At 55.7% G+C, this 68,011-nt stretch overlaps 4 protein-coding genes across 6 annotated transcripts in view; 3 read left to right on the top strand and 1 right to left on the bottom strand.

The window, feature by feature from the left end:
* Nucleotides 1-7,356: 7,356 nt before the first annotated feature.
* On the top strand, nt 7,357-21,252 carry SYNGR3 (synaptogyrin 3). Its single transcript, XM_021547639.4, has 4 exons — nt 7,357-7,515; nt 15,597-15,837; nt 16,767-16,909; nt 19,114-21,252. The coding sequence occupies exons 1-4, from the start codon at nt 7,417-7,419 to the stop codon at nt 19,321-19,323; spliced, it is 693 nt and encodes a 230-aa protein (XP_021403314.3). The 5' UTR covers nt 7,357-7,416; the 3' UTR covers nt 19,324-21,252.
* A 2,267-nt stretch (nt 21,253-23,519) lies between these two features.
* ZNF598 (zinc finger protein 598, E3 ubiquitin ligase) lies at nt 23,520-37,337 on the bottom strand. 2 transcript variants are annotated; one of them, XM_021552667.4, is made up of 12 exons: nt 37,074-37,337; nt 35,335-35,447; nt 34,032-34,161; nt 32,590-32,801; nt 31,305-31,522; nt 30,270-30,387; nt 29,101-29,285; nt 28,708-28,780; nt 27,570-28,330; nt 26,452-26,587; nt 25,546-25,690; nt 23,520-25,435 (listed from the first exon to the last, which is right to left on the bottom strand). In XM_021552667.4, the coding sequence occupies exons 1-12, from the start codon at nt 37,320-37,322 to the stop codon at nt 25,088-25,090; spliced, it is 2,688 nt and encodes an 895-aa protein (XP_021408342.4). In that variant the 5' UTR covers nt 37,323-37,337; the 3' UTR covers nt 23,520-25,087. The 2 variants fall into 2 exon arrangements, with proteins under 2 accessions (XP_021408342.4, XP_021408343.4); XM_021552668.4 differs by having other exon boundaries at nt 28,708-28,777.
* Nucleotides 37,338-47,443: 10,106 nt separating this feature from the next.
* Nucleotides 47,444-50,916, top strand: NPW (neuropeptide W). The gene is made up of 2 exons (XM_085592046.1): nt 47,444-48,808; nt 50,521-50,916. Exons 1-2 carry the CDS (start codon nt 48,170-48,172, stop codon nt 50,545-50,547), a joined length of 666 nt encoding a protein of 221 aa, XP_085448172.1. The 5' UTR covers nt 47,444-48,169; the 3' UTR covers nt 50,548-50,916.
* Nucleotides 50,917-59,806: 8,890 nt separating this feature from the next.
* Nucleotides 59,807-68,011, top strand: part of NHERF2 (NHERF family PDZ scaffold protein 2) — a 32,784-nt gene continuing 24,579 nt past the window's right edge. Inside the window, exons 1-2 of one of the 2 annotated variants that reach the window (XM_031506085.3) lie at nt 59,807-60,043; nt 63,876-64,133. In XM_031506085.3, the coding sequence (XP_031361945.2) occupies nt 59,834-60,043; nt 63,876-64,133 (468 nt within the window). In that variant the 5' untranslated portion in view covers nt 59,807-59,833. Of the gene's footprint in view, nt 60,044-62,031; nt 62,164-63,875; nt 64,134-68,011 lie in introns of those variants that run through there. The other variant, XM_031506086.3, reaches the window with a different exon arrangement.

The raw sequence follows: 68,011 nt of genomic DNA, 5'->3' as shown, positions 1-68,011 counted from the left end.
AGTCTGAATTTGCTTTTATATGGGGACCAGTGGGAATTTTTATGGGATCCCAGTGATTTTCTTGACTTGCAGACAGCGTGAGGGGCAGCATTAGAGTTGGGAGTAGCTCAGCTCTTGCTGGTTTGGAGCAGGGTGGCATCTCTGAGGGCAGGGTTTGCAATCCCATTGCCTGCAATGAGGAGAGGAAGAGCAGAGTCAGGAGCAGGTGCTGCCTGAGGAGCTTGTGGGACCTTTCTCAAGAGCTGCTGCTGTGTGACAGGAACCTGACCAACCTTGCAGCTTCCCAAATTCCTCGCTGTTTTCATGGGCTGGTTTGCATCCAATCCATGCTTCACTTTTTTTTCCCCTTCTTTTCAACATTTTTATCCCATCCCCAAAAGCAAAGAGCAGGGAGCCCTGGGGGAATCATCTGTTCCATGGATGGCAGGCAGACTTGCAGATGCTGGCAGAAGCAGCACTGTGCCTTTGACATTTTTCCAGGGATTAGCTGTTCCTTTGCAGGGCGTTGGGTGTATGCAGGCTCCTGTTTGCAATAGGATTCCCAAGAGTTGTTTTATTTTCTCATGTCTTCTGCTTCAGTCTGTTCCAGGCAGTGTGGGAGACTCTTCCTCTTGGAGTTTTACAGGCTTGGAGAGGGAAGGGTTTGGATTTTTTTGTTTGTTTTTTCTTTCCTCTCCTTCTAAGCACTGATTTTTTTATTCCATTCCTGGAATGACTGCTCAAGGTTTTTGTCTAAAGGATGGAGAGGAGCTATCCAATATTATTTGAAGTCAGGATTAAGCACAACCAACAAGGTGATGTGAAGTCAACTCTTGATTTTGTAGGGTAATAAGGAAAGTAATAACACATAAAAAGCAAACCACATGTAATGGCACAGAGACAAACCAGTTAAATTTAATCCAAGGGGGTGAGGGTCAGCCTTGACACCAGCTGGGGCACTGCTCTGGATCAGTCCCACAGGGAAGTGTTGGTGAACACCAAATCCTGGTTCCAGGCTGGCCAACCCTCAGTTCAGGTGTTAATCACAGTGCAGGGAGCTGAGGGACGATGGTAGCTGGCACCTTCTGCAAAACTGTGAACAAAGCTTGTTTGCTGAGGATAAACGAGGTTTTATGCTCTTCTCTCTGCTGGTGCATGTAAAAAAACCCCAACCCAGATGGAGCTGATTTTCCTGTCATTTCTGAATATCTTTACTGCTGTTAAGACTTCCACAGGTAGGATCACAGTGAGAAGGCACCCACAGGGCCCACCCAGCTCCCGAGGCTGACGAGCCACACCAGCCTTTGCCGAGCTTTGCTGTGCTCCCCTTGGCATGGGACAGTCCTGGTGAGGGGTGGCTGGTCCAGCCCGGAGAGTTCTGCTGGCATTTCCCTGGGCCCAGCACCTGGCACGGGCTGGCACCTCGGCAGGGTCCCTGGCACTGGGACCTGCCCTCCACTCCCACGGGCTGTGCTAGTGCAGGCTGATGCTTTTCCTCCCGAGCACTCCAAACCCACAAGCCCTGTCCTGGTCCCAGTTTTCCCTCCCACCCAGCTGTGGTTCTCCTTGGCTTCTGCTCGTGGCTGCAGTGTGCTTCCCACGGGGAAACACGGGGAAAATTCCCTTCACATCTGACCAAGCCAACAGCAGAGGGCAACAGAGGATGTATTGCCGTGTATCTCCTTGTGCTTCCTTGACTTTTCCACCTCTTACCCATCTCTGGAACAAGACTGCTCCAGACACCAAATGTTTTACCTCATCCTAGTCCCTTTCCTGGGCCTTTGGGAGGAGATTTTGGTGCCTTCCGTTACTTTTCAAACGAGTGTGCAAGCCTCTTGTGTAATTACCACAACGAGGGATGTGTTATTCCTCTGCCTGCAGCTAAAATCTGCACTTGGAAGCAGAATAAAGCCCTGGATGCTGTTTCCAGCACATTTCCTACCTGATCTTCAGCCCATAGCTGGTGATATATGGAGATGTTCTGGCTTTTTTTGGTCATTAACAGATTAGAAAGGGTGAATTTACCTCACTGGATAATTTTGTAAGAGTGACAGGGCTCCTGCACAAACCAGAGGTGCGTACAGGAAACAATTCACAACAGTGACAACAGCCAGAGAAGTGCTCCAACTTCCTTGGCATTGTTGTCACCTGCTTTGCCCTGCATGGGAAAAGGTGGGAAGAAATCCCACAGAGTTTCATGGGAGTTTTGCTTTGGGTTAGCAGATCTGTGAGAAAGGAAACCGTTGAGTTAATTTAATGTCTGTCCCACCAGGCATTTCATGCAGCCCCTAAAACCTTCCACATTTCCCAGAACACCAAGCTTTAGCGTTCTTCTAAGCTCGAGTCCCACTGCTGGATGGAGATTTGCCCTGTGAATTCTGAGGATGGTCAGACAAAACTGGGCTTTCCCTGCTTTTTCCATCCAGGTGTGCATAAAAAAAAAAAAAAAAAAAAAAAATACAATGCCTTCATGGCCAGAGCACATGGCTGGAGTCTCTAGAGATCAAAATTTAGTTCTTTTTTAGTCATAATCTTCCTGCTAGACACCAAGCAAGTCACTTCATCTTCTGCGGCCACATTTTCACTTCTGCACAAGGGAGGTAAAATAGCTGTCAGGGCAGTCTTCGCCTGTATTTCCTGTTTAGATGAAAATCTCCTTCAGGGGGGCTGTTTTAATGGGCTTGTGCTGCACAAGCCTGGGCCTGAGAGTGTTCACACTTATAAAATCCCTCATCTCCATCCATCCCACAAATCTCTTTTCCATCAGCTTGCATCCTGCTGGTGAATGTGAGGACCTGCTGGGGTTGTGTTCAGTTAAGAAACGAAGCTTTTCTTATTTTCAGTGTATTTTTGGCAGCAAAGCTTGATGTAGCTGTGGATGCTCTTCATGCCCAGTATGGCTTGAACTGCCCCATGTCCTTGTACCTGTCAGCTGCAGGTGACAGGCACCAAGGTCAGCTGTTGGTGGCATGTCCCCAGCACGCTGGGACCTGCTGGTGTGCAGACCAGTTTGGGGAACAGCAAACACCTTGTTCCCCCTTTTCAAGCTCCTCCCAAGGTGGGGAGCAGTGGCTGAATCAGATGAGATTCTGGCTTGCCAAAAGCCCCGAAATTTTCATGCTGTGAGATATTTGGAGGAGCAGATGCCGAGTTCCCTCCTGAGGCGTTGAGGCCACGGCTGCACCGCTGCGAGGTGTTTTGGAACCCCTTGGGGTTTGATTCAGTTTGGGTTTTACACAAGCACTGAGATACCAACTCCCCTTTTCAAAACCACCTCAACTCACTGAGCTCTGTTATCTCAGTCTTCTCTCACTGATTTCTGTTAGAAAAGTTTTCCACAGTTTTTTCTGGCACACTTATCCTGGGTTTATCTGTGTACAGTAAGTGCTGAATCCCACCTGAGAAAGGTTTCAGAAGCAGATGAGTAACCAGCTAATAAATGATCTTCCAGATATTTTTGGATCTCTTAGGGTAAAAATCATGAAGAGCTTTCTAGTGACAGTGGGCTAAGGTACTGCTCATTCTCTCTGCCCAGATCCCTACGGACTTCTAAGCCCTTCTCAATATTCCTATTAACTCTCACTTTCATTTTCTCATTTGATGGCTGAAAGCAGCATCAGCCAAGCTCTAATGAAGGGCAAGCAAAGCATTTCAGAGCAACAACTAAACGTCTCTCAAAGTGCTGCTTCCAGCCTGCTGCCCGGGGAATGTGAAGGACAACCTGTTTTCCCACCCACGCCCATGTCAGGGCCAGCTCAGACCACGGGGAGCTGCTGCAGCAGTGGCTAAAATCCATGTCTGGAGCCTGCCCAGCTCCCTCGGGTGGGCTCTGCAGCCAGGCTGGGTCCTGCACGCTGGGATTGCTTCACTCCAAACACTCACTGGTGGAGCTGCTCCCAGAACAAATTGGTTTCACCCTGCTTTTCCCACCCTGGCCAGCTCTGGGGCTCCACATACAAGGAAAACGTGGATCTGTTGAGGTGACTGCTCACAGAGCTGGAGCCCCTCAGATCTGGAGCAGGGTGGGAGAGCTGGGGATGTCCAGCCTGGAGAAGACAAGGTTCCAAGGAGACCTTGGAGCCCCTCCCAGTACCTGAAGGTCAGCCCTTGGCTGAGTGGGTCAGGCTGACTGGAACAGGTTTTGAAGGAGAAAGATCCACATCTTATCTCCTCCAAGCTATCATCTCCACATACTTAGCCCTGATGGGTTTTTTTGTCATAGATACAAAGGTAAGAAGTTGGCATGACCAGAAGAAGCAAAAAGCAAATACAGGTTTTCCACTGCCTTTAATTAAACTCCTGTAAAATAAAACCATGGGCAGCTCTCAGGCATTTGTCTGTGTGCTGCTCTGTTTGCTTCCTGTCCTTGTTCCCTGTTCTGGTTCCCCGTCCCTGAAATCCAGTGGGAATGGTAAATAGAGACAAACCTTGTTCAAACCTAACAAATGCTCTGAGAAGTGCCCTTTCCAAACGCTGCTGTTCTCCGTTTGATGGGGGAAATGTGGGGGGTGCAATATCCTTCCCCATTATTGGCTGGCTCTGTGTATCTGTTGATTTGCAGCAACAGGAAGCGAGACAGAAAGACAGTTTGTATGTGGGCTGGAGATACCTCCTGTGCTTTATCTGAGCTGGTGCAGGGGGAGAAAACTGGCACCCCACGATGTGGGAAATGAGTTTATAAACACTGCACACAGCAGAAGTCGGGGGGATGAACCCCAAAGAAAGGGCAAGTTTAGGAGCAGAGATTTCAGTGCGTCATGGTCATGCCTTGAAGGGTATAAACCCCACAGCTGTCTGGAAATGGTTGTGATTTGTTCTAGGGCAACATCTCAAAGATTCAGGCAGTGTCCTGCTCCCTTGTGCTTTGCATTGTCCAAAAATTCCAGCTGGGACAGATGAGCTGGGCAAGACACGTAAGGAAGAGGGAGAAAAAAGTGTTTTCCCCAAAATCATCAGAAAACCAGGAGCAGAGCCCACAGGTCCACCTGGTTCCCTGTGCAGCATCCCTGGAACACGCTGCCTCCCTGGCACTGGCACCCTGGAGGAGCAGGGCAGCCCGTGCCATCACATGGAGCTCTGGGCTGATGGGTTTGGGATGGTTTGTGCCCAAAGCCTGATTTGGATTTTTGAGGATGCTGAAACAGCTGCTTCTAAACTGCTGGAGCTGATTGAAAATCCCACCTCGGGTAATCCCTTCCAGTTAATTTGGTCTTTGTTCCTGACCTGCAATTCAGGGATGAGCTGGCAGTGATGCTCTTGGCACTGAGGTCCCTTCCCTGGCCAGCTCCACAAGCCACCCTGCCAGCAGAAAGCAGGAGGGACCAACCTGCCGTTCTCTTCGTGGCCATTTCGGTTCTGCCTAGGAAAATGTGCTGGTTCCTGTGCCATTGAGGAATGAAGGGCTGAATTCTGCTTTTCCTGCTCCAGTCAGAAATAGACCTGGAGAGATGATGACTCACCTGTCATTGAGAAAAGCTGCGTGGCACCATTATGAGCTTCAACAGTTAAATCCTGATTCCAACCTGCAAGAAGGAGCAGCCTGAGAGAGCTGCAAAAGGAGCTGCAGACGGGATCCAGCACCCGGGAATCCTTGGCTCTGTGGCTGCCTCGTGTGTGGGAGGGGTGGGACACACCTGGCCCGCAGGTGACCCGCGTGCTGTGGCGGTGACACGGTCCCTGCCGGGGGAATGAGTGGGGCCGCAGTGGGGCAGGGGCCGGGAGAAGCCCCCAGCCCCACACCCCGTGCCGTGCTCCTCCTCCCTGCGCCTTTCCCTGCGGCTCCCGTCCGGAGCGGGGATGATGTCAGGGTTGTCATGGCATCGGTATCTATGGAAGCGGGATCAGCATCGCCCGTGCTCCAAACCAGCTCAGGACAGGTCCCGGAGCCGCGGGGGGAACTCCTCCGCAGTAATCAAGGGTTTCCCTCTAAGCTTCTTCCTTTTTCTCCTTCCCGCTGTTCCTGGGGAGGGAGCAGGGATGGGGTTTGGCTTCCTCCCCCCATGGCAGCTCTGGGTGCCTCTTCCGTGTGTGAGGAAATCCAGAGGTCAGCCCCATCCATTTTCACTTCCCTTTTCCTGCACCAGCTCTGAACGTGCGAGAGCAAAGAGCAGCTGCCCAACCTTGCCCTCTGCCCCGGGCAGTGGCCAGCAGAGCCTGGCTCGTGCCAGCTCTGAGCGCCCTCCTGGCTGCAGGGCCTCTGAGGGTCCCCAAGGGGTGACAGCCACCCTTTCTGGGGGTCTGGGCACAGAAGGGGGTCAGTGCCTGCAGCAGAGGTGAGCTGAGCAGCGTGGTGCTCCGGGCCATGGCATCGCCCTCCTGCCAACAGCCCAGCTGCTCCCAGGGAGCCTTTGCCATTGCCTGGTGACACTGGCATGGCACGGTGACACCTGCAAGGACACCCCACCCCTGCTCACAGCAGGCTGTCTCCAGAGGCAGCACGGTGACCACAGGATGGTAATTCATGGAACAGCTCAGTGACCCTGGCAGTGGCTGGTCTGTGGTGTCCCCAGCCATGGCACAGGGACCATGGCCACAGCATGGTGGCACTGGCTAGCCACAGCTCTGCTGTGGTGGCCATGCCCACAGCTCGGTGACAGTGCCTGTCACACTGTCACAGTGTCCATGACCACATCCCGGTGACAGTGCCAGTTACAGTGTCAGTGTCTATGCCCACAGCTCGGTGACTGCCTGTCACAGTGTCACAGTGTCAGTGTCACAGTGTCCATGCCCACAGCTTGGTGACAGTGCCAGTCACAGTATCACAGTGCCCATGCCCACAGCTTGCTGACAGTGTCACAGTGTCCATGCCCACAGCTTGGTGACAGTGCCTGTCACACTGTCACAGTGTCCATGGCCACATCCCGGTGACAGTGCCAGTCACAGTGTCACAGTGCCCATGCCCACACCTCGGTGACAGTGCCTGTCACAGTGTCACAGTGTCAGTGTCACAGTGTCCATGCCCACAGCTTGGTGACAGTGCCTGTCACACTATCACAGTGTCCATGGCCACATCCCGGTGACAGTGCCAGTTACAGTGTCAGTGTCTATGCCCACAGCTCGGTGACAGTGCCTGTCACACTGTCACAGTGTCCATGGCCACATCCCGGTGACAGTGCCAGTCACAGTGTCACAGTGCCCATGCCCACAGCTCGGTGACAGTGCCTGTCACAGTGTCACACTGTCACACTGTCACAGTGTCACACTGTCACACTGTCACACTGTCGCCGTGCTCGGTCTCGCAGCGCCGGGAGCGCGCCCCGCGCCGTTCGCGCGCACCTGCCCGTGCCCCCCACCCCCGTCTCCCCCCCAGCCGCCGGGTGGTTCCTCCCGCCGCCCGCACGCGGCGCTGCGGACGAGCCCACGAGGGAGGGGCGCGGGGGGGCGGCGCGGGGCGCGCGCGGCGGGGCTGGGCCGGGCGCGGAGCGGGCGCGGGGGAAGATGGAAGGAGCGTCCTTCGGAGCGGGCCGGGCGGGGGGGGCCATCGACCCCGTGGATTTCCTCAAGCAGCCGCAGACCCTCCTCCGGGTGACCACCTGGGTAAGGCGGAACGGCCGCGGGGGCGCGGGGCTGGGCAGCGGCGGCGCGGGGACAGCGCCCGGTGCGGGGACAGCGCCCGGTGCGGCGGGCAGTGCCCGGGCGATGGGCAGTGTCGAGGTGATGGAGACAGTGTCGAGGTGATGGAGACAGTGTCGAGGTGATGGGCAGCTCAAGAGCATCGTGCCCGCAGCCGGTGAATCGTTCCCGGTGTCGGTGCGCTGCCGGTGCTCGGTGCGGTGCCGGTACCGCGGGCGCTACCGGTGCCGGTGCTCGGTGCGCTGCCGGTGCTCGGTGCGCTGCCCAGCCCCGCGGGCAGTGCCGCTTCCCGGGGGAGCTGCCAGGGAATTTCCCCGGGCACGGGGCCGGGATGCGCCGCTGCCCCTGCCGCGTGCGGCGCCGGAGGATGCGGCTCGGAGCAGGAGGCAGGGGACATTTTCCTGCCTTCCGCGCTCCGTGCGTGCGTGTGTGTGACAGAAATTCGGGAGCCAGCCCTGCCCAGCTCCCGGTGCTGCTGAGATGAGAGGATGCCGTGTTTGTTGGACGTTTCCCGTCTGTGAACTCCCGCCGTGGAGCAGGAGGTGGAATGGGGGAAGGCTTTGGTGCTCCGTGCCCAGGGCGCTGTGCCAGGGTGCCCCTGTGGCCGTGGTGCCCCGATGCCCAAGGCTAAGGACAGCCCCCAATTTGCCTCCCCCAGCCTGGCTTTCTGCTGAGATGTGCAGGTGTGCAGGGCCTTGGGCGGTCAGGAATGCCAGGTCCTTCCCAAAAACCCTGCTGTGGGCAGGATCTGCCCGGCTCTCACCTGGCTCCAGAGCTTGGCTGGAGGCTGTGGATGAGCCTGGGGCTTGTCCTCGCCCTGTGCCACCCCTGTGCTGGCTCTGTGTCACTGTGGCAGTGCTCAGCGAGCTCCCAAAGCTGTGCTGGGGAGGTGCAGCCCCAGCTGGCATGGCTGCTGGCTCCATGGGGCTCTCCAGCCTGGGGTGCCCCGGGAGAGGCCCCGAGCAGCACAACGGGCAGCACAAGAGCAATTCCAGCTGCAGTCACATGCTCAGAGTTAAACCACACGCTGCAGTGTGTGCCTGATGGGAGCTGCTGTCCTTCCCAGGCCTTGGAGAAGGCCCACGACTCCATAGCTGGGGAAAAACGGGGCCAGGGATGGATCTGGGGCGTCCAGCTTGGTGTGGAAGGGGCGTTTTGGGCAGGGTTGAGGAACAGGCAGCAGATGTTTCCTGGAAGAAAACTTGGTCTGGATCCTCCTGGATCCTCCTCGGGTGGCAATGGCAAACTGCTGGCAGTGGTGTAGGGTTTGGGTACAGTTCAATAAATCTGCCCCACTGTTGGTGAGTTCAGCCCCTCCTAAAATAAATGTGTCACCTTGCACCCAGAGGGATCCCCACCCTTGTTGGATGGAGGGGATTGGACACTGCTGGGCCAGAGTATGGAATGGAGGTGCAAAATAAAAATCCCAGCTTAGGAAATACTCCTGTATATATTCACTGGTTTATTCAGTGGTGAAGTCCCTCCTTTCCTGGCTCTGTGTTCCCAGGGAATCAGTGACAAACGAGTGCTTACAACTACAGAAATGCATCAGCTTAACTCCAAACAAGTGCAGGGGCCACCAGTGTGGGTAAACTGGGGTGAGCATGCTGCTGTCCCATAAATGTGTGTAACATTCTGAGTTGGCCAAAGCCCACTGAGCAAAAAGGGACTTTTTTTGCTCTTTTCACTGGGCTGGGGGAACTCCCTTTGGAGCCCTTCTCCCAGGTCTCACACTCCCTCCTAGATCTGTCAGGGCTCATCACTGCTCCAGCCTGGGGGTTCAGAGCCCCAGTTTGGCTGTCTCAGCCCAGTTCCCCATGTCTTAAACCAGTTCAGCATTTGTGGCTCCTGCCCAGCGTGAGCTGGGGCTGCAGGGACACCATCCCCTTCCTGGCTTCCAGGCCAAACCCATGTCAGCACGGAGAGATGGGGTGGGGGAGGCAGCCAAAGGCTTTGCTGGGGTCCCTGCTGCCTTCCTGGCTGCTGTCCTGGGTGAGTGGCAGCGCTGTGGCACGCGGTGACATCCGTGCTGGTGGCCGGGCAGGAGCTGGAACCGATGCCCCCCGTGCCACTCCCTGACTGCCAAAGCAAACAGAACCTTGCTGGGCTTCCGTGCCCGCTGTGCCAGGGGAGATGAGCTGCCCGTGCTCACGGAGCAGCCGTGGGTGGGTGTTGAGCCAGCCCTGGGTTGAGGTCAGGTTTTGGGGTGAGCTTTGCACGTGGTTTCCCTTCCTGGGCCTCGGTGGCGCAGCTTTGTACCCCGGTTGACCCGGATCCCACAGCCCAACAGGAGCCTTGCCCCGCGTGTGGTGGCAGCTTCTGGTGGGCAGAGGAAGAGCTGCCAGGGTGGGCTGGTGTGGCTGGGGGTGGTGGAGGAGCCCCACAGGGATTTGGGGCCAGCCCCGGGTGCCTGAGGTGGCTGGTGGCCACTGCTGGGGCTTCCCACCACCAAAGGAAGCTCCAGTTCCCTTTTGGGACTCTGGTGGCTGCCTGGGGGACGTGGTGCTGGCACAGACATGTGAGGGACTGGCAGGTGAATGGTGACCCACACAGAAATCCCCAAATGTCAGCGGTGCCCAAAGGGGATTCCTGGTTCTGCTTCCCTCTCAGAGAGTAATTCAGAGTATCTGAGGGGGAAAAATCCACTCCTGGCTCGAGCTGTAAAATCAAAAGCTGGAAAGAACCATTTAACAGTTCCTCATTCATCTCTTCCCTCTCTGTCTGATGCAGTTTGTCAGATGAAGATGTGATCGCTCTTGTGGTTTCCTTTTGAGACATTTTTTGCACAGCCAAACAGAGTCGACATTCATGACGGGTGCCTGCAGAATCATGAGCTCCTTTCTCTGTGACTGCCCGTGCCAGCCAGACTTTCAAGTGGCCACTCAGCTTCACAGGGCAATTGTTCATTTAACGTAGGCTTAGGTTTGGGTTTTAAAGCAGTTTTGGAAAATAGTCTGGTAAAATTTTTCAGCAGTTCCTGTGAATTCATGCAGAGCAGCAGCAGAAGTGCAGTGCCAGGTCCCTCATCCATCCCATCCCATCCCATCCCATCCCATCCCATCCCATCCCATCCCATCCCATCCCATCCCATCCCATCCCATCCCATCCCATCCCATCCCAAAGTTTGAGCTGCCTCAGACTTTGCTCCTGGCCACTTTTCAGAAGGGTCATCAGATTTCTGCCTTAATTTTCTCTTTCTGCAGGCGATAGATTAAAGGCAGAACTTGAATTAAACATTTTGGTAATGGAATTAAAGCGGAGCTTTGCTGCATCTGAGCTTAAAATGGTTCTGAATTGCCACGCTCCTGTCACCTCTGGTTTCAAGCACTGCTGGTGTGCCATGTGCTCAGATTGCAGGACGAGATTAGGAGCCCTGAATGAACGCTGTGTCTCAGCCAGCATCTCCTTACCACATCAGAAAAAGTAATTCAGGAAAAATCAGCCATGTGGTCATCAACAGACATCCTCCCAAGCTGCTTAGCCTGGTGCCCGTGGCCCCAAAGCTGTTACAGCCAGCACCAGCCCACCTCGAAAGCAGCCAGGCCTTCCCTTGGTGCTCCTCTCCGGGGTCCCCGGGGAGATCAAAACCTCCCAAAATGGTGCAGATCAGTGCTGGAAACTTCCCTGTGGCTGACAGCTGCAAAGATAAACTGGGGAGGGAGCTGGGGGTGCTTGTCCCCCGTGCCAAGGGACCCCAAGCAGGGCTCTGCCCCAGGGGAACGCTCGGTGCTGATTTGACCTGTGCTAATTGGACCTGAATTGTTCTCCCTTCTCGTTTGGGGGTCCCTCCTTCCCTGGCTGGGCTCTGGGGGGGCAGGGACTGGGCAGGAGGAGTTTGGCTCCGGGAGGGAGTGAGGGATCCCCAGGGCTTGGCCCGGCTCTCTGCAGCCCTGGCTGGTGCCCAGCTCTGCTGGTCGGGAGCCACGGCAGAGCAAATGAGCTCTGGGCTGTTCTCCCCCGTGCACTGCATCTCCTCCACGCTGACATTAATGTGTGTGCAGTCAAAGCTGCCTTCTGCGGGCTCCTGCAAGCCCACACCTTCTGCTGGTGTTTTTTATAGGTCCCAAACGCGAGTGCAGCTCCTCAGCAGTGGAAGCATCTCACCTTAAAATGGCTGACAGCTCTCAGCGAGGCGCTCAGCTCCTGCTCTCCTCTCTTGTTTGCTTCTTGTTTTCCTTGCCTGGCTCTGCTCAGGCTCTGAGGTCTCCTGAAGCACATTTTAGGGGATGGGCTGCAGAAAGCTGAAAGCAACGGGGAGGAGAACTGAGTGTGCGCTGGGCTCCAGGCTGCTGGAGCTTCAGGAGGGAACGGGGAGCTGCAGAGCACAACTCCAGAAGAAAGGCAGGCAGCCTGGCCAGCCAGCACTCCCCAGATTGCCAAAACGTGCTGGAGGCAGGGCAGACACAGCTCCAGCTTTACCCACTGCTGAAAGGTGTGTCCACGAACACATCAGGGTCCCAGCACCCTGGGCTCCTGCCTGACGGGTCCAGCAGAACTGCAGAATCCTGGAATGGTTTGGGCTGGAAGGAGCCTTAAAACCCACCCAGTGCCACCCCTGCCATGGGCAGGGACACCTTCCACTGTGCCAGGCTGCTCCAAGCCCTGTCCAGCCTGGTCCTGGAAATTCCCAAGGATGGAGCAGCCACAGATTCTCTGGACACCTTGTGCCAGGGCCTGCCCACCCTGTGAGCAGAGAGACTGTCCCACTGTCCTGTCCCACTGTCCTGTGTCACAGAAATGCTGCCTGGCCTGCAGAGACATCTCTTCTTGCTTGGAAGCAAACTTTAAACTGGGAGAACTGGGCTGCTGGCTTTCATCAACAAGAGAGCTCCCAGCTCCTGCCTGGCGTGATGGAACCCCAGCTCCCTTTGCCCCAGCAGCCCCCCATGTCCCCGTGGGTCTGGGGGCTCCTGCCCCATGTTGAGCTCCCCCCAGGTGGGACTGAGGCTCCTTTGTGTGGTGAGGTGCAGCTCTGGATGGAAAGGATGGGAGAGGAGAGATTTCCTTTTTCCATCCCCCTGCAGCCACAGGCTCCGGCACTCGTGGTCTGCTGCAGCTCCTGCAGCTCCTGCAGCTGCTGCAGCTGCTGCAGCTGCTCCCAGCACTCAGAAACCTCCACACCAGGAGCCCCCAAGCTCCCAGCACATCCCCGTGGCAGCTTGGGCAGGATGCAAGGATGGAAAATGCAATTTCCCACTGTGGTGGCTGGGGACAATCCAGTTTTTGTACTGTGCGTCGCACCAGCTCGGCCAGGAAAAGCAGAATTTGTTGCTGGTGGTTTGGGGTTGTTCAGCTGGAAAATGGAGAGTCCTGTGAAGGCTCCTGTGCAAATCCTCTGAGGTGCTGCTCGGGCCCACCAAAGCTCGCTGGCGGTGGAAAATCTGACCTTGTATTTCCTCTTTCAAGTCTCTGATGAGCTGGCTGGGGCTTGGAGCCACTGCGGTTTGTGAAGGTGATGGGGAAAATGCACTTGTTCTGTGGGAACTTCAAAAAACACGGGGGGTTTATTTCTCTGCCACCCACGTTTCTCTTCATCCACCCACGTTTTCCTAAAATAAAAGCATTTTTACATCTATACTTAGAAAGACAACACCAAATTTATTCTCATTAAAATGTTTCACCAGCACCAGTGGGCTTTTTAAGAAAAACCATAACATCACAATGTTGGGGTGAGGGAAAGGTAACCCGTGGAAAGGCACGTTTTGACAGGAATATTCCAGGCAGTGCTGATGTTTTTGAACTCATCTATTAAATGTGTGCACTTGGAATTCGTTGCTCCTCTGGCCTCCCAAGGAAAAGCTGCGTGTGCTGTGTTTTGCACATTGAAATCTGGTTTGAGCCACTTGGGTTGTCTGGCAGAAGGAAGGATGCTCTGCTTTCCAAAATCCTTTGGAACTGGAAGTTAAGGGATGAAACATCCTTAAAAAAAAAAATAAATCTACATTGACAGCCCCAGGTGTGCAAAGCTGGTGCAGGCACCACACACCTGTGCTGTGACATCCTTAATTGCATTTATGGGAGCTCTCCCTCCCCACCTGTCGCTATTGGACACGAAATGAGTGCACAGAAGCTTGGGAAGTTCAAAAAAGACCCAGTTTTATTTTATTTAAACATCTGGCAATTATAGAATTCCAAAGGTGACTGTGGATTGGAGGATGGATTCACCACCTCTCCAACCACACTGCTCCAAAGCTCAATCAATCATTTCTCTCTATTTACAGAGAAATCTGTAAACTATTCCATTTATACATGAAATGGTATTACTCTCAAATATGTAACCGTTACCAGGAGGCTAAAGAAGTTTCATGAGAACTTTAAAACTTTCAAAAGAACTCTAAAAGAAAACTTACCACTTAAAATCAGGGCAACAGCTACCAAAGCTGGGGGCTCCCAGCAGGCTCCCAGCAGCCTGGGGAAGGTTGGGAATCCTGGAGGACCGAGTGGAACTTCCCGAGTACGAGTTTGCTCTCCTGCCAGAGAAGTGATGGCGTGGAGTCAGAGGTGCTCAATTATTCAGAAGCACATTACTCCTTCCCAGGGCCTGTTTCATAAATGCTGCTGCTATTTCTGATGGTAAAGAACAATTCTGCATTATTTACGAGCAGATTTTTACAACTGCTGATGTTACAGCTGCTGCCAAAGCCCTGGGAAGACGATCAGTGCTGTTTGTTGTTGGTTCTTCCTTCACAGCGTGGGGATGCTGAGGATGGTGATGGTGGTGATGATGAGGATGTGATGAGGATTTTGATGATGATGGTGATGATGATGGTGATGAGGATGATAGGGATGATGGTGATGATGCTGATGATGTTGGCAATGGTGATGATAATGATAATGATGATGATGATGATAATGATGATAATGGTTATGATGATGAGGATGGTGAGGATGGTGATGATGGTCATGATGATGGTGATGGTGATGAGGATGGTGATGATGATGGTGATGAGGATACTGATGGGGACGATGGCAATGGTGATGATGATGATGGGGATGATGGCAATGGTGATAGTGATGGAAGTGATGGTGATGAGGATGGCGATGATGATGATGATGACTGTGATGATGGCAATGGTGATAATGATGGTGATGATGATGGTGATGATGATGCTGATGATGATGGTGATGATGGCAATGGTAATGATGATGATGGTGATGAGGATGGTGATGATGATGATGATGATGACAGTGATGATGGCAATGGTGATAATGATGGTGATGATGGTGGTGATGGTGATGATGATGGTGGTGGTAATGATGGCAATGGTAATGATGATGATGGTGATGAGGATGATGATGATGGTGATGAGAATACTGATGGTGATGATGATGATGGTGCTGTGCCATCCCAAGTGCTCCCCAAGCACAGCACCGGCAAGGAACAGGGTGCAGGTGCCACAGGGTGACTTGGGTGGCCCCTGAGCTCGTGGCTGGTGCTCAGGGCCAGGGATGGATGCGGGACAGGCCCCCAGGCCATGGGTGAACTCCCAGAGGAGGAAGAGGAGAAGATCTGTCCCAGCGTTACGTTAAAGAGTGGCTGGACCTTGGGGGTGCTTTGCCCGCCGTGGGTTCTGCTCCATTTCCCCTGCTCCGTGACACGGCTTCCCTGGGAGCTGCAGGAGGTGGCACGGGGACCGTGAGAGCCTCCAGCCCTTCCCTGGCTCAGCTGCTCAGCCATCTCCTGCCCCTGGGGACACCAGGGGCTTCGTGGGGCCCAGCCTGGCAGCAGGGAGCAGCACAGCACTAATTCTCTGCAGGGACCTGCCCCATCTGGGTATTTTTTCCCTCCCCAGCGTGTCTGGAGAAGCAGGTTCTTACAGTCCTCTGCCCAGCGGAGCGCTGGAAGGCAGGAGGAGGTTCCAGGTCACAGAGGAGGAACACCCAGGTGCAGTTTGGAGCCACCAAGCAGAGGAGATGTGGCTGAGAAACGCCACGTTGCCACGGAGTCGAGGACGGGGCTGAATCCGGCGGCGCTGCTGTTGGGCAGCAGAGCTGAATGCCACCAGCAGCAGCAGCAACCTGTGCTCCTCTCCTTGCTCCTGCAGATCTTCTCCATCGTGGTGTTCGGCTCCATCGTCAACGAGTGCTACGTGAACAAGGACAGCCAGCACCCCGAGCTGCTCTGCATCTTCAACGAGAATGAGAGCGCCTGCAGCTACGGCATCGCCGTGGGCGTCATCGCCTTCTTCGGCTGCATCTTCTTCTTCGTGGTGGACCTGTACTTCCAGCAGATCAGCAGCGTCAAGGACCGCAAACGGGCCGTGCTGCTGGACCTGGGCTTCTCAGGTACCCCGCTCTGCTCTGCTCTGCTCTGCTCTGCTCTGCTCGGGTGTCACGATCCGCTGCTAGCGGGGTGTCGGGGTGGTTCCTTCACCGATCCCAAAGTGCAAAAGACAGCCACGCACTCACAGGGAAGAATTCCTTCTCAATGTCCAATGTAAATCCACCTTCCCGCAGCTGAAGGCCATTTCCCCTTGTCCTGTTATTCAATGCCCTTGTGAAAAGTCCCTCTCCGACACGTCCAGGGAGGATGTGCTGCTCCTGGGGCTCACTGAGGTCAGGCAGGCAAAACACTGAGATGACCCCACAGGTTTCTTTCGCCTCTGTTCTTGTGTTTAAAAAGCTCCTTTTGGGCCACAGCTCCCAAATTTCCTGTTCCTTTGGAAGCCTCGGTGGTTTGTGCAGCAGCAAAGGAGGGGTGCTGGGCAGGGGCAGCACTGACCACCTCTGCTCCTGTGGGAATTTTTAATTAATTCGAGACCTCTGAATTGCTTTAGATGATGGGATTTCTTTTTCTTATCTCCCACATAGACAGGAAGGGTGAGTTCAGCTCACATCTTCACAGCATGGCTCAGAGGGTCACAAGATCTTAATTATGAGACCTTTTAAAGATTTATTAACCAATAAAACACTGCTAACAAGGATGTTCATGGCTTTGACCCAATATTTTGTGTTATGGACCCATGCTACAGTGTGAGCTTTCTTAGCCAATCCTGTTACGACATAGAAGCTTACAGTGATGCACTATAAAACTCTAAATTTCCCCCACTTAACGTGCCTCTGCTTGAAACTACAAATCCACATTCTCACTTCCAGCACCTCCATTTGGGAGCCTTTCCCAAGGTCTCAGATCAAATCCCGGGTTTGAATCCAACCTTTGGCTTACAGACCCGGAGCGTTCCGTGCGTTTCAGGCTCCGACCTGTCCCCCCGCAGGTTTCCTGGCCTTCCTGTGGTTTGTGGCCTTCTGCTTCCTGGCAAACCAGTGGCAGAGGACGACGCTGACCAGGGGCTTCTCGCAGGGCGCCGACGCCGCGCGCGCGGCCATCGCCTTCTCCTTCTTCTCCATCATCATCTGGGTGAGGGCAGAGCAGGGCTGGAGTGCCCCGGGCTGCTGGGGGAGGCTGGGCTTTGCAGAAGTGAATCCTGGAGGGTGGTGAGGGGAGGTACTGTGGACTCTCCACACGTGGAACTGGTGGTTTCTCACCAGAGAAGCCTCAGCTCTGTCTCCTCCGCCTGGGGAATTCCAGGCTTCCCTTTCTCCCGAGGATGGGAGGTTTTGTTTTCCAAAATGTGTCACGAGCCAGGAGCTGCCCTGATTTCAGGACCTCGTTGGAGGCAGAGAGCCCCCAGGAGCAGAACTCTGCCCTGAGCAGCTTCATGGGGTGGTTGGGGGACTTTGGGAGCTCTCAGGCTCATCAGCTCCCTCCTGGGACACGCCAGGCTGGCCCCTCTGCTGTCCACCTGGAGAAGGGGCTCAGAAACCCCCCTGGCTCCCATTTCCAGCCCCCCCTGGGCAGAGGGACCCCAGCCAGGGCTGTGTGAGACCCTGGGGCTCACCTGGACCCCACTGGGGGGTTCCTGCCCCAGAGCTGAGTGTGCAGAGGCAGGGATGGCTCCGGGTTCCCTCCATCCCTCCTGCAGCTTCCCCTGGGCACAGGGATGTGCCCTAATTCCACGTTGCCTCACAAGAACTGGGGCAAAAGGCAGTGCCAGGTTCCCAGCAGCAAACCCCGCTCCGGTTCTCCCCCAGCTGAGCTGCTCCTGCTCTGATGATCCCAGGAAATCTCTTTTAATCCCAGCTCTGCCCCATCCCGCTGGCAGGGAGGGCAGTGGGTGGGATGTTCCCCGTCCCATCAGCATCTCCCCCCACCCCGGGAGGGCCATGGGGACGCCACTGTCACCCTGTCCCATCCCCAAGGATGGCCAGCGTGGTTGGGAAGCCATTCCTGGCCTCTACAGGCATTTTTTAGCCTCCTCAGAGCATCATTTACCAACTAATTGAATTGTTAATGAAACCTCCTGGAAGGAAATCCCTCCCGGCTTTGCCGCCCACATTTCCCACCGTTTGCAGCCTCAATTCCAGCAACCTGGAAGAGGGTGAAGGAGTCTCGGCAGATCTGACCTATTTTCCTGGGCTGGCTCTGGGCAGCTCTCCCTCCCCACAGCAGATGTGTTTATCTGGGCCAGCAGTGCCAGATGTGCACGGCCAGAGTCCCCCAGCCCGGGCAGAGCCCCGGGGGTCACCCTGGCCCTCAGAAATGGCTTCTGGAGTGTTGGGGTGGGCTTTGGGGCTGGATTTGCTCTGGGGTACCACGCAGAGGGGTGGCAGCCTGGGGGGTGCTGCCGTGGGCAGAGAGATGGGGGATGTGGGGTGCTGGGGGATGTGAGCTCCAGAGGGCTGTAGGGTCCTGGGGGGACAAGGGGACCCTGGTGGGATTCGAGGTCCTGGAGGTCTTGGGGGGGCCCTGGAGGGACATGGGGGCCTGGTGGGATCTGAGGTCCTGGGGGTTTTGGGGGACCCTGGGGGGACATGGGGTCCTGGTGGGATTTGAGGTTCTGGGGGTTTTGGGGGACCCTGGGGGGACATGGGGGCCTGGTGGGATTCGAGGTCCTGGGGGTTTGGGGAAACCGTGGGGAGACATGGGGTCCTGGTGGGACCTGAGGTCCTGGGGGTTTTGGGGGGATCATTCAGGAACATGGAGTCCTGGTGGGATTCATGGTACTGGGGGTTTTGGGGGGACCATGGTGGGATCTGAGGTCCTGGGGGTTTGGGGGACTCTGGGGGGACATGGGGTCCTGGTGGGATTCATGGTTCTGGGGGTTTTGGGGGAACCCTGGGGGGACATTGGGTCCTGGTGAGATTCGAGGTTCTGGGGGGACCCTGGTGGGATTTGAGGTCCTGGGGGTTTTGGGGGGACCTTGGGGGGACATGGGGTCCTGGGTGGGACTCGAGGTCCTGGGGGGACATGGGGTCCTGGTGGGATTCATGGTACTGGGGGTTTTGGGGACCCTGGTGGGATTCGAAGTCCTGGAGGGACATGGGGTCCTGATGGGATTCATGGTACTGGGGGTTTTGGGGGAACCCTGGTGGGACATGGGGTCCTGGTGGGATTTGAGGTCCTGGAGGTTTTGGGGGAACCCTGAGGGGACATGGGGTGCTGGGCTAATGTGAGATGCTGGTGCCACGCAGGATGCTGAGGGGTCCTGGGGATTCCGGGGGGTCCCGGGGTGCCGTGGGGCGGCAGCCCTGCCCGTCTGACGCCGTCCCCGCCGGGCGCAGGTCGTGCTGGCGCTGCGGGCGCTGCAGCGGTACCGCCTGGGCACGGACATGTCCCTGTTCGCCACCGAGCAGTTCGGCGCCGACCCCAGCGCCTCGTACCCCGGCTACCCTGGCGGCAGCGGCGTGGAGAGCACGGAGACCTACCAGAGCCCCCCATTCACCGAGACCTTAGAGCCCAACCCCAAAGGGTACCAAGTGCCAGCGTACTGAGGGGCTGCGGCGGTGCCAGCCTCGCCCGCTCCCCAGTGTCTCCAGCCCCGTTTCCTTGCCGTGGCCGGTCAGTGCCGGGTCCCTTTATTAGCTCGTTGTGCAGTGAATTCTGTACAGTGGTATTGGTTCTTGTCTTACCTGTCCCAGGGTTTCTAAAAGCAGTGTTCCCTCTAAGCCAGGAGGAAGGAAGGTTGGCACCACATCACCTACAGGCGGGGAGGAGGGGGAAATGTCCCCTCCGAGCTCTGCTGGCAAAGCCCAGGACACCTTTTCCTCTTAGGAAACAGCAGCTGAGGAGTTTTTATCTCGTTCTTCCAGAGCTAACACAGAATCCATCGAGGCTGGGTGGGGAGAGCTGGCCCTGGCTGCTCCCGCTGTGGAGCTTCCAGTCCAGGTCCCAGGAAAGTGCCAAATTCACAGGGAAATCAGTGGTGTCTGTGTTGTTTTCCTTTGTGTATACTTGCTGTACAAAACAAAAATCCAAACATGTGTTTCCAAACTTGGTTTAGAGGAACAGAGGGGGCACAGCAGGCCGGGGTTGGGATCGGTATCCAGAGTGCTTCTACACTTCAACAGGTTCTGGCTGAGGGTTTCAAAAGTGACTGTTTGAAAGAGGAAACCAGCAGGAGCTGGTTGCTAAATGGGGATAGCCTGTGATCAGTGGGAATGTGGCACTTTGTGGTTCCATTTCCTCGTGGGGCGATTGGGAAATTTGTAAATTCCTAAGGAATTTTTGGTTGGCAGCGCTGACACGTCCTCACTCCAGAGAGGTGAGGACCAAGGTGAGGGGCTCAGTCTTGACATCCAAGGCCATTAGGAGCAATACTGGACTTTTATTTTGATTTTGGGAGCAGCCACCATCTGTCAGCTGCAGCAGAGCCCCGGGTGGGGACACGTGTGTCACCCTGCAGCCTCCAGAAACGAGGGATTCAGGCAGGGAACTGGAAAGGCTTCAGAGCCCGGGTTTGGAAATGGTGTGGGAAGAGTCAGTGAAAAGCACCCAGGAAGGAGGCTCAGGTTGGGGGTTCAGCTGCAGAGAGCCAGGAAAAGGATGGAATGTGTAAAATCCAGCAGGTCCTGGCTGCCAGCTGCCAGCTTTCCCTGCCCGTGTGGCTGCTGGACCAGGCTGTGTCCCAGAGGGCTGAGCAGAGGGGCTGAAACTTGAATTCCCAGCCCCAGCTTGAATTCCCAGCCCCAACTTGAATTCCCAGCCCCTGGGGGGCAGCTCCATCCCTGGGGGCTCCGGGCTCCTGCCTCTCCTGCTCGGCAAAGCCACCACTGCCTTGTGACCTCCTGAGCAGCAATAGCCACCCCTGTCCCCTCCCTGCCACAGGTCCTGGTCACAGCCACGGCCACAGCTCACTGCTGCTGCTGAGCCGCAGATCAGCACGCTAATTAATGAGCAGCAGATAAACGCACTAATTAAGCAGCCAATCACCCCGAGAGGTCACTGCCGGTGGCGAAGTTCCTTGCCTTGGCTCCAGGTCCTGGCTGTGCCCAGCCCCTCACAGGTGCCTGACCACGGACACCCCAGTGCAGGATCAGCCTCGAGGAATTCCGAGATCTTTGTGGTTTTGTGGAGTCACTTTTGCTGGGAAATTAAAAAAAAAAACAAAAAACCCCGAGGCTTTTAATACAGGGTACGGTAGAACTGTAGCAATATTTTCCTTAGAGGGAACACTGAAACTTTAGCAGCACAAACAGTACTTGTGTTAATATTTTAGCAAAATTATAATCAATTTAAATGTTTAAATTGATTGTACGTGAGATAATGTTCGTTGGGTACGGTGTATTTTTTTCTAACTATAATATTACTGTTCCAGAGTTTCCGTGTAAGCGTAAAGAGCTAAAGCCGTGTCTGCCTGCGGGACACGTCCTGCCCCGTGTGCCCCCCGTGCTGAATATTACACGCTCTGAATGTCCCCCCGAGGCCTGCATCGCCTTTCTTTGCCCCCCCACGCCCATCCCACCACGCTCGGGGCCCTGGGGCAGCAGCAGGGACACGGCCAGGACGATGCCAGCACAACTCCTGGTGCTTCCCGAGGGCTGCTCCAGCTTCCCAGGGTCGCCTTGCCCTTGCAGGAGGCTGCTGGGCTGGGCAGGGAGCAGCAGGATGGGCTGGGTGCCCCAGAGGCTTCCCGGCAGCACGGGAGATGCTCCTTGATTCAGCCAGAGCTGGGAATAAAGAACCTGTCCTTCCTCATCGCTCAACAGGAGGGAGCTGAGCCCTGACCCTCAGAGTGCCGGTGCCAGGCAGCGCAGGGGTGGCACCGTGCCGGGGTGGCACTGGGACGGGCAGGAGCCACAGCGTTTTCCCAGGGAATAGCGCTGGGCTCGTGTCCCAAGGCCATGTCACCAGGCAGGATGGGACAGCCCCAAACTCCCCAGGGTGGGGAAAGCCTCCATCCACCCCAGCCTGCCTCAAACAACCCCAATCTGGGGGTTGTTGGTGCAGCGGGAGCCCTGGGTGACACCCGTGCCTGGAATCCTGCCCCAGAGCCTTTGGGAGCCCCCCCGGTGTCCCCCCAGTGTCACCGGTGCCCTGCGCTGGTGGCAGCCCCTGGGTGTGCCCCTGGGGCAGGGCAGGGTGAGGTGGGGCTGTCACCAACACTCCCCTGGCTGCAGTGACCGTGGGGTGCTGGGGGTTCAGGGGTTTGCAACATCCATTTTCCTCTTTTCTGCTCTTTTTCTCCCAGCTGTGCCTCAGCAGCACTCACCCCCTTGTCACCACCCAGGCCACATCCTAAGAGGACGTCAGGGCTGTCCCAAAATTGTCCCAAAATCATGCCAGGATTGTCCTGAGCGTGCCAGGGCTCTGCCATCCTCACAAGATGTTTGCAGCCCTCTGTTCTCCCCAGAGCTCAGCAGCACCTCGAGCTCACAGAGGGCTGAGCACAGCCCCAAAGCTTCCGCACAGTGTTAGAACTAAATTTGGGTGCAAAGAGCAGAATTCCAGCATTCTGCCTTTCCTGGGGCTGCATCCTGCCCCTCCCATCCTCTTGCTCCAGGAGGCTCTGTCACACCACCACCGTTCTCAGTAACCACACCATGCACTGTGCAGCCCAAGCACATTTAAAGATTTGGAATTTTTGCCAACATTTCAAGCTGTTCCTAGCAAAGGTGGAAGCTTTGCTTAAGTGATGCTCTGTAAAAAATATTTCCTGTGGATTACCTGCTCTGTGCCGGGGGCTGGAAAGCAAACCCCTCCACAGGACAGCACATTTGGGATCTCAAACCCCTCCCTCCACAGGACAGCACATTTGGGATCTCAAACCCCTCCCTCCACAGGACAGCACATTTGGGATCTCAAACCCCTCCCTTCACAGGACAGCACATCTGGGATCTCAAACCCCTCCCTTCACAGGACAGCACATCTGGGATCTCAAACCCCTCCCTTCACAGGACAGCACATCTGGGATCTCAAACCCCTCCCTTCACAGGACAGCACATCTGGGATCTCAAACCCCTCCCTTCACAGGACAGCACATTTGGGATCTCACTGCTCTTGTACCTGGCCACTGGGATGAGATTCCCATCACTTCACAGCACAACAACGAGTGACACCCACAGCATTCCTGTTCCCCTCCCATCAGCTCCTTACAGGGCTGGCTCCTGGCTCTGTTCCTTAGGAAATCCCAGCATTTTCCCATGCAGTGGGTATTTCTCTCAATAAAAACTCCTGGGTATTTCACAGACCCCTCCCAGCCCGTGCTGTCCCCAAGCAGGTGGCTCTGGTCCCCTCTGGTCCCATTCTCAGTTGCATTTTGCCCCTGTGTGTGTCACAAGCCCCTCTCTCCCCTCAGTGAGGCTCAGGCCCAGCCCTCACTGCCTCAACTTGAAGCCCCAGTTCAGCTGCCTGGATTTTGTTGCAATACACATTCAAACCTCAGCTCCTTTCAGAGTTTTAATCTCCAACAGCTCCCACCTGAAGGTCGGGAAGTTCAGTTTTTTTGCCAATACCTCTGTCCAAGCAGACGCTTCCAGGAGTTGCAGTTGTCACTAACCTCTGTGCAGTGTAGTATGAAGTGGACTGTGTATGGAAATAAGTTAAAAATGTTTACAATTTTGTATATATTATATATATAAAAATATCTTTTGAGAGAACAATCTGTGATTCTGTATTTTCGGTGTCTGTGTAACCAACTGCAACTTATTTTCAATAAAGAGCTAAAAATAAATAGAAAAAAAAAAAAATATTTGGTAATAAGTTTATTGAATCAGGTGAGCACAAGGAACAAGGAGACTGCAACATCAGGCCCCAGAGATGCAGCAGCTCGAGGGAAATCCCAGCAGCAGCTCCCAGGGAGCTCAGAGCTGCTGCTGGAGAAATAACTGAAACCCAAGGGAAGACAGAAGATGCTCCTGCAGGGAAGACATTTCACTCCCTGAATTTTACAAACCAAAGGGATGGGGAGAGTTGCTGACTGAAGTGGTGGTAGCACCCAGCCCACTCAGGGGCCAGGAACAGGGACTGCCAGGGGCTCCTGCACCCAAATCGCCCTCTCCAGCCCCTTCTGGGCCAAATCCAATGTGCACAGCTGGTCAGAACAGTCTTAAGTATTCAAGAAAAGAAACCCAAAGCACTTTGCAGCCTGAGAGCAAGCAAAAATAACACATGTAAGGCAAGGAAGAGTGGCTGTAGGCAGGAGTAGCTCTTGGGTAACACTCTGAGCTTGATTTCACAGAAATGATGATGCTAGAAAAGCTGTGTTTCATCACTACAAATTACATAAATTAACGTCAGCTTTATTCCTACACCTTAGAAATAACTAAACCAGAGACTGAACTACAGCCAGGGGGGACTCCTGGCACTCCATCACCTCAGAGCTGCTGCTGGAGGAGTCACTTCAGAGGAGGAAGAGATCCCCCTCTTCCTCTGAGGAGGAATTTGGGGGTGCTAAGGAACAGGAGCAAAAGGAGGTGCAGGTGTCAGACTACTGTAAACAGATAAATGCACTTAAAGGCACTGCAGAAAACATGGTCAGTAATCAGCAGCATTTAATGTCCCAGGATGCTGTTGGGAGCTCCCACCAGTAATACATCCAAGAAATTAGAAACATGGCAGTCATTAAATAAAATTCTCGTGTGCTTTACAGAGAGTAAAGCCTTAATGCTGTTACTGTACATGCAGGGCTACAAAATCAGTTTCTTGAAAGAACTTTACAGAAAATGTCAGAGGCAACTTCAAATCTTGCACAGATCAGCCCAATTCTTCAAGCAGCAGAATTGACTCTGTTTGCAGAAAGGGAAATTCTGCAGCCCAGTGTTTGCAGCTCTCCTGGTCACACACCCCAGTGAGCAACACTCTCTTGCACCTTTTACCCCTGACTAGTGTGATCTTCACTGAAATAGCACAAAAAAAATTAGAATGTTATAAGGGAAGCCACTTCCATTCATTTCAGTGATCCATAAACTTCCCCCACCCCAAAACCAGAAAGAAACCCCCAAACCAGAAGCCTGTCCCCCTATTGTGTCCCCTGGCATTCTGCAGATCCAAAAGGATTCCCAGCTATTGCATGTTCCAGGAGGCAGGAGCCCTGCCTGCCTGCCCCCCCTGCAGCTCAGCCTAACCCCAGCCCGATTTGGGAGCTCAGGCAGCGGGTGGGGACGAGCTCTGGCACATTCCCGTGATCCCTTTGCCCAGGAGGGCTTCCCAAGTCACCTGCTCCTCACTGCCTCAAGGGCACCAGCCCCCAGCTACTGCCAAACCTCGTTCCAAAGTGCACATCCCCAGCCAGAGCCTGGCTGGTGGCCCTGGGGAGAGCTAACTGATGATCCTGCTGATTGCCTGCAGCGAGGGGAACTCCTCATCCTCGATGTGCAAAGCTTTGTGGGTCACCACGTCCTGCTGGGTCAGCACCTGCCTGCACGTGGGGCAGATGTAGCAGTCGAGGTCGGCGGGGGAGTCCGTCTGCCAAACATTCTTTTTGTTCTTTTTGGGTTTGTTGGAGCTTTGTTTCTCCTTGATCCGGAAGTCGTTGTGAGCAGAGAGCAGTTCCTGCTGCTTGGCTGTGTCTGGCAGCAACACCAACAACTCCTTGAAAATCTTCTTGAAGTTTTCCCCCAGCAGCTCCCGGCAGCTTTTGTAATACTGAGCTGCAGAGATCAGCCCCTGCAGGGGACAGGGAAGGGCAAGAATCAGAGGAAAATGAATATTTATATATTAAAAATCCCACTAGAACTCAGGCCTCCCAGCAAAGGAGGCTTTGGGAACCCACTCACCTGCCTGAACTGCCCAGAATGAGTTTTAAATTTATTGAACTTGGACTCGTCGCTCTGAAGAAATTCTTTAATGGATTGTATGAGCTGGATGTTCCTCTGCTGGAAGTTCTCAGGTATCAAGTATGATCCATGACAGGATTTTGGCCTGTGTTGGAAAAGACCAGAAGTGACCCTGACACTGGTTTGTGTCACACAAAGATGTCCTGGGACATAAATCACAAGGCTGTTCTGGTTTACAGCTGCACGTCCTTCCTCCACCCAGCTACACAAAAGCAGCACACAGTTGTCTTGTCAGGATAATAAAATATGGGATTTCCATATCAGATTCCAGCTTTACACAAACAGAATGTTTAAAATCCAAGTCTAACGTGGTCTTGATGAGCTACTCTGTGAGCTGGGTGCACTCAAAAGACCTGAGCAAAGACCCCACAGTGAATAAACCAACAGGTAATGCAGGTTCTCTATAAACTGACAGGTTTTCCTCCCCCTTTCCCAAAAACTCCTCTTTCTATCCCAGAAGGAACCAGAGAGCAGCTCCTGGAAAGATCAGAGCAGTGAAGGTCACCAAGGAGAACAAGCCTCAGCACCCTGCTGCTGGGACTCTCACAGAATCGATGGGAAGCACAGGAATATGTTGGAGCTGCAGATTCCCAAATAAACCTAGGATAGACCAAGGTCTGAGCAGCCAAAACATTGCAGAGGTTTGCAGTTCCTCAGACTTGTAACTACACAGGGCTGTTTTATGGCTGTTTAATGCAATTCTCCTGAATCCAACCCTGGGACTTCCCAAGGGGAACCTTCCCCCAGCTGGCCCCGCTCGGAGTCACCCCCTGTGTGCTGTTTGGGCCCCTGTGACACGAGTGAGGTGTGAGGTGTCCCACAGCCCCTGGCAGGCCCTTGACTCACTCTTTCAGAGCTGTAGTGACGGGTTCAGAGAAGGTGGAGGACGGGATGACAGCAAAGCCCGGGGGGGGTTTGCTGACAGGCACCGACAGGCCCGGAGGCGGAGGAGGATTCTTCAACAGCACCACGGAGTTAAAGCCTGAGGGAAGCAGGGAAAGGGCAGGAATTAGAGCACTCACAGACCCCTGGCTAAAACCCACACCAGTGCCCGACACACTCTGCAGAAGCACCAAGAAGAGTTTGCAGTGCAGACATCACTGTATTAGAGAAAACCTAAAAAAAAAATCTTCAAGAAGCATTTGAGAGTGGCTGATGTTCCTCTACAGAGAAAGTGCTTTAATTATTCATTTACTTTCTCAATGGAAAATAATTTTGAAAGCCCACTCAGAGTCACAAAGGAAAACACTTTTGCATGATGAAAGTGAACACAAAGCACGGGAGGAGGCAGCGGGCCCAGCCTGGCCTCCCCCAGCAGGAGCTGCACAGAGCGGTGCCAGGGCCTCCCGATGCGATGCCACTGCCATGAAAACCACTCCAGGTCACGTCTGCTCCTGTCTCCCTGCTCTCACAAGGTCACGGCTAAAAGCACAGCAGGAAACCTCTGCCAGCACAGGAGGAAGTGAAGTGACAAGTGCCAGCAGGGACAGGACACAGCCAGATTCCCTTTGCCTGCAGCGGCTTCCAAGGCAGATCTTCGAGCACAACACACGGATGTGTCAGCCCTGGGGACAGGGAAACACCAGCTCCACATCCATGAGCCACTCCCAGCAAGCAAACACCTCCAGCTGTGGGGCAGAGGAGACTCCCAGAGGACATTCCAGCCCCGCTGTGACACCCAGGCTGCCTCTGTCTCCAGAGCCCAACCTGGCACCTGGTGGCAGAACCACAAGAGAGCCAGGAGGAGTTTTCACAACACATCCATGTGTTCTCTGGGCTCTCCCCGAGCAAAGCTGGCCGTGCTCAGCAGTGCTTCCCCATCCCTGGAAGTGTCCAAGGCTAAGCTGGAGCAACCTGGTCTGGTGGAAAGCAACTCTGCCCATGGCAGGGAGTGGAATGAGATGATCTTTAAGATCCCTCCCACCCAAACCAATCCGTGACTCTGAGATTCATTCCCTGCTTACCTGGTGGCGGGGGCATCCTGGCTGATCCTGAGCTCCCAAGAGCTGGGAAGTCTTCCTGAGGTAAAGGGCATTTGTTAGTCACTGGGGGCTTTTTAAGGCCGGGGGGCTCTTTGGGTGCAGCACAGCCAGCTGATGGCTTCTCCGAGTGCCCGTTGACGACAGCGGTGGCTCTGTCGGGGCCGTGAGCAGCAGGGAACACCCTGCAGGGCTGCTCTGCCTCCAGGGGCTTCTCTGTGGCTGGCCTGGGCAACAGCGTCTCCTGGGGTGGGCGTGGGGAGGATGGGCTCTGCTTCTCAACCCCCATCTTCTTCTTCTTGCCCACTTTCGTAAAAGTTTGTGAGGTAGAAGCTGCCAGCAAGGACGAGACGTCGAACATGGTCGGGGTGTTGCGGATCTCCTGGGTGGTCAGGCCACCACTGCCGTCCTCGTCGTCCGATTCACAGAGTTTATTGCTCTTCTTGCTTCCTTTGGAGGTGTTCAAGGATGGTTTTTTGGCTGGCTGGTTGACACAGGGGCTGGCCATGGCTTTGACCACGTTTTTACTGGAACCGTTGTTCCATGCAGATGTGATGTGAGTTACCGTCCTATTGGTGGGCTTCACTTTGGACACCAGGGCTGGGAAATCCTCCTCCTGGAAGGCTGCTTTCCTGGCAGTGGCCGTGTACATCAGAGACATCCCTGATGAGATGGTGGGAGCTGCAGAGGAGGACAAGCTTGGGAAATCTTCTTCTTTGAGCTTAACCAGTGCTGGCTGGGCAGAGCTGTGAGGACAGGAGAGGGTTGGAGTTACTGAGGCAGCAGAGCCCCAAGGGACAGCACAAACCCACAACTCTCCTCTCCTCCTCAGACTGTCACTTAGGGTGACACAACAGGACCAGATGATCCTTGTGGATCCCTTCCAGCTGAGGATATTCCATGATTCTATTCCACGATTCTAAGATCAAGCCAGGAGCTGAAGCAATGCCTGATGCTGCTCATGCTGGTGAACAGTACAGAAACAGCTCCAGGCAGGAAGGGATGGGGCAGGGGAAACCTTGGAGGGATCAAACGAGCTGGAAAATTATTTTCCCCAGAAATGCAGAACACATCAATCAGCTTCTAAACGTGCTTTGTCCCTGCTGCAGCCCTGCAGACTCACCCTGGGAGAGGTCCTGCTGCAGAGCCGATTGCTGGAAAGTCATCCTGGCTGAGCACTCCGTTAGCAGCTGCTTCTTTTGGAACAGGGACAGAAAGAGCAAAGACATTGTTTTCAACCCAAACCCATTCATTCCAGAGCAAGGGCTATCAATGGCTGTGACAGCAGCACCACCAAGGCCTATTTTCAGCAGCTGATGATGCCATTAACTGACATTCCAGAAGAACAATTTAAATCCATGCATCACTATTTCCTTCAATTAACTGTGTTGCCCATTATGTCATGGCATTCAGGAAATTCATTATACTCTAAATGAGTAAAACATGGGTAAGGCAGAACTTTCTGGGGGCACCTTCCAGACACTGATATGCCCTGCAGCACCTGTCCAACACTCACCTGTGACATCGTTTGAAGACTTTGGCACACGCTTGGAGCCCAGCACGTCGGGATCCCTCAAATCCTCCTTTCTCCCCCTGCTGCTGCTGCCTTCCTCTTTGTCCTCCACCCTCTTCTTCTCCTCCTGCCGTTTGGCTGCCACAGATGCCCTGACTGCTGCTGCAACATCCCTGTCCTCTTCTTCCCTGCAGGACAGGGCAGACTCCCTTGGTCAAACAGCAAGGATCAGGGAGCAGCTGCCTCGCTGCATCTCACCTCTGCGGTGCCATCCCTGATCTCGTGCTGCCACCTGCTGAGAAGCCCAAACCAGCCCCACCACTCAATCCACCCCAGCCAGGCAACATTTCCTCTCTGGATTTCCAAGTTCCATGTGTGGGAATAACAATCTAAGCCAGAAGCAACCGGGGTGAACAGGGAGAGACAGGACCAAGGACAAAGGGGGCACCTATCTCTCCCGTTCATTTCCAAATGTATGGAATCATTCTTGGAGGCCACAGGAACTCTCTGAGACATGGCTGGGCATGAACTCTCAACACATGCACGATCCACATGCGACACCAACAGAGGAGTGTTTTGGGATGGACTTTTTTTTTCCCCCGTGGAATCACCAATAACAAACCAGCTGCCCACCCAGCAAGAAAAAGAGAAAATAAGATGTGCAGGATGTAAAAAGCACTCGGGTCTGGTGTGGATGAAGAGACATAGAAATGCAAAGTTTCATTTCAATACTTAACCCCCTTCCTTTTCCAAAGCACTCAGTCTGGCCACACAGAGATCTGTTAGTTCGATGAAAAGCATGGTCCTTAGAACAGGAATTTCATGACTACCCAGACCAAAAACTCCATTAAACCTGCACAGACTTGTCACCTACTTCAGAAAATCCTATTTAGAGAAGTTTGCATAAAAACAGCTGCTGGAATTAAGTTAGGGTTCTGAGTTTATTTAATCCAAAAGTTGACGGTTGATTACTTGCTTCTTGAGCTAAAACTTCACACAAAATAATTCCATGATGACCCAGCACATAGCCAGGACATAGGCTTGAACTCACCATGGAGGTTTCCAAATTTTGTATCACTTCTTTCCTCCTAATCCACCAAAATATTGTGAATTGGCAGGTAAAAGCCAAGACTAAACGGGAGTAAAACTCCACACAAGGTTGTGCTACTCACCTCTTGTACCTCCAGCTGCCTCTCCTGTTCTGCTGGCTCCCTCGGCTGCTCAACCTGCCCGCCCTCCCTTGCCTGTTGAACCTGTCAACCTCCTCGTAGTCGTCTCCACCTACAACACCTAAAACAGGGAGGAGGGATGATCAGTCTCAAGTTATTTCTCTAGTGTGGGCATCGCACTGCGCCTTAAAAATGCAAAAATATACACGTACAAATAAATTATCTTCATTTCTTTCTGATGACCAAGTCAGCAGTTCTCCTAAAATCACCTGTCCTCATTAAACTCACATACAGGGAAAAAATCCTGCAACAATTCAGGCAGGAAAGGATGTCTGGAGATCACCCGCCTTTACTCAAAGCAAGGCCAGCTCTAAAACCACATCAGAGGGCTTTGTGTGGGCAAGTTCTGGTTATCCTCAACTTCTGCAAGCTCTCAGGTTGGAGAGGCCTTCTCAACCTCTACAAAGTTCTTGGGTTGAAGAAGCCTTCTCAACCTCTGCAAGCTCTCGGGTTGGGGAGGCCTCCTCAACCTCTGCAAGCTCTCGGGTTGGGGAGGCCTCCTCAACCTTTACAAAGCTCTTGGGTTGGGGAGGCCTCCTCAACCTCTGCAACCTCTTGGGTTGGGGAGGCCTTCTCAACCTCTGCAAGCTCTCGGGTTGGAGAGGCCTTCTCAACCTCTGCAAGCTCTCAGGTTGGGGAGGCCTTCTCAACCTCTGCAACCTCTTGGGTTATAGAGGCCTTCTCAACCTCTTGGTGCTGTTCCAGGGCTTGTCTACCCTCTTTGGAAAGAATTTCTTCATGGCTATGAAATATTCACCAGGGATTCTTGAAAACGCGTAGAGAACAAGAACCACAGAACGGTTTGGGTGGTAGGAGGACCTTAAAGAACACCTTGCTCCTAAGCAAGGACACCTCCCACCAGCCACACCAGGCTGCTCCAAGCCCCGTCCCAGCGCGGGCGCTTGCAGGGACGGAGCTGTGCCTGCCCACCCTTGGGGTGCCCCTGCCCGCCCGCGGGGTGCGGCCGTGCCCGCTGACCGTCGGTCCTGCGCGGGTGCCGGGGGGCGTAGGTGAACTGCAGGTCGATGTGGCGGTTCTGGCGCGCCTCGGCGCGGCTCTTGCTGTGGCAGGCGCTCTTGTGGGCCTTGTAGTCGATCTCGGTGCGGAAGGCGTGCGTGAACTGCTCCGAGCTGCAGCGGCCTTCCTCGCACAGAAAGTGCTTCTCCCTGAAGTGCTCCCGCAGGTATTCGTAGTCACTAGAAGGGAAAACACAGAGCTGACCCTTCCTTGTCGGAACCCCGGCCTGGTTCAGGGGTTCCGTGTGGTGGAAAAGTCTCTCCTCCAACCTGAGCTTCCCAAGAAAGGCTCAGCAGTCTCTGTTGTTTGGTCTCAAGGCAGTTTATTGCAAGTTATCTAAAAGATTTTCTCCTTGGGCTGCTGTGGTTTGCTCACAGCTCAGGCAGAGGCACACACACACCCTGACATCCTCTCTGACCCCGACTGCTTCTTCTCTCCCCGCCAGGGCTGCTGCTGTCTTTTATATGGTACAATTCGTGTGACATGTTCACAGTTTTTCCCAATGCCTATTACCTATATTAAATGGTGCTTTTCTATCTTTTATATGGTACATTACATGTCACATGTTTACAGTTTTTCCCCAATACCTACTACTTATACTAAATGGTACTTTTCTACTCTAAACCAATCCGTGAGTGCCAGCACCACCAAGAACATGGAGGTGAGGAAGAAGAAAGAGAAGAAACAGAACCGGCCTACATTCCTCCATCTTAAAACTTCTGACCCCCATGTACAAAGTAAAAACCCCCCTGTACAGGTGTTAAAACTCCCTTGTACAATACTAAAAAATTCTTCCCTCTACTTTGTGACTACTTCTACTATAATATCTAAACTTTTGTGACTCCTTGCTCCATGTTCAAAGTTGGCAAATCATTCCATGCCTCAAACTCAAAATCACAGCTGTTTCCAGCTGCCTGCCAGGGTCTCAACTGCCTCCGACCAGGGCCCGGAACCTTCAAAAATATCTGAGGGACATTTTGAGTTCCAACACTCCCTAATAATAAAAGGGTTTTAAAATCATGGGGATCTGGGGAGTTAAAAGGAAAGCTAGGCTTAGCAGACCCTGGGAAAATACCCTGGGAAAGTATAGACCTTGTGCTTGCTAGAACTGCACCTGTCTCACTAGTATATGATAAATGCTTTCAAACCTAAATTCAAAGCACACTCAAGGAATTTTACTTCCAAATTTAAGCTAGAAAAAGGAAATTTAAGCTGGAAAAGGAACTCATATCAGTAATGTGCTTGCCTGTAGTACTCCTGAGCCCCCTCAGAGTCACAGAAGTGGCAGAAGTAGTGATCCCTGCGCAGGTGTTTCAGCAGCTCGTCGTTGTCCAGGTAGCGCTCGTCGCAGAACTTGCAGAGGGGGTGGCCCCGGTGGGAGGTGTCATCGGGGTCCCCGTGGATCCGGTGCCGGGCCAGGTCCTTCCTGGAATACCATTTCCTCTCGTAGGTGAAGATCTGGAGAGCAGGTATTGTGTTAATACATTGGTACTTATAGATTTGTACTGCTTCCTATGGACACGGAACCAAACAGAACGAGCCAGGCTGTGTCCAGCTTCTCCATCTGTAGGGGTGGAAGACTTGCTTCCAGAAAATGCAGTTTGACCACAAACACCTACAATTTTTGGTGGACAGGAAGTAAAATTCAAGTGATGGATTCAAATTAAATCTAACTTGCATTTCTCTGAACACTGGAAATGAACTTAATTCACTTTTTTTCCATTTGGAATCTTTTTATGCTGTAACGAGTTTAAATTATAATCTCTGGAGTGGAAAACGCCTAACTATGTATTTATCAACAAGCAGTACTTTGCATTCTCAAATTTAGAAACCCCAAGGGAGCTGCTTCAGTTTCCTCTCACAGTAACCATCCCAAATAGCTGCACAGAGAGGAGCCACTTCAGTGAACAACTTGTGTATCACAAGCCAACCCTCTGTCCCCACTACCTCGTGAGGTCTTTTGGTAGGAAGGGTTCTGGAGATGCCAAAAATATTAATCCAGCCTTGAGAACAGAATATCCTTTATTTCTGGCCTAGGCAAGGACTGGGAAATTGCTCTGGGAAAAGATTTGTTTGGCTTTGCCAAGGCTGATGGACTGAAGCTTCCACAGTTTTAAAAGTTTCTTCTCAGTGGGTACGAGTAACATGTGACTTTTTTCTTTGAAATAAAAATCTCTACAGTATTCTGAAATTAAAAAGCAACGGTTTTAATACTGTTTGTGAGAGAAAATGGCAAACCAGTTCCCTCAGTGCTGGCTACGTACCCTGAGCATGAAGCACCTCACCAGAAACCAAAGGAGGTCCTGCCCTCCTTTCCCACTTCCCTTCAATCAGCTCCAGGAATTCCAAGACCACAGGAAAGACTCAGCTCAGTTCCCCAGCTTATTAGGGTTCATTTAGGTCAACCTGCTCACTCCTGGATCCCATCCCTTTTGGCAGCAAACTCCAGTTCACCTGGCACCAACCAACTGTGGCACCACCACCGTGGGGTTTAATTTAAAACCTGGAGAACCTCCAGACCCTCTTCATTAATCAGTTTATGGAAGGAGAAAGGCTTAAAATAAAGCAACTGGCCTCACTGCAGGAAGAGGGAACTTAAAGAAATCTGTTCTGCCTTCCCATCTTCCCAGGAACTCCTGGAGGGAAACTCCCCTCCTTCCCACACATCCAAGCAGAGGCCCAGCTCACCTTCAGGTGTTTAACACAGAGTTTGCAGCAGAAGAGTTCGTGCTGCTTCCTCATGTGCTGCTCCAGATCTGCAAAGGTGTTGAAGGGCTTTGCATCCGGGCACAAGGGGCACTCGTGCTGCAGCAGCTTCCTGAGGGACGAGAGAGATTCCCAAAAATGATCCAATTCCCTCTCAGCACCCCGACACCTCTAGCAAAACACAAACTTCCATCCCTGGCAGAAGGCTCCAGCTTTAAGGCTGCCCCTGCAAGCTGCAGTGAGGGTGTGACCTGCTTTTTGCAGGAATTCTGCTGCACGGCAGGAACAGGATGAAACCAAACTACACCAAGGTTCCAGCTGCTGGAGAAGAGCTGAGCAGCCACAGAGGAGCCACATTGTCACTGCAAAACTGAGCAAACTGAAACAAACCCTTCCCCTGCTGGAGATTCCTGCAGCATTCACATCCAATTCCATTACACTTCCCACTGTCAGAAACTGAGGAATACGGTGGGGAGAAATAAATTGAAATTAAGGACTTGTATTAGGAAAGGAGGGAAAATGCCTCCCCAAAACCCCACCACACAATGGTTCCCAGAAGAGCTGAGCATTGGTCTCACTGGGAGACTCCCACTCCCTCATTCCCATAAATATCAAGCCATGCAAAACTGTAAATGTACCAAAGTTACATTCTCAGCCCAAATCAGACTGAACATAATGCCCAACTTGCCAAGGAAAAGGTTCCACTGTCTGCATGGCTTCGTTTTTTCCACTCCTCTTTCCATTATGTCAAACCCTACCAATTAAGATTATTATGAAAGATATTTGTAGAACATGATGCTAATGCCACGTTTTTATTCTGCACTGGTTTTTCCACTTCACCTTTTTTCCCCTCCCATTCAGAATTAAGATCTTTGTTTGAAGACCTTGTTACTCTTCATGCAATACTTGGCACACCTGGGTTTGGCTAGTCCTTATTCAGCACAGCAGTAATTAAAACTATAACAGTAATTAAGTCTTTATCAATTTCCACAGCAGCCACGCAAGGAACGGGCAGGCTTTCAGCAAGTTCGCTGCTGTTAAAGATGGCAAAAAATGACATTTATTGAGAGAACAAAGCTTGTGTGTTGCGTTGAATCCAACAGCACAGCCCCGAGGAGCTGCTGAGGGCTCAGGGCCCTGCTCCGGGCTGTCACCTGGCCAAAAACACCTGCACGGCAGGTGACTCACATCCCAGCAGAATTCCAGGAAAGCACAGCACCGCCCTCCCGCAGCAGCGCTTCCTGCCACGTGCTCGGGGACATTCCAGGGAGGAGCCAGCGCTCACCTGTACAGCCCATACACCTCAGCATCCATGAAATAAATGTCGTATTTCTTCTCATGCTGCAGCTGCTGCAGGGCTATGGAGGAGAAGGACGGGAGCTTCCGCCCGAACACCACCTGTGGGAAGAGCAGCGGGACGGGGATTGCGGGCAGGACCTCTGCGAGCTGCCCACGCCCACAGCCTGGTGCCAGCCCCAGCTGTCACCTGCCCCAGGCACTGTCCCCTGCTGTCAGCAGGGCACATCTTATCAAGCCGCCAGGGAAACGTGGATGGCCCAGCCTGGCCTCTGGAGTTTGAACGAGATTAGGAAACGCTTCTGCTGTGTTTTGCTCCCACAGCTGTTCCCAGAGTAAATACCCCCAAGCAGCACAACCCCTCTCACAGCCAATGCCTGGCAGGAGCCCTGCCCTCAGCTCCTCCCCGTCTCCTGGGGGATCACCGGAGTCTCCAAGTGACAAGTGACTCAGTGCCTCAGGGTGGCACAGAAACCACTGCTTCCTCTTCCCTTAACTCCCAGGACAGCGAGGAGCTAAACACACAGCACCTCCTGAGTTAGCAGCAACACACAGCCCTCCCAGGGCATTCCCTGCTGCCCTCCCAGGGCATTTCCCTGCCGCCCTCCCAGGACATTCCCTGCTGCCCTCCCAGGACATTTCCCTGTTGCCCTGCCAGGGCATTTCCCTGCTGCCCTGCCAGGGCATTTCCCTGCCGCCCTCCCAGGACATTTCCCTGTTGCCCTCCCAGGGCATTTCCCTGCCGCCCTCCCAGGGCATTCTCCTGCTGCCCTGCCAGGACATTCCCTGCTGCCCTGCCAGGGCATTTCCCTGCCACCCTCCCAGGACATTCCCTCCTGCCCTCCCAGGACATTTCCCTGCTGCCCTCCCAGGGCATTTCCCTGCCGCCCTCCCAGGACATTTCCCTGCCGCCCTCCCAGGGCATTTCCCTGCCGCCCTCCCAGGGCATTCTCCTGCTGCCCTCCCAGGGCATTTCCCTGCTGCCCTCCCAGGACATTTCCCTGCTGCCCTCCCAGGACATTTCCCTGCTGCCCTCCCAGGGCATTTCCCTGCTGCCCTCCCAGGACATTCCCTGCTGCCAGCTGCCCCGCTGGGCTCGGAGCACTGCAGCTCCCACCTCCAGCACACATTCCCAGCCTGGGAATCGCTGCGGGAACAGCTGGAGTTACCAGCCCCAGCCCGGAAAGGCTGAGACATAGGTACACTAAAGAAGTTCAGTTCTTACAGCAAAAGCTACATTAGAAATCTAGAAGTAGATTCCCAAAGCAGCTGGGGCTGCCCCTGGATCCCTGGCAGTGCCCAAGGCCGGGCTGGACAGGGTTTGGAGCACCTGGGACAGTGGGAGGTGTCCCTGCCATGGCAGGGGTGGCACTGGGTGGGCTTTGAGTTCCCTTCGAACCCAAACCATTCCAGGATTTTACAATTCCATCACCCCCCTAAGAGCTGATCCCTCCCGGAGCAGGGAGCAAAGGCTCCATTCTGCGCTGCCAGAGCGAGCCCCGCTGACTCCACACCATCAACATTCGCTCCAAACTCCATTTTCTTCACACTCTGCTCCCCACCCTCCCGGGCGGCGGCGGCGGCACCCCCGGGAGCGGGGCTGAGGGCGGACAACCCGGGATAACCCGGGACAACCCGGGATAAGCGCGGCCGCCCGTCCCCGCCGGTTCCACCCCAGCCCATTCCCCGCGCGGCCCTGCTCGGGAGCGGCCCCGGGCCCGGCCTCACCTGCCGCAGCTCCTCCCGGCACACGGCGCAGTAGCGGACGCCGCAGAGCGCCCGCATCCGCACGGAGCAGCGGTAGCAGATGGGGTGCTCGCAGCGGCCCAGGGCCACCACGTCCAGCTCCCCGCAGCACAGCACGCACGGCCCCTCCGCCGGGCCCGGCCCCGCGCCGGCCATGGCGGCCATGGCGGCCTCGGCCCCGCGCCGCCCCGCCCGCACCACGGAGCGCGGCCCAGAGCGCCGCCCCACCATAGAGACGCGCGGCCACAAAGCGTTCACCGGCCGCCGAGCCCCGCCCCGAGCGCCGCCGCGCTGCCGGAGCCCGCTCCCCCGGCGGCGACAGCGCCGCCCCGCCGCTGTCCCCGCGCGGTCCGCCGTAGACACGCGGCGCGGTGACCATAGAGATGAGCGCGGCGGAGCGGCCCCGGCGCGGCCGCTCTGGCTGCCCCTCGGGGGTGGCTGTGAGGGAAGAGGATCCCGGGGCTGTGAGGAGACATTTGGGGTCCTCAGGTCCTTCCTGGCTGTGGGGACATGAGGGATCAGACTCTGCACCTCAGTGTGTGGGGACATGAGGGATCAGACTCTGCATTTAGTGTGGGACACGGGGAGCTCAGACTCTGCACCTCTGTGGGGACATGAGGGATCAGACTCTGCATTTAGTGTGTGGGGACATGGGGAGCTCAGACTGCACCTCTGTGGGGACATGGGGGAGCTCAGATTCTGTACCTCAGTCTGGGGGACATGAGGGATCAGACTCTGCATTTAGTGTGTGGGGACATGAGGGATCAGACTCTGCACCTCAGTCTGGGGACATGGGGGATCAGACTCTGCACCTCTGTGAGGACATGGGGAGCTCAGACTCTGCACCTCAGTGTGTGGGACATGGGGGCTCAGACTGTGCACCTATGTGGGGACATGAGGGATCAGACTGCATTTAGTGTGGGACACGGGGAGCTCAGACTCTGCACCTCTGTGGGGACATGAGGGATCAGACTGCATTTAGTGTGTGGGGACATGGGGAGCTCAGACTCTGCATTTAGTGTGTGGGGACATGGGGAGCTCAGACTCTGCACCTCTGTGGGGACATGGGGAGCTCAGATTCTGCACCTCAGTCAGGGGGCCATGAGGGATCAGACTCTGCATTTAGTGTGTGGGGACATGAGGGATCAGACTCTGCACCTCAGTCTGGGACATGGGGACCTCAGACTCTACACCTCAGTGTGTGGGACATGGGGGGCTCAGATTCTGCACCTCAGTCTGGGGGACATGGGGGATCAGACTGCATTTTAGTCTGTGGGACATGGGGAGCTCAGACTCTGCACCTCAGTGTGTGGGACATGGAGAGCTCAGACTCTGCACTTCTGTGGGGACATGGAGGGCTCAGACTGTGCACCTCAGTCTGGGGACACGAGGGATCAGACTCTGCATTTAGTGTGTGGGGACATGGGGAGCTCAGACTCTGCACCTCAGTTCTGGGGGACATGGGGAGCTCAGACTCTGCACTTCTGTGGGGACATGGGGGATCATTCTCTGCATTTTAGTCTGTGGGACATGGGGAGCTCAGACTTTGCACTCAGTTTTGGGGACATGGGGAGCTCAGAGTCTGCACCTCTGTGGGGACATGGGGAGCTCAGACTCTGCACCTCAGTCTGGGGGACATGGGAGACCCCAGGGCCGTTCCTGCCACCTCTGGATGTGGGGACGCGGGGGATCTCAGCCCATTGCCGTGTCCTGCTGATGATCAATGTGGGTTTTCCCAGTACAAACGCCATCCCTGGGGTGCCAACAGACCCTCCATGGATTCATCAGCCAGCTCCGCCGCTTGATTTAATTTTAAATTTTATAACCTAGCTGTGCGTTTCCCCAGGTGACGGGGAAAATAAAAGAGGGAGGTGATGGGGGAAATAAAAGCCTTAAAACTATCCCCTCCGTCCCGAGGCACAGGCGGGAATTGCTGCTGCTTGGACAGGAGAGGGTGCTCCAGGAGCAGGGAAAAGTGCTTTAACAGCAGCCATGTTCCTCTGGAAGTGGGGAAAAAATAAAAAAGAAAAAGATAAGAGCTTCTTTGGCGACAGCGCAGAAGAACACACAGGAAGCTTTTCCAAGTTTGCTGTCTCCCATCTCTTTTTTCTTCACAGATCCCTGCAAAGTGAACAGCGTAGGATCACTGAGTCATAAAACCTTGGAATGGTTTGGGTGGGGAGGAACCTCAAAACCCACCCAGTGCCACCCCTGCCATGGGCAGGGACACTTCCCACTGTCCCTTGGTGTTTTAAGCCCTGTCCAGCCTGGCCCTGGACAATCCCAGGAACCCAGGGGCAGCCACAGCTGCTCTGGGAATTCCATCCCAGCCCCTCCTCACCCTCACAGGGAGGAATTCCTTCCCAATATCCCATCCATCCCTTCCCTCTGGCAGTGGGAAGTCATTCCCCCTTGTCCTGTCACGCCAGTTCTTGATGAAATTCCTCCTGAATTCCTAGGGTCTTCCTGAGATCTGATTAGCACCTTTATGGTTCCTTCCTCTTCCCTGAATTCCTTGTCATTTCAGTCAAAAGTTGCTCTTAGTTTCCTTTGAGTCACAAACAATCATTTCAGGACAAAGCAACTCATCAAACAGATCATTAAAATATCCCATGATGTTCACCAGCCTGGGTTAACGACATCTGCGCCATCAAATAAATTAAGTAATAGGTTTGTTAAGTGTTTGGGAGCAGATAATGAAGGATTTGAACGATTTGGATCATTGGGTACAACAGGTGATATTTGCTTTCTCCTAGAGAGCCCCATTTATCCCTCTTGAGCGTGGAGTGGGATAACACACGTCTTGCTAATCAACCCTGAAGTGTGTTTGGGTGGGGCTGCGTGGAATAATTAGGAATGACTGGTGATGCTGGCTGTAATTATTCCAGGAAATGTTCCCCGAATTAATGACACTGTTGAAAATGTTTTTGCGCCCCAACTGCATCACCCAATTTTGGAGAGCAATTAGCACGAAATGAGCTGGAGGCTGCTGGCAGCGATGTGCTGCCCTGAGTGTCACTTGGCTGGGGAGTGACACCGTGGCTCGGGATCATAAACACACCTGAGGAGCTGGCATGGAGAGGGACATTACTCACTGCCAGGACAATGGGACACGGACACTCAGCAGGAGCTGGGGTGTTTCAGAGTTCAGCTCTGCTTGGTGGCATCACTTCCCACCAGCCCAGGAGCACCAAGGACCTGATCCAAAGCCCTGATCCTGCACAGTGTGTCCACAGCAGTGTGGTTTTCCAGCCCAGGAGCACCAAGGACCTGATCCAAAGCCCTGATCCTGCACAGTGTGTCCACAGCAGTGTGGTTTTCCAGCCCAGGAGCACCAAGGACCTGATCCAAAGCCCTGATCCTGCACAGTGTGTCCACAGCAGTGTGGTTTTCCAGCCCAGGAGCACCAAGGACCTGATCCAAAGCCCTGATCCTGCACAGTGTGTCCACAGCAGTGTGGTTTTCCCCCAGGAGCTTGTGGTGTTCCTGGTGCTGCTGTTCACCAGGCAGGCAGCAGCTCCTCAGCTGGGGCATTTTCTGCTTTTGGGATGATATTTGTTATAATCAGGGTCTGGAGGGGAAACCACTGAAGATTCTGTGTCCTTTCATGGTGCAGGTGAACTTCCCCCAGCTCCAACAGCTCTGCCAGGGCAGATCCCATCCTCACTTCTCAGATCCAGGGAGTTCCTTTGGAACAAAGCCCACGTAAGGATATCATAGAATGACCTGGGCTGGAAGGAACCTTATAGTTCATCTGTGATCCTTCCAGCACGGGCTGGAGGCCAGATCCATCCCTGACCTCCACATCCACCCTGGGATGAGCCAGCCCAGCCCAGATCCCAGATTTTGGCACATTGACATTGCCAAAATTGGGTGTCCTTAACTCCTGCCTCTTGCTCTTCCTCCACAGCACCGCAGAGAGAGGCCTGGAGCAGCCCTTCCATGGCACCACGGCCTCAGGCTGCACCAGGGAACCTTCAGGTTGGATACTGGGACAATTCCTTCATGGAAAGGGCTGTCCAGCAATTTGGAGTCCCCATCCCTGGATGTGGCACTTGGGGACACGGGTTTGTGGTGGCCTCGGCAGTGGTTGGACTCAGTGGTGTTGGAGCTCTGTTCCAACCTCAGTGATTCTGTGATTCCATGATTCCATCTCCTGCTAATGCAGCTCTGCTGCTACCATGACTTTTTCAGCAGTTGGACACATCTTTCCACAGCTGTAAAATGCCAAAAAAAAACCCCTCTCTGTTCCATTTTGACATCATCACACAAGATATTCCCACTCTCCTGGCATTCCCACCATCATCAAGCAGCACAAAGAAATGCTAAAAAACCAACATTGAAACCTTCAAACTTGATCAAATCCTGTTTCCAGCTCCTCACCCTTCTGGAAAACCATCCTGCTGGTGCCTGTGAGTCATGTCTTGAGATTAATTTATTTTGTGGTGCAGAGAGGTTTTTATAAGCCTGTTTGAAGGGATTGAATCATTCTTTGCTGATGATTTAAATATGCTGTTTTATTTCTCTAGTGATTGCAAATGAAAGCCGGATCTTAGCGCTGAGTGTGACCCCAAAACATAAAGAAATAAAATGTTATAGAATTAGCTGGGTTCTAATTATCTTAGTTGGTGCTTAGTTCAGTGTGTTGGCAGGCAGGGAATGTTTCCTTCCCAAGAAAAGGGGTTAATATTGTCACTTGGGATAGTTGATTTCCATGTTTACTCACTAAATATCCCATAATAACTGCAGGAAAAGGCCCTTCTCCAATCATTTCATCATAAATAAATACACTTTGGAATAATTGATCAGTCTGGAGATGAGCACAACAAACTCATTCCACTCAGCAGAGACTCAGATCCAATATTTGTAGTTCAGCACTGAGATCCTGTCCAAGTGTAGAACTAAAGGTTAAGCCTTGGATTAATTTCCCATTCCCAGCTTGGTGCCGACGCTGCTCATTTGCAGCCAAGGCTCTCAGTGCAGAACAGGGAAATTTGTCTTCACTGGATGAAGTTTCTGCTATAAGTGATGATTTTGTCACCGTTTTAAGGAAAATAAGTCTCAGCCAGCCCCTGAGCAATGGCTTCTCACAGGTACCTCATTGCATGAAATCCTGGAATGGTTTGGGGTGGAAGGGACCTTAAAGCCCATCCAGTCCAACCCCAACACCTTCCACTATCCCAGAGTGCTCCAAGCCCCATCCAACCTGGCCTTGGACACTGCCGGGGCAGCCACAGCTTCTCTGGGCACCCTCCCCACCCTCTGAGTCAAGAATTCCTTCCCAGTATCCCATCTAACCCAGCCCTCTGGCAGTGGGAAGCCATTCCCTTGTCCTTGCTCTCCAGGCCCTCATCCAAAGCTGCACCAGGGGAGGTTCACGTTGGATTTTCAGGAAAATTTCTCCATGGAAAAGGTTGTCACGCCGTGGCACAGGCTGGGGTGGAGTCACCATCGCTGGACGTGCTCTGTAAATGTGTGGATGTGGCACTTGAGGATGTGGGTTAGTGGTGAATGAGGAGAGGCATCTTAGAGGACTTTTCCAACCTTAACCTGTGCAGATTTGTCTGAAGGCAGATTTATTCTCATCTACCCCTTCAAGCCCTCCAACCATCTCCCACGTGTGCACTGGAGAGCCTCAGCTAATTACATTTCAGGAAAACAGAAGAGCTCTTGGGAGTTGCGTGGGCTTTGGTTAAGAGATCTCAGGACTGTCAAACGAAAGATTCATCTCTCAGCTCTTTCTCCTCACAGCAAACTCTGCAGAGCAGAGCCAAATTTACTCTGCACTTCACACATCTGGGTATTAACTCGCTGGTGGGGTTGGGAATTACTTCCAGGAGAAAGCCTGACTCATGGACTGGAGGGGGCTGAGGATCTGCTCACATGTCAGATAGCAGCCCATGGCATCTTTTCTCCCTTCTTCTCAGAGTTTTTGTCTTTGCTGCTTTCCTCAGGCAGCACTGGCATCCCACATGGTGGGGAATTTCTCATCATGGTTCCTTGGTGGTGTTATGTCACACCCAAACCACGCTGTGATGCTGCTGCTGCAGCCCTTGATGTGTTTGAAGACTTTTGATCTTCTGCCAAGCGCAGGAGAGGCAAAATACAGGGCAGGGTGAGCAGTGATGTCTCACAGTCCATCCTCTCACCACATATGCCCCACCAGAGCTGGGTTCTCCAGCTGCTAAGTCACCTCAGGAGTGAAGGGTCGCTCCTGCAGCTTGTAGGATGATGGACAACTTCATTAAGCTGGAGGTGAGGACCCTTCGGTGGGTTTGGTGAGTCTGGACCTGTGCTTGGTTTTGGTCTCCCATCAGTGATTCAGTGATTCCCTCTCTGTACCTGGGTTTGAAGCAGAAATAATTCCACTGACTCACCTGGAGCTTAGCTCTTGTCTGTAAAGGGCTTTGAAATCCTAAAGGATCAATGCCTTGAGAGTGTGGGTGATTGTGGTGTGAGCTCAGCACAGAATCCAAGTGAGGAAACCGATTCCCTTGGCTTGGAGCAGCAGCTCCGTGAAGCTCTGCACAAGTATCACAAGTCTGCGGGATTTTTCCCTTACCTTTGTGTTAATGGATCCATTGTTTCGTGTAAAGGTTTCTCCTGCTCTTGTTCTATCCTGTGTGACATTTACAGTACTCTTTGTTCCATTAGCAAAGTAATTTGAGATAGTTTATTATCCTTTGGAGACTTCACTGCCTTCTGTTTAACTTCCACGTGACTGGACCCTGAAGACAAAACCTCTTAAAATAGTGTGTGAGGCTAAAAATAGTGGGGAACGAGTTGCTTCTTAGGAGTCAAATAATTAATTTAGTGCACTTTAGCAAAATCTGCAACATTAGGAAACACCCCTTGTTGTTTCCTCTTTCTCTTCAGAGCCACCAAAGACTGCAGCAGCTTTCTCAGGAGTCAAGGTGTGTTTTACCTCACAGCTTGAAACCGTAATTTGTTTGTAGCAACTACAGCTCCTTTATTTCAGAGGAACAGACAAATAGCGTTTAATCACGTTCTGAATCACCAGGGGCAGGAATTGCTCCATGATCCGAGTTTGTTACACAAGGACACGCTGGAGATGCAAGAAAATGGCAAAGGTTGTTATTGCTGGGGCTTTCTGGAGTGCTGCCACCACAGCACCTGAGGCACCGAGGCTGTGTGGGTCCCCCTGGCCGAGTGCCTCATCCCAGCCCCACACAAACACTGTTCTGATTCCCAGGAGCTCAGCAGTGGGACGGGTGTTGGAAAACATCAGGATTTACTGAGCCACATGTGTGGGAATATCCTTTTCTTGCCATCAAGGCTTTGCTCACTGCCAGGTTGAAGAAATGCAGGAGGCAGCAGGGATGTGAATCTGGGGAGGGAGGGGAAGTGCAGGAATTTGGTGTCTGGGCAGAGATGGAGCAGTGGGCAATCAGAGCAGCGACCTGGGCAGCAGGGTGTTCACACAATGTGACAAAAATGTCACAGTTGTGAGTGGGACATGCAGTCCCAGCTCGCTCAGCTGCTGAGCTTCCAACCTTGTCTGAAAGTCCCCTCCTCACGGCAGCACCAGCTGTGCCCGGCCTTGAGAAGTGCCTGGCACTGCCTGCCATGGCATGGGCACCAACACTCATCCCTCTCCAACCTCCAACTTCAGTTCTGTGCCTCCAGCTGATTTCGAAGAGGTGCAGCTGCTTTTGGCTGATTTGTGTCCACCTCTCCAAGGCCAACCTGCACAGGAAGGCAGAGCAGGCAGTGGCCAGGTGAAGGCCCTTGGAGCAGCAGGTTCCAAGTTACTTGGGCCAAACTTCTGTTCCTTGGGCCAAACTTCTGTTCCTTGGGAGGTCTTTGGCAATGTGCTGAACGTTTTGTGTGCCTCCGTTTCCCAGCCTGAAGAACAGGATGATCCCAATTAGCAGAGTTGGATGAGTTTGCAGAGTGCAGGAGGGCAGGCTCTGTTGCCCTTCATCCAAGTGATGTCACCTCCATCCTCTCATACTCCCACAGGGACATTCTGGAGAGCCCAAATGGCCAAAAAATGTCATGAATAGAGCAGGCATTAATGCCCAAGAGTGCAGAGGCTCCATGGCAGGGCTGGCCTCTCCGATTGCTTTGTTTTCCTGCTCGGCTGAGTTGCTAACCTTCCAATAAATACCAGAGTCATTATCATAAAAATGTGGAAAATGCTGTCATTAAACCTCACCGGTTTCGCTTTCAAGTGCCTCTTTCTGGGACATCAAATTCATTTAGCTCATTCTCCAAAGCCACAAATCTGAGTGGCTGCAGTAATGTGTGTGGTGGGAGGTGAGAGCACAGCAGGAATGAAATCGGGTGGAGAGGCTCTTTGGAGAGCTCAGCTGGGTTTATTGCAGGGGTGAAGATGTGGTGCCTCCAGTTGCTCACCCCTCTCTCCCCTCAGCCATGGGGTCCCTCAGGATGTTTTCCAGAAATCCCAGTTCATGCCCTGGAGCTGTGGTGGAAATGGTGGGTGCAGTGCAAAAATTGGAGGCACCCTCTGGAGAACCTGAGCATCCAGCAGGATGGGAGTTGCAGCAGAGCCTTCCTCTTACAAAAAGAGTGATTTTGTTCCAAAATAAAAGAAGAAAACTTTAAATTCTTTGAGTAGCAGAGCCATGTGATAAATCCCTATGGTTAGGTTCCTCAGAGAAGCTGGGGCTGCCCCATCCCTGGAAGTGTTCAAGGTCAGGTTGGACAGGGCTTGGAGCAACTCAGGATGGTGGAAGGTGTCCCTGCCCACAGCAGGGGGTGGGACTGGATGGCTTTCAAGGTCATTTCCAACTCAAACCATTGATTCTGTGATTCAGTGATGATCCCATTCCCCTTCCCCTCAGCAAATGTGGAATGACATCGTTAAGGGTTCATCCGAGCACTGGGATGAACCCCAGCACTGGGAGCTGTGTCAGTGTGGTTGGGAAATGTGATGCTGGAGTCAAAATCTGAGGGTTTAAATAAAAACATAAAAATGGGGTTTCCAAAAAGGGCTTGGGGTCAGCTGGACCCTGCCCGGGGTCGACAAACACCTGCTGCTATGGAAATGACCTGAGAGGCTGAGATCTCACATTCCTGTGAGTCTGTACCAGACTTCCATAGGAACCAGGACTTGCTCAGAAGTTTTTTATCTCCCAAAAATAAGCAGGATTTTGCTCCTCTGGGGGAGTTCCTGGCACAAGCCCACCCCGGAGCAGCACGGTGCCATGTGCCCGCTGACGTGCTACAGTATTTGAGGAGCATCGTCTTCTGCGAGGGGAAGAAGAATCCTAAAATTATCTTTACTTACTTAGAATATAAATAGAAGACAAATTGCTTATCAGCTGTTTCGTTGGAAAGATATTTAAAAATTCCTGGGAGAGGAAACGTGCACTCTGCTGGAGATCTGGGGCCGTGCTGTATCCCCAGGGTCTCGGTGCCTCGCAGACAGAGCTGCTGGCTGTCAGCAGGGATCACTCCCAGGAGGAAAGAGTTCAGTTCATGGAGACTTTAGCAGGGTGACAAGTTACCCAAGTCACACCAAAAACACACAGAAAAGACACTTCGGGCAGATCCCTGGGAATGAGAAAATCTTCTGTTCCTGGCTGGGAAGGCTGAGCCCACGCTGGAGCGTGGCTGCAGTGAAACAGGAGCTGCTGAACCTGCCTTTGTTTGGGCACAGGGCAGGTGCAGAACAAGCCAAGAGGAGCATCAGGTGCTTCCTGATGGATCCTTCCTCGTGGGGAGGAGGGAGTGCCATGGCTTTAGCCGGGGGAGCGGAGCCCTGCGTGTCCCGTGCCGGGTGACCGGGGATGCGCTGTACCGCTGCCATTCATTAATGGCTCCAGCAAACAGGAAAGTGCTGGGGCCCTTCCAATGTCCAGAGCACTCAAGGGGTGACAAAAATAGCCCATCCAGCAGGGATTGGCTCCGAGTGAGACGGGAGCCAGGCTCATCCTTACTGTAAACCTGGGCGCTTCCAAGAACTCGAGCTGTGGCTGAGCTGGCCTCTGCTCTGGTTCATTACAGGAAGGAGCTGTGCTCTGCACAGACATAACTTCCAGCATCCTCTCACACAAGGCTGGATCCTCCTCTTGCCAACTGGGATTTGCATTCACTCCCATCCTTCTCAGAAGAGGAAAATCCACACTGACATTGCCCATCCCTGCCAGGCCAAGGGGCTGGTTCCTACAGGAGCAGGACGTTGCTTGGCTGAGATCCCACACTCCACGGGGTCCTCAGCATGGCTCTGTGCCCAGTGTGAGCCTGGGAAAACATCCCCCAGAGTGGAGAGGTGCAGAACACCAGCAACTGCAGGCTGGGCTGACAAAGTTTCCACTGGGAACTTGTGCTTGTTGGGTGGACGAAGAGGGGGCTGGATGCTAAAGGACTGGGGGTCCCAGTGATGGGAAGCAGCCTGCATGGGATTCCTTTGGACCATGTTAAAATAAAATCCACAAGGAGAAATTCCAACCTCTGCCCAGAGCAGCTGTGGCTGCCTCATCCCTGGAAGTGTCCAAGGTCAGGTTGGACAGGGCTTAGAGCAGCCTGGGATAGTGGAAGGTGTTGGGGTTAGACTGGACGGGCTTTAAGGTCCTTTCCAAACCAAACCATTCCATAATTCTAAAATGCTGAGATGAAACTTAATTTCTGTGTGGCCTGAAAAAAACCCCTAGAAATTATTTAGTCCTAGTTCAGCGTATAAAGCCAAGAAGTTCCCTAATAAACAGGAGGAACTGGAATTGCTCTCTGATGAGCATAAACTTCACCTGCTCAGTTTCATTAAGGAATCTGGGGAGGGTGAAATCAGCTGACTGCAAAGGCAGAATTGATGGTGATATGGTCTTTAAGAAGAGCTGAGTGGCAGAGGAGGAGGGCAAGCAGCCTGACAAAGCCACTGCAAATGTCCTGAGCACTTCACCGCGGGCAACGCGAGGATGCTGATGGATGCTTGGGATGCTCCAGGCTGCGGGGGAATGCCCAGAGGATGCTCGAGGCCATTAGGACGATGCTGAAGGAGGATGCTCCCAGACGCTCGGGTTGCTCTGGGTTTCAGCGGGATGCTCAGAGGATACTCAGGGCCATGGGGAGGATGCTAAAGGCAACAAGGGGGGATGCTCAGGGGTGCGCGGGATGCTGCGGCTTGCAGGGAGACGCTCGGGGACGCTCCGAGGATGCTCGGAGGGCCATGCGGAGGGTGCCGGCATCCCGGGGGGCGCTGCCGCGGGAGGAGGCCGGGGGCTGCCGGGGCGGAGCCGCGGGGCCCCTCCCGACGGCGCTATAAACCGGCGGGGCGCGGACACGGGGCAGCCGTCGCTGGGGTGCCCGGGGCCGGGCACAGCCCTGCCCGCAGCCTGCCCTGCGCCATGGCGAGGGGACAGCTGTCGGGGGGCGCCTGGGGGGCCCTGGTGCTGCTGGGGCTGATGCTGCCGGCCGCCCCGGCGGGCGCCTGGTACAAGCACGTCGCCAGCCCCCGGTACCACACGGTGGGTCGCGCCTCGGGGCTGCTGATGGGGGTCCGCCGCTCTCCTTACCTCTGGCGGCGGGAGCTGCCGGCAGAGCCCCTCCGGCATCCCGGCACCTCCGGCGGGGACAGCCCCCCGTCCCCGGGGGAGAGCCCCCCGGCCGCCGGCCCGGCCCCGCCGCCGCCCGGCCCCGGCCGCCTCCTGCAGCGCCTGCTCCGGCGGGGCTGGGGCTGGGGCGGCCCCCGCCCGGCCCCCGCCCGGCCCCCGCCCGGGCCCCGCCAGCCCCAGGTAACGCGACGGAGCGGGCCCGGGGGGATCCGGGGGGATCCGGGCGGAGCGGGCGGTCCGCGGTGCTCCGGGATGCTCTGGGATGCTCTGGGATGCTCTGGGATGCTCTGGGATGCTCCGGGATGCTCCGGGATGCTCTGGGATGCTCCAGGGATGCTCTGGGATGCTCCAGGGATGCTCTGGGATGCTCCGGGATGCTCCGGGATGCTCTGGGATGCTCTGGGATGCTCCAGGGATGCTCTGGGATGCTCTGGGATGCTCCAGGGATGCTCTGGGATGCTCTGGGATGCTCCAGGGATGCTCTGGGATGCTCCAGGGATGCTCTGGGATGCTCTGGGATGCTCCGGGATGCTCTGGGATGCTCCGGGATGCTCTGGGATGCTCCAGGGATGCTCGAGGGATGCTCTGGGATGCTCTGGGATGCTCCAGGGATGCTCGAGGGATGCTCCGGGATGCTCCGGGATGCTCCAGGGATGCTCCAGGGATGCTTGAGGGATGCGATCCCCGTGCGGGGTGTGGAGCCGTGCGCTCACTCCGCGGCACCCCGGGGGCTGGGGGGTCACCAGGTCACGGGGAGTGTGGAGCCTTGCAGGGGTTTCATCAGGAAATTGGGGTTCAGGGAACTTTGGAGGGTGGCACCAGGTAAGTGCGTGTTTGTAGGGGCTACGCTTGGCCTTTAGGGCGCAAACAGATCTGGATGAAGCGGGCAAGGTCAGGTTGGACAGGACTTGGAGCAACCTCGTGTAGGGGAAGTTGTCCTGCCCATGGCAGGGGGCAGAACTGGAGGGATTTTAAGGTCCCTTCCAACCCAACCCGTTCCAGGACTGTAGGATTTCTGTGCATTTTTGGTACATCACAAACCCTGCACTCTGAGGGACCGAGCTGCCCGTGCCCGAGGGTGTCCATGGGGTGTCCATGGGGTGTCCATGGGGTATCCATGGGGTGTCCATGGGGTATCCGTGGGGTGTCTGTGGGGTATCCATGGGGTATCCATGGGGTGTCCATGGGGTGTCCATGGGGTGTCTGTGGGGTGTCCATGGGGTGTCCATGGGGCTGGCAGCCTGGTGATGCCCAGATGCTCCCAGCATGGCCCTCCCCTGCTCAGGACCCTTCTCCTGCCCCTCAGGGCTCATCCAGGCTGCGTGGGACTGCCTCGGGGCCAGCTCCAGGCTTTACATTTCTTTCCTCTTATGTAAAGCTGGAGCCAACATCCAGCTGAAATCCACCGAGGCTTTTAGCTGTTGGATCAGCCCCTGAAACATGTAGCTGTATTCCTCCCCCACTTCATTTTTTTTGGAGGAAATCTGGGATAAGAATCATTTTGGGAAAGCCCAGACAGGTCAACCCAGCCCTGGATACGTCTGTGCTGTCCTGGGCACCGCAGGCTCTGACCTGGGTACACCCTTGCATCCCTCTGATTTCCCAGCCAAAATCCCACTGGCAACTCTGTGGGCAGGTCCAAATGTAGAATTTGGGTCTGAGTGGGGTTTATTTGTGTGGGGTTTATCTGAGTGGGGTTTATCTGCATGAATGGTGGCAAAAAGAGAACCTGCAGGTCAGAGCTGAGCCTGTGGAGGAGGAGATTTAATGAAACTTGTGAATGGAGCTGTGGTTTCAACACGGCACTGGGGGAAAACGGGGTCCCACGTGGGGAGGGAGGTGCTGCTGGAGCTGGATGCTCCAAAATAATCCAACCCCTCTTCTCCTTGCAGCTCTTCCCGCTGGCTCGGAGCCGCTGACGGACGTGGGGGAGATGCTCCGTGTGCCAGAGGAGCCCTGGCTGCCCCGGCTGGGACCTGCTCACCTGGCTGGCAGGGAAGGTCTCCTCGGCGGATCTCCGGGTACTCCGACCTCTCTGAAACCACACAGACAGTGACATCCCAAAAAATCTGATTTCCCACGGCCGCTGCCCAGCCGCAGCGGCAAATCCATCTCGTTTCCAGGTCAGCCTTGTGCTGTGAACTCGGGGAGAAAGAAACAGGGGAGATATTTATTTTTGTTTATTTTTTTTACATTTCTGTACTGGCTTGTTTTCAATCGGATAGAAACATGTACTGTTCGCTTCCTCGGAACCTGCCCTCATTAAAATGAGATGTGATCAAAGGAAACTTTGGCTTCCCGGTGCTGTTGTGGGGGTCTTGGTGGGGTTTTTTTGAGAGCAAAACCTGATCTGGCTCTGCACGGGGCAGACACGTCAGCAGTTGGGTCACTCCCAGATTTTTCTGACATGATTTAATTCCTTGACACAATTTTTTCTGCAGTTTTACAGTAAATCTCTTTTACTGCCTGTTGGGGAGTCACTGCCAGGCCAAGTGCCAACTCAGATGACAAAATTTCGGGATATTTCCTTGACTGGGCTGTACAAAAGCTCTGCGAGCCCTCACTGCTCTGCTTGTGTTTTCGGGTTTAATTTCTATATATTCCCACTGATGGAAATAAATGTCAATCCCCATTAAAAGAGGGAGAAGCCTCAGGGCTGGGCAGGAGCATGTGGGGAAGGGGCGTTGGAGCGGCTGGGATCTGGGATTTAGAGAAAACTGAGGTTTGGGGGCTGAGTCTGGCACTGCTGAGCTTTAACCTGCCAGCGGATTTTGCAGGAAATTTGACAAAAAGAAATGTTTCCACCCCTTTTAGATGAACCCCCTGCTCTGAGGGGGTTTGTGCTGCCTTTGGTTGGGTCTGGAAGGAAAAATCTCGCCTGGGGTTTGTCAGGGGAGCCAGGCCAGGCTCTCCCCTGCCTCCCTCCCCTCACCCCAGGGCTGCTGTCATCCCTCACAGGCTCTCGGGAGGATTTCAGGGGCTGTAACCCATGAAGGATTGTTCTCTCCCTGTTGTTTTCCTCCCCAGTTTCTCCTCCAGTTCCCCTCTCCTTGCCCCCTCCCACAATTTTCCAGCTCCTGCCCTTCGATGGCGCAGTGCTGGGACTGATGAGACTCAATTGCTGCACTTGAATCCATCCTTGGCAGGAGCCAGCAGCCCCTGGAGTGGCCATGAGGCCAATTTCTCCCAGAAAAGAAGGGATAAAATGAGGTAGAACAGGTAAAACTCTGCTTTGAGCAGGAGGGTGCACGGGGGGTGGAGGATGGTGGCATGAGAGACCCTCATCTGTTGGCAGCAAACACCTGAACGTGCCAGTTGCTGGAGTGAACCCAGCGAGACATCCAGTGAACCACAAACCCTTCACTCCTCACCTTGGGAAATCATTTTTCCTGCAGAACTCCAGCTGATTCCTCACCGGGGCTGTAAAATAATTCCCTCTGTACTCCTGTTTCTCTGGAGGCATCTGGGCCTTCCCTGGGGGTCAATGAGCCAAATAAAAAGGAAGGAAGCTTAAAAAGGCAATTAATTCCCCTCCCTCCTCAGGGCAGGACCCAGCCATCCCTAATGGATGTTAATCTGATTCCTTGTAATGCTGGTCCTGAGGGAGATCCCCCATTCTTCCCGTGCTGGACCAGGGGATCCCACGGCCACAGGGAGTCCCTGTCCAGGCCCCAGGAATGCTCCAAAATGAAATGCAGCCACAGGGATGCTCAGGGGGAATGCCAACATCTGGGATCTGCAGCTGGGAGCAAAGTGAGGGGACAAAAGCTGTAGAGAGGAGCACGGAGAGGCCCAGAGCTGCAGCAGCACATCAGCTCCCAGCCCTATTTGGGGTCCTGGTGCTGCCCCAGCTGTGCAGGGAAAACTGCAGCCGAGGAGGTCAATTCCCCATCCCACTTTGGGATGGGTGGGGGGCTCGGAAACCCCCAGGTGCCACAAGTCACCCCTTCCCTGTCACCCCTTCCCTCCCGCCGTGTCCCGGAGGCTGTGGGGCGGTGGGCAGGAGGTGCCAGGAGCGCAGGTGGCTTCCCCAGACCCTCTTGTGCCCACCACGGGGGTGAGGATGAGCCCTGCCACCATGTCCCCATCCCTGCACCCTTGCAGAGCAGGGAATTGTCCCCGTGGGTGCCCCTCTGCCAGCGGGACCCCAGCCAAGGGCACAGGTCCTGGAAGGGATGGGCGCTCCGGCTCTCTCCTGTGGCCCTGCCCCGTGGGAGGGTTTGGGCAGCGCAGGGATGGTGCTGCTCGGGGTGTATTGTAAATGCAGCTGAACCCAATGGGGAAAATGACAATGCCTGACTCAAGAAGACTGAATTATTTCTTTATTATAACTATGTTAAAATACATTAATATACTATATAAAAGGAGGATATTAAAACTACATCCTGCTTTCTCTGACTCTAACTCGAACACAACTCGTGATCCTCTTTGAGAGTGCAGCCCCAGGTGGGTTGGATTGGATTGGATTGGATTGGATTGGATTGGATTGGGTTGGGTTGGGTTGGGTTGGATTGGATTGGATTGGATTGGATTGGATTGGATTGGGTTGGGTTGGGTTGAGTTGGATTGGATTGGATTGGATTGGGTTGGGTTGGATTGGATTGGCCACCAGGCTCAAACAATCCTCACCAGAATCCAACCAAGGAATCACCCCAGGGAAACAATTCTCTAAACACATTCCACATAAAAAAAAAAAATAAAGAGCAGAAATAAAAATTGTTTCCTCTTTCATTTCTCTCTGTGCACCTCTATAAAAATCCTGAAAGGGAGAAAAATGTGCTTGCCACAGGAGTGCCCACACAGCACACCTGGGCAGGAGCTGGAGGTGGCCCAGGTCCGTGCCACGCTGCCTTGGCACTCTGGGTTGCAGCAGGGGCTGGCGATGCCCACGCTTTGTTCCAGGCCCAGAGGAGGGGGAATCCCAGGGGCCGTGGCAGGCAGGAAGATGTCCCACCCCAGCCGGGGCAGCTCCCTTTCCTTCCCGGCTGCCCGGCCTCTCCCAGGGGAGCAGCAGCAGCCAGAGGGGCTTTGGGAAGGGCAGAGGCCGGGCAGGAACCGGCCCTGGGGAGCAGCTGTGAGCTCAGCCAGGGCTGGCCCGGGCACACACAATGGTCCCCGCGGGCACCGGGAGGAAGAAAACTCCCCGAGGAATTTCCTCCCCCGTCCTCAGGGATGCAGGCCAGGGCTGAGCACGTCTCTGGCCGTGGGTGGGAGCTCCTTGCACGGAGCTGGATGTGCCGGCTGCTCCCTGCAATGGCCCCAAACGTGGGGAGCCCTGGTGCTGAGCTGGGCTCTGCCAGGGATCCCATCCCTGCCACCCCTCCTGTCCCACCAGCCAGAGGACGGATGGGCACTGGAGATCAGGGCTGGGAGCTGCAGGGAGCAGGAGGTGATGCCACCTCTGTCTCCAGGGTGCCCAGGGCAGTGGCAAACGGCTGTGGCACAGAGACCCTGTCACAGATGGGCCCTGCAGCAGCCCAGGGCCAAGGCCAGGAGGAGATGTTGGGTCAGGGACCCCTCGGGTGTCCCCAGGCCCTGGCAGCGGGAGGTGCCACCCCCATGTGGAGTGCACACAGGGCTGTGTTTGGGGAGTGCCCGCTCTGCTTTGAGCAGCTCAGCTGCCACAGGCACCTGCCACCAGGAGCAGAGGGGACCTGTGCCACCATGGGCAGAGGGACCTGTGTCACCAGGAACAGAGTGACCTGTGCCACCAGGAACAGAGTGACCTGTGTCACCAGGGGCAGAGTGACCTGTGTCACCAGGGGCAGAGTGACCTGTGCCACCAGGAACAGAGGGGACCTGTGCCGCCATGGGCAGAGGGACCTGTGTCACCAGGAACAGAGTGACCTGTGCCACCAGGAGCAGAGGGGACCTGTGCCACCATGGGCAGAGGGACCTGTGCCACCAGGAACAGAGGGACCTATTCCACCAGGAGCAGAGGGACCTGTGCCACCAGGAGCAGAGGGACCTGTGTCACCAGGAACAGTGACCTGTGCCACCAGGGGCAGAGGGACCTGTGCCACCAGGAGCAGAGGGACCTGTGCCACCAGGGGCAGAGGGACCTGTGCCACCAGGAACAGTGACCTGTGTCACCAGGGGCAGAGGGACCTGTGCCACCAGGGGAACAGAGGGGATCTGTTCCACCAGGAACAAAGGGACCTGTGCCACCAGGGGAACAGAGGGGATCTGTTCCACCAGGAACAAAGGGACCTGTACCACCAGGGGAACAGAGGGACCTGTACCACCAGGAGCAGAGTGACCTGTGCCACCAGGAGCAGAGGGGATCTATTCCACCAGGGGAACAGAGGGACCTGTACCACCAGGGGAACAGAGGGACCTGTGCCACCAGGAGCAGAGGGACCTGTGCCACCAGGAGCAGCAGCTGGTGCAGCTGGGGGTGGATGCTGCCAGGACTGCCTGCCCCTGGAGGTGGATGCTGCTGAGGATGAGTGCTCACAGCGACAGAGGGTCCCAGAGCCAGCGCTGCTGTGACACCCATGCCCTTGCCGTGGCAGGCACAGTGACATGCCAGCATGGCACCATCAGCAGCACCAGCTCAGGGGATGGGCTGTGCCAGCAGCAGCCTCCTCAGGACCCAGTCCCTGTGGAGCTGCCTTATCCACGGGGCTTTCCTGGGGACACCAGACACATCCCAGCTGCTCCGGGGAAAGGCGTTGTCCTGCCTGCCAGAGGCAGCGGGTGTCTGTCCCACGGGGAGCTGGGTGTGGAGCAGATCCCCGGAATTCCCACGTGGAGCCTCAGGTGTGGCCAGGCTGGCTGGGCCCGTGGCCAGCTCCCAGCACCCAGCAGCACCAGCCCGGCTCAGCTGCCCCAGCTCTGCCACTCCTGCGGGCAATAAAGGAGCTGCCAGCGTGGGCAAGATGCATCTCCCGGCTCTCAGCAGCGTGCCTGAACTTTCTGGACTTTCACAACCCACAAAACCTGTAATTAATCCTCCTAATGATCGCTTCTCCTCCTGTCCTCATCAATCTAACCTGGGGAATGTTTACAGCTCAATAGTGCCACACGCAGAGGCTCGGGGAAAATGAGTTGGTGTTTTTTATGAGCTCTCCTCTCATTCCTGGTTCCTCCGGCAGCACAGATAAATCATCCCCTTTGAAATCATCCCCTGGGAGCAGCCAGGCCCGGCAGCCCCACGCTGAGCCATGCTGAAACAAGGCAGGAATGAGCACGGAGCATCCGAGCCGCTGGGAAATCCCAGGACTTCATTTATTCCCAGTTAGAGCCGATCACTGCAGTGCCAGGGGCTCTCCCAGCAGGGATCCCCAGCACCGGGAGCAGCTCTGGCTCGGCCACAGCTCCCTGCACAGCCAGCAGAAGGTGCTGGGCTGCCCAAACTGCGGGGAGGAAAGCTGGCTGTGGATAAACACCAGCACTGAGGAGGAGGAGGAGGCTGAGCGGGAGGAAGAGCAGCTCCCACAGCTGGGAAGGAGCCAGGAGAGCTGGGAGCAGCTCCCAGCCCCGAGCAGGATGAGCTCAAGCGACATCCCGGGACAGGGATGGGCTGAGTGGGACACGGAAAAGCCACCAGAGCTGCCCAGAGCCACTCGTGGAGGCACGAGGGACACACAGGGCTCCTGGCACCTCAGCTGTGAGGAACCCAAAGGCACGTGGAAAACTTCCCATCCCTCTGGAAGCTCTGGCACAGCCCAGTGACTCCATCATCATCGACCATCCTCCTCCTCAGAGGGCTCCTCACCCTCCCACTGCCTCAGGAGCAAAGCTGACTGCGCAGGTTTGGGGGCTCAGCTGAGGATTTCCCAGTTTCTGCAGGAAGATGGACTTTGTGGGCTCCCCAAAATCCCCACTGGCAGCTGCCAGGGAGCCTGGAGGCCGACTCTGATTTCTGCCGCTGGGAAAGTCCTCCCAGCACCTGCATTTTGGATTATGTTGCAACAGCATCAGGCCCGAGGCAAAGGGAGGAGGACACAGGTGGGATTCTCTGTCACCGCCCAGAACTGGAAGCAGATGTCGACCAAAAAAAGCTCCAAACCCTTCCAAGGCACGGAGCTCACAGGTCCCTGCACTGCCTCTGCCTCCAGGCAGGCCCAGTGTGGACTGAGAGATGTGCCTGAGTCAAAACACCCAAAATTTACATGGAAAACTTCTGCCTGAGCAGGATCTGCAGGGTTTACCCACGGCTCTGCCATTCCAGGCGCAGGAACCTCTCTGGGCTCTCTCCTCAGTGAGACCTGGGAGGATGGGAAAAGGCAGGATGGGGAGAACCAAAGGTATTTTGTACCTCGGGAGGATCTACCTTTGCACGATGTATTTTAATGTTCCTTCCAGCTCCTTCTCCACCAGCTGCAGGGAAGAAATGCAGGATTTCCCTGTGATCCATGTTGGTGCCCAGGGATGCACCCTGGGATGATCCCAGGACAGCCCAGAGCTGTGTGCCAGAGGCACAGCCACAGCTCCTGAAGTACAGCGATCACAAAATAAATGTTTTATTTTAGGATCACAAGGTGCTCAGGCAAAGATCCAGTGCTGAGTCAGAGCTACACTGACTACAGCGTCCCCTACATCCTCCACAATAAATAAATGGGGTTTTTTGGGGAAAGAATGCCCAGGGCACACTTGAGAAAATGCTTGTGCTTAAAAAAAACGTAAACAACTGTTTCCCCCCTTTCTGAAATATTTTCTCTCTGTTTTATTATCTTTTAAAAAAAAAATTTCATGCTCCCAATGCTTTCAAAAAGATATTCAAAAGGGTTCAAATATTCACTCTGACCACCTGAAAGATTTTCTCCCACTGTGTTTTTATTGCGCCAAATCCAAAGAAAAACTTTTTGGTTCAAATAAACTTGAAACAATTCCTTCTCCTCCCCCTTTCCCTCCCGTATTTTGGTTTAGCCAGCGAGTGGAAAAATCAATTCTTCGCACTCCTCCAGCCCGACAAAAAGCTTCAGGACTCCACAAAGAGGCTCCGGGGAGCAGCTGTGCTGTACAGCAAATAAACCTGCCTCAGTTTCTCTGCTTCCTCTGGGTCACCCAGGACTTTGTGCTGAGGTCGGCGCTGCTGGGGTGACACAGGCAGTGCAGGGGCCAAAGAACCATCACTGGGGAACTAAAACATCCTCCTGGTGGGACCTCAGATCTTCATGGGGGACTAAAACATCCTCCTGGTGGGACATCAGATCCTCCTGGGGGACTAAAACATCCTCCTGGGGGACATCAGATCTCCTGGGGGACTAAAACATCCTCCTGGGGGACATCAGATCCTCATGGTGGGACATCAGATCCTCCTGGGGGACATCAGATCTTCATGGGGGACTAAAACTTCCTCCTGGGGGACATCAGATCCTCATGGTGGGACATCAGATCCTCATGGGGGACATCAGGTCATCTTTGGGACATCAGGTCCTCATGGGGACATCAGATCCTCCTGGTGGGACATCAGATCCTCATGGTGGGACATCACATCCTCCTGGGGGAACTAAAACATCCTCCTGGTGGGCCATCACACCCTCCTGGCTGCCACACGTGTCTGGAGGCAGGGCCTGAGCCCGTGCCCACCCCACGGTGACAGACAGCCCAGGGGACAGCACCGGTGCCCCCGGCAGCCCCTGCCCTGCAGCTCCCAGAGCCACAGTGCCTGCAGGGAACGAGGATTGGCAGAGATAAATAATGCTGTGATTTCTCAGGATGCAGTCTCCAAGCATGTTTGTGGTCCCGGGGTTTTTAAGGGTGAATTTATGTATAACTACAGTGGAAGTAGGGTTTTTAAAGCAAACTACGCATTAAAATAAATCAAGATTAATTTCTGGAGCCTTTTCTTTCCAGCCTCCAGCTGGCTGCTGTGTTTGCTTCAGCCCTGTAAAATCTGGGAGGAAAGCGGATGAGGAAGGAGAAGCTGCAGAAGAAGGCCTGAGAACCTGTGTCACAGGAATGTGACACTCGGGGCCAGCACTGTGACAGCTGCTCTGGGTCACGTCCTCTTGTAAAAGATTTCAAGGAAATGAAGGTGAGGAATGCAAAAAGGTGAAGACGGGGATCTCTGTGTTCCATTAAACAAACTCAGCCCAGGTGAAACCTGGGTGGCCTCTCCAAGCTCAGCCCAGATGGAGCCGGTGCCTTTCCCCACCAGGAGTCATTGAATTTGGAACGGTTTAGGTTGGGAAGGGCCTTAAGGGACTTAAAGCTCCAGTGCCATCCACCCAGTGCCACCCCTGCCATGGGCAGGGACACCTTCCACCATCCCAGGCTGCTCCGAGCCGCGGCCAGCCTGGGGACACTTCGGGGATGCAGGGGCAGCCACGGCTTCCCTGGCACCCGTGCCACAGGGAGCCGTCGGATCGTGCTGCTCGGGGCTTCTGGCCCCGGGGCTCCACCAGCCGCTGGTGCCGATGCCGGTGCCGGTGCCGGTGCCGGGCCCGGTCCCGGTGCGGCATCGGTGCCGGTCCTGGTCCCGATGCCGGTCCCTGTGCCGATGCCGGTGACGATGCCAGTCCCGGTCCCGGTCCCGGTGCCGAAGCCGATGCCGGTCCCGGTCGCGATCCCGGCGCCGATGCTGGTGCTGGAGCCGGTCCCGGTGCCAGTGCCGATGCCGGTGCCAATGCCGGACCCAGTGCGGCGCCGGTGCCGATGCCTGTCCCGGTCCCGATCCCGACACCGATGCTGGTCCCGGTGCCGATGCCGGTGCCGATGCCGGTGCCGGTGCCGGTGCCGGTGCCGATGCCGGTGCCGGTGCCGGTCCCGATGCCGGTGCCGGTGCCGATGCCGGTGCCGGTCCCGATGCCGGTGGCGGTGCCGATGCCGGTGCCGGTGCCGATTCCGGTGCCGGTCCCGATGCCGGTCCCGATGCCGGTGCCGATGCCGGTGCCGGTGCCGGTGCCGGTGCCGGTGCCGGTGCCGGTGCCGGTGCCGCCCCGTCCCTCGCTGCGGCTCCGCCCCGTCCCCTCCCGTCCCGCCGCCGTCCCCGCCCGCCGCGCTCCCGGTGCCGCGGGGCAGCCGCAGCATGGCCGAGCTGCGCATCGCCCCGGCCCCGGCCCCTCGCCCCGCTGCTGCCCCGCTCCCACCGCCGCCCGCAGCCCCGGCCCCGGCCCCGGCCCCGTCCCCGTCCCCGGCCCCGGCCCCGGCCCCGGCCCCGGTCCCGACCCGCCCCTCGGCGCCCGCCCCGGGCCGCCCATAAAAGCGGCCCCGCGCCCGCCCCGCTCCGCCGCCGCCGCCGCTCCGCCGCCGGCCATGGCCAAGGACCAGCTGAAGCCGCGGCTGTGCCGAATGCTGAAAGGGGAGAGCGGCTACGGCTTCCACCTGCACGGCGAGAAGGGCAAGAGCGGCCAGTTCATCCGCAAAGTGGAGCCCGGCTCGCCCGCCGAGGCGGCGGGGCTGCGCGCCGGGGACCGCGTCGTGGAGGTGAACGGGCTCAACGTGGAGCAGGAGACGCATCACCAGGTGCGGGATGGAGCGGGGCACACGGGCACCGGGGCCGAGCGGGGCCGTGCCCGCTGCAGCCTCCCTGCGGCGGGCAGAGCGGGGGTTTCACCCAAAATATCCCCGCCGGAGCATCCCCGGCCGGGCAGCGCTGGGCTGGCCGCAGCGGTGCGGTGGATGCTCCCCCGAGATGCCGGGGCCGGGCTTTGCGTGGCCCGGGACCCGCAGCTCCGTGCGGGGTCGGGCTGCGGGCGCAGGACGCTGCAGTCGTGTCAAGGTGGGGAAGGCGAAGGTGTGCGGGGCTGGGCAGGGCTCTGCCGCGTTATGCAATCTGTGGTGGAAAGGAATGGGGAGACCCGGGCTTTATTTCCGGCTCTGCCGTGGGTTTTCTTGGCTGCTTCGGGCGAGCTGCGCCTGCCTGTGCAGCCCCGAGTGTGGGAAGATGCCTGAAAATCTGCAGATAAAGCCGTGCAGATGTTCGGCAGTTGGGCTGGCCGGAGAGCGATAGGGCTCGGAGGGGAGCCGTGGCTCTCCCTGACCACGCTGGGACTGGGCAGGTCCAAGGCTGCCGTTTCTCTGCTCTCCAACAAAAGCTGTTTCGGGCTGTGGCATTTTCTCCTTGTAAAACTGAAACTTGGATTTGTCAGACAGTTTAGTCTAAAAAACCCAAAAAATGCGGAAAAAACAAAACAGCAAGCAGCGAGGTTCGAGCTGCTCCAGTCCTGCTGGACACTCGGAGCCTGGCAGGGGCACAATTTGCCTCGTGGTTTGTGGAGCTCTGCAGGATTTGGTGTTTTAGTAACTTAAAACATCTGCTCAGCCCCGCTGCCAGCGCTGCATGGGGGCAGAGCTGGGATGTGCCGTGACCCCACAGAGTTTTGGGGGGCTGTGCGTTCCCAGACCTCACTCCAGGTGTGCATGTTGCCATGCTGGAGGTGAAACAGCCTTCCAGGTGGCTCCAACAAAGCCTGGTGGACTCCTCTGGATGAGCCTGGTGGGGTTTGGTGGCGAGTTGAGCTTGTTTTGACGCTCCGAGCCAGCCGTGTGAAAGTTGATGTTTGTCCTGAGTGGGATTTCAAACCCCTTGAAGGAGGATCCCCATCTTTGATGTGGCTGGCCAGGAAGGAGGGCTGGGTTCCTGTGGTGCCTTGGAAGCCACCAGAGCTCCCTGCTGGCGCTGGGCTGCTGGGGACGGGCGATAGCGGAGCCAGCTGTGCCTTTGAAACGTGCTGGGGCTTCCCAGTAGGTCAAGTGAAATGGGAGGGGGAAATTTCCATTTCTTCCTTTTTGTTTTTTCGTTTGTGTTTTTGCTGCTGGCGGCAGGATGGAGCGCTGGCACTCGCTGGCTGCTGCAGAGCAGTGATTGGAACGAGGTGTCCCCATCCAGGGTGTCCAGGAACTCGCCCGGTGCCCGCTCTGGCTGCCGTGGCATCTGAGAGCGAGAGTGCAAGCGCTGGGATCACCCTTTTTCCTGCCTCAATACCACAAGAACCTCTTCTTCCCCCAAAACCTCGCCAGCACTGATGGGCCGTGGCGAGGGCGATGCCCTGGTGGGTCACACGGTGGCTCTGAGCAGCCACCTCACCTTGGCCCTTCCTCGTGCTGCTCCTTGCCCAACCTTGAACAAGTAACACTTCTCCATGTGCCATGGGGAGCCCGCAGCACACAAGGCCTTGCTCTTTGGGTGTAACTGTGTTTCCAGCCGAAGCTGGCAGCATTTTTGTCTTTGTTCTCTTGGTTTTTTTTCCTGGCCTTGCCCAAGGAGCGAAGGCAGAGCGTGCTCTGTCTCAGAGTTGCATCCTGGGTTCCTCGGAGCCGGGCAGAGCCGCAGCTCCTGAGCACAGAAAGGTGCCCGGGGAGCCTGGCAGGATGGAGCAGGGCACGGGCACCTCTGCAGGAGCTGCTGCTGCTGCTGGCACCGTGAGTCCTTCCTGGGCGCTGCCGTTTGGCGAGGGTGGAAGGGCCCGGGGCTGGCGCTGCCGGGCTGGCGCTGCCGTCGCCAGGGGTAAAGTCTGCTCGGGTGGGGCTGCGGAAATCCTGGGGCTGGGTCGGGTGCTGAGGAGGTCCCAGATGAGCAGGACGGGCTGCATTGTCTCCAGAAGCCTGCGGGACTCCAGGCTGGGAGCATGGCTCGGAAGCGGGTACGGTGCTGGGCAGGAGCTCGCCGGGAGCTGCTGCTTTGCCCCCCACCTCTCTGCTCTGTCCCCAGGGAGACCTGCTGCCTTGGGGGGCTCCTCACAGCCCCTTCTGCTCATCCTGCTCGTGGGGAGGGGGCAAGGGGCTGCTCTGTGCCACTCTCCACCCCTGGCACTTGTACCTTTGCTCCATCGCTGCTCTCGCTGTGGCTGTTGGGGGGCTCGGCCATGGGGTGAGCCCAGCACTGCTCCACACCAGCTTTGGACCCTTCTGTGGACCCTCTGAGCATCTCTGCGGTCTGTGGGACCCCTGTGATCCCCTGTGCTGCCTGCAGCACCCGAATTGTGGGCTCTGGGGGATGGCACTGCAGGGCCAGCACCTTCCCCGTCCGCATCTTTGCTGCCGAGCTTTGACTGCTGCTGCTGCCAGGTCCCCTCGGGGAGAAGTGCCCCTGCCCGGGCACTGCTGGTGCCAGCAGATGTGAAGGGATCTGAGCGGGAGCAGATGGATTTTCTGGGCCTGATGGATCAGCCCCTCCAGGCTGCTCGGGGGTGGGCTCCCGGGATCGCTGCAGTGGATGGCTTAGCTCAGCCCTGGCTGCAGCCTGGACATTTCTCGCAGGCTGGTTTTTTTTTTTTTATTATTTTGTTTGCAGATACCGGCTCTGTTGACCTTGAGTGCAGCTTGCAGAGAGTAAATAAACGCTGGTTAATTGCGTATTAGGCTCGTTTGTCGCTCTAACCTTGCCGTGTCTGGCCACTGTGACCTAGATCAGTGCAGGAGCCCTGCAAGGAGCCCCGGGCTGCTTTTGGGGGGTTCCCAGCACGTCTGGGGTGTTCAAAGCCACCCCATGGCTGGGGATGGCAGCTGAGCAGCAGTGCCACCCCTCCTCCTCCTCGGGATGAAGGCCTGTGCATGGGGGAGGTGCCTTTGGCAGCTGCCAGCAGCGAGTCTGGAGGTGGTTTCCCTGTGGCTGTGCTGGGTTTTCCCTGTTTCCATCCCAGCCCACTCTGGTGGGATTTACCCCCTGCCTGCCTGTGGGATCAGCTCCTCCTGGCTCTCCGCAGTGTCGCAGCCTCTGCCAGTCCCTGATCCCCGCAAAGGAGCGGCCACAGCAGGACAATGTCCCCATTCAGCCCTGCCTGGAGCAGGATCCTGCCAGGGACGGGCTCCTCTCCTGCTCCCAGCCCCGGCTCCCTTCTCTGCTGGTCCCCAGCACGGGCTGGGGATGGATGCGTGGATTGGGCTGTTTCCTTCCTAAATCTACCCCGAGCCTGCACAATGGTGTGGGAGGGACAGTCCAGCACCTCACTGCCCACACTGGTGCTTGGAGCCTTCCTGGCTCATGCCCTGCCCTGGGTATGGGAGTAGGAGGACGCCGTGGATTGAGGAGAATTTGGGTGTTTGCTTGGTGGGACAGACTGGGCTGTCCCTGTGCAGGACAGTGCCAGGCAGAGCTGCTGATGCTTGAGGGGCAGTGACAGCCTCTGGAAGCTGTTGACTGAGCAGGAGGCGATCCCAGCTGGGCAGGGTGGTCCTGGTGGTCTGGGCAGCGCTGCTGTGCGGCCGTTGGACCAGAGCTGTCCCAAATCTGTGTTCTTGCCCTTTCTGCCCCATCACCCGCAGCTGGGAGCGTAACCCTTCACCCAGGGGGGAGCTGAGGGCCCTTGGGTGTCCCCCTGGGCTCCAGCTGAGCTGTCCCTGTCGTTTTTCCCAGGTGGTGCAGCGCATCAAGGCCGTGGAGACGGAGACGCGCTTGCTGGTGGTGGACAAGGAGACGGACGAGTACCTGTGCAGCCTGCGGCTCACCTGCACCGAGGACATGGTGCACAACGGGATCCTGCTGGGCTCGGCCCTGCCCCCAGCCAAGGGCCTGGCCGCCGACAACGGCGAGGTCTGGAAGCCACAGCTGGACCTGAGCGGGGGCAGCCTCCAGAGGCATTCCCACAGCTTCTCCTCGCACGGCAGCAGGAAGGTGAGGGCACAGAGGGGCCCCCCTGGCATCTCCTTCCTCCTTCAGCACGGCTTGTCCCACCAGCCAGAGAAAACCATTCTGGGGGTGGCTGTCACCCTGGAGAGCCCGGTGTCCCCGGCTGCCCTTTGGGATCCCTCGCTCCAGGCAGTGCTGGGGGCTGTGCGTTCCCTCCCCTCCGGTGTCCCCGAGGGGCTCTGGGGGGCTGCCAGACCTGGGGACAGTGACCCCACGGTGCCCCAGCCGAGGTGGGTATCACAGGCTGCCCAGAGCAGGGCTGTGGCCAAGCTGGAGCTCGTGAATGAGCTTCTCTCCCTCCGTTATTTGCAGGAGGGAGGGAACATCTGGGCTGAGCGTGTTCGCAGCTTTTTTGCTGGAATAGGAAGTTAATTGGCTCTTTTTAAGAGGCCTGGGTCTGGCCTGGGATTCGGCACTAAGTGCCTTTTATTGGTAAACTCCTTTCCAAAAGGGAAGGAATTCGGGGTGGAAAACGTCCAGTTTCCATGGCTGCGGGGCTGGGGGAGCCGGCGCGGGCTGAGCGGGGCTGGCTCCGGGCTGCCCCTGCCCCAGCTGGGTGGGCTGTGTGTGACCCTGCCCCTCGGCCATCTGTCCCCTCCCATTCGTGTCCCCCCTGTCCTGTGCTTGCTGCTCTGGGCTGCTCCACAGCGTCCTGAGCATCCCCCCACCTCCTCCTCCTCCTCCTCCTCCTCCTCCCTGGGGCCCTGCAGGGGCTGCACTGCCAGGTCTGTCTCTATCCCCTCGCCGTGGGGGTGGTGGCTAATGCTGGCCCAGAAGTGGCCACTGGGCTGCCAGGAGGACATCCATGGGAAAATGGGAAAGCCTTGTGTCCTCAGGAGCCCCTGGTGCAGAAATCCCCCAGTGCAGATGAGGGGTGATGCTGGTGTGAGGCAGGAGCAGCCTGGCAGGAGAGGAGGGTCTCACCTCTGCTCCTTCCCTCTGGAGCTGTTTGGAATCTTGCAGAGAAGGATCCCCCTTCCCTGGGGCAGGCTTGGAGGCAGTGTTTTATTTTTATTTATTTATTGCCCGATCTGAAGCTGTCGGGAGGTCTGTGTGAGGCTGCTGGTGGCTGTGCTGCCCCTGGGGGTTGAGCGCCCTGGGACAGGGCTGGGAGAGGAGCCATTCCCAAGGAGAGGGTGGCTCTCCACACGGGCATTTCCTCTGCTGTGCTCTGTGTGCTGGTCGGGATCCAGCACTGGGAGCTGACGGGAAGTCAGGCCGGGGGAACAGGACGGTCCTTTCCGGCCTTTGGCTTTTGGCTCCTCCAAGGAGAGGGTGGGACAGGGAGAGCAGGGCAGGGCTGGGAGTGGGGAGGGGGAGAAGAGCCCGTGCTCCCCCCCAGAGGGGCTTTTCAGTGCTGGAGACAGGGCTGATGTTTGGGCTGGATGAGGGGAGCTGGCTCTGGGGGTGATTCCCCTCTCGTGGGGATGGGCTCGGGCTGCTGAGCACCTTGGGGTGGTTTGCTCCTGCCTCGGCAGCTCTCGGGAGAGCTGGGCACTGCCAGCTGCCCTGCCAAGGTCACTTCTCTGTGCCAGGGCCCCGTGTGGCTCTGGGATCAGGTCAGGGGTGGCCGGAGCAGCAGGACCTGCATCCTGCTCCTGTGCCTTTCCACCCTGCCAGATTCAAGGTGGTGAAACCTGCTCCTGGTCTGGTTGGTGTGTGCCCTTTGCTGGCTGCCAAAGCAGCAGGAGGCCAGGTCTTGGTGGAGAAGGGGTGATGGACCCCGATTTCTGCCCTGCTCAGCCCCCAGCACTGCGTCCCCCCATGGGGCAGTTCAAATCTAACCCTAATCCAGCAGATCACAGGCACTGGAATGTTCAGTTCTCAAGTGTGAGGGGTTTTTGGGAGATCTTTGCTGCAGTGAGGCTGTGACAGCTGGGATACACTCAGAGATTTGTCCCCAGCCAGATTTGGGGTTTTTCTGAGCTCTCCTGGAAGCGTTCAGTGAAGGAGAGAAGGCAGCTCCTTCCCCCCCCCGTGGCCCCAGGCTGCCCCTGTGGGAGTGGGGCTGGTGCTCGGGGCTGCTCCAGGGAGCTGCATTTTTGTCAGCAGCGTTTGTTTATAGAAAGGCTGGAGTTTTCCTGCATTGGGGTTCTTCAGGGCGGCCTGAAGAGACGAGCAGCTGAAACAAAACCAGGAGGGAGATCTGGATGTGATGGAGCAGGGAGGGTGGGCACAGCCCTGCCACCTCCCCGGAGCTGCCATGGGTGGGGAGGTCACCCTGCAGGGACCTGGTGCCCAGCACCTCGTGCTCCAGGAACCCTCCAGGAACCTCGGTGATGCCATGAATAATTCAGCAGGTGTTTAAAATCCTGCCCGGGGAGCAGGGCTGGCAGCCAGCAGCTGTGGCTGTCACAGCTCTGCTGTCCCCAGCGCCGTGGGGACAGTGCCCTGTGTGGCCGTGGTGGCACGGGGAGCCAGGGCTGCCCTGCCCTGCCCCACAGAATTGTGCCCATTCCTGTGTCTGCTGGGCTGGGGGGGTTTGTCCCACTCTGTCCCCTGGCAGGGCACGTGTCCTCCATGCCAGGTGCTTATTGTGAATGCAGGTGAGCTTGGGGGGAAGAAATGCTGGTGTCTGACTCCAGTTCAGAGGCTGAATGATTTCTTTATTATAACTATACTACAATACATTAATTTACTATTTAAAGGAGATACTAAAACTACAAACCTACTTTTTCTAACTACCATATCTAACTCACAACTTGTGACCCTCTCTGAGAGCCCAGCCCCAGGTGGATTGGATTGGATTGGATTGGATTGGATTGGATTGGATTGGATTGGATTGGATTGGGTTGGATTGGATTGGATTGGCCACCAGGCTCAAACAATCCTCACCAGAATCCAACCAAGCATCACCCCAGGGAAACAATTCTCCAAACACATTCCACATGGGAAAAACAAGGAGCAGAAATAGAAATTGTTTTCTCTTTCTTCTCTCTGTGCACCTCTATGAACAATCCTGAGAGAGAGAAGAACATGACTGGCACAGGTGCTCCCCTGTCCCCAGCAGGTCCTGGTGGCCACCAGGCTGTTCCCAGGGCTCTGGCTGTGCCCTGCCTGGCAGCTGCAGGGATGGGGCAGGGGGTGCCAGGGTGGCAGGGGCTGCTCCAGGTGCTGGGTGTGAGCTGCTTGGATGGCAAAGGTGCCTTTGGGTGGCTGCAGTGAAACACCTGGGCTGGTGGTGTGTGAAAGGCAGGGGAGCTGCAGGGCTGCCAGGACCTCACCTGGGTGCTGCTGGTCCTTCCAGAGGTGTCCGTGGTGGGCAGCTGTCCTGGCCAGGGCTGGCAGCACCTCTGCAGGGGCTGTGGCTCTGCTGTCCCATTCCTGCTGGGCACTGGGACCCTGGTGTGGCCATTAGGGATGTCCTTGGGACGTGCTGCCTTCTCCAGGTGTGTTTGTAGGAGAAACAAGAGCAACAGCAAAGCCAGGGAGGCGTTGGGGGTGGTGCAATTCCCTTCCTGCACGCTCTGGTGTGCAGGGGGTGGGTGTGCAAAGGGACCTTTACAACCTTAGTGAAGGATAAACTCCAGAGTTTATCCCGTGGAGGACAAACCCACATCTGGGAGCTGCTGGGGATTTAAAGGAGGGGAATTAGTGGCTGTTGATTGTCCTGTGCTGGGGAGGGATGTGTCACCTGAGGATGGCAGCTGGCAGGAGCTGGAGGCAGCAGCCTGGTGTCCCTGGGGTGACAGGGGGGTGGTGGCAGCTCCTGAGCCCCCTGCGTGTCTGGGGACAGCTGTGGGGTCAGCGCTGACCTCGAGGCAGTCAATATTTACCCTTCTCTTTGGGTCAGGAGTAAGAACTTTTGGTCTGTTGCAAATAAACCCCCTGTGTTGTGATGTCTTCTGCCACAGCCCCGCGAG

Source organism: Lonchura striata, chromosome 14, assembly GCF_050655825.1.
Source record: "Lonchura striata isolate lonStrDom1 chromosome 14, ASM5065582v1, whole genome shotgun sequence".
In the NCBI taxonomy this organism is placed as follows: domain Eukaryota; kingdom Metazoa; phylum Chordata; class Aves; order Passeriformes; family Estrildidae; genus Lonchura; species Lonchura striata.
This window is presented reverse-complemented; position numbering and strand designations above follow the sequence as displayed.

What these genes read in the sequence shown, in the direction of transcription:
- SYNGR3 (XM_021547639.4), top strand. Translation starts at nt 7,417, where the DNA reads ATGGAAGGAGCGTCCTTCGGAGCGGGCCGGGCGGGGGGGGCCATCGAC. An exon ending in TCCTCCGGGTGACCACCTGG is followed by an intron (nt 7,516 to 15,596) that starts GTAAGGCGGAAC and finishes TTGCTCCTGCAG; the next exon opens with ATCTTCTCCATCGTGGTGTT. An exon ending in TCTTCTCCATCATCATCTGG is followed by an intron (nt 16,910 to 19,113) that starts GTGAGGGCAGAG and finishes CGCCGGGCGCAG; the next exon opens with GTCGTGCTGGCGCTGCGGGC.
- ZNF598 (XM_021552667.4), bottom strand. Translation starts at nt 37,322, where the DNA reads ATGGTGGGGCGGCGCTCTGGGCCGCGCTCCGTGGTGCGGGCGGGGCGG. An exon ending in GAGGTGTATGGGCTGTACAG is followed by an intron (nt 34,162 to 35,334) that starts GTGAGCGCTGGC and finishes CTCGTCCCTCAG; the next exon opens with GAAGCTGCTGCAGCACGAGT. An exon ending in TCTGTGTTAAACACCTGAAG is followed by an intron (nt 32,802 to 34,031) that starts GTGAGCTGGGCC and finishes CCTGCTCTCCAG; the next exon opens with ATCTTCACCTACGAGAGGAA.
- NPW (XM_085592046.1), top strand. Translation starts at nt 48,170, where the DNA reads ATGCTCAGGGGTGCGCGGGATGCTGCGGCTTGCAGGGAGACGCTCGGG. An exon ending in CCGGGCCCCGCCAGCCCCAG is followed by an intron (nt 48,809 to 50,520) that starts GTAACGCGACGG and finishes TTCTCCTTGCAG; the next exon opens with CTCTTCCCGCTGGCTCGGAG.